Source organism: Peromyscus leucopus, chromosome 8b, assembly GCF_004664715.2.
Source record: "Peromyscus leucopus breed LL Stock chromosome 8b, UCI_PerLeu_2.1, whole genome shotgun sequence".
In the NCBI taxonomy this organism is placed as follows: Eukaryota; Metazoa; Chordata; class Mammalia; order Rodentia; family Cricetidae; genus Peromyscus; species Peromyscus leucopus.
Genome location: NC_051086.1, coordinates 63,452,352 through 63,524,440, shown reverse-complemented (window position 1 = coordinate 63,524,440; position 72,089 = coordinate 63,452,352). Strand labels below are relative to the sequence as shown.

The 72,089-nt window shown below is 40.6% G+C and overlaps 1 protein-coding gene across 2 annotated transcripts; it reads right to left on the bottom strand.

Annotated features, from left to right (window-relative positions):
• Nucleotides 1-13,586: 13,586 nt before the first annotated feature.
• Suz12 (SUZ12 polycomb repressive complex 2 subunit) lies at nt 13,587-58,251 on the bottom strand. Of its 2 annotated transcripts, XM_028866943.2 has the most exons (16): nt 57,722-58,022; nt 55,690-55,736; nt 55,544-55,608; nt 49,161-49,229; nt 37,142-37,191; nt 33,576-33,661; nt 30,112-30,343; nt 28,442-28,535; nt 26,611-26,716; nt 25,366-25,543; nt 23,154-23,245; nt 22,859-23,002; nt 22,001-22,158; nt 19,232-19,430; nt 18,062-18,141; nt 13,587-15,797 (listed from the first exon to the last, which is right to left on the bottom strand). In XM_028866943.2, exons 1-16 carry the CDS (start codon nt 58,020-58,022, stop codon nt 15,452-15,454), a joined length of 2,247 nt encoding a protein of 748 aa, XP_028722776.1. In that variant the 3' UTR covers nt 13,587-15,451. The 2 variants fall into 2 exon arrangements, with proteins under 2 accessions (XP_028722776.1, XP_028722778.1); XM_028866945.2 differs by lacking the exon at nt 49,161-49,229 and having other exon boundaries at nt 13,591-15,797; nt 57,722-58,251.
• Nucleotides 58,252-72,089: the final 13,838 nt, after the last annotated feature.

The following is a 72,089-nucleotide window of genomic DNA, read 5'->3' as shown; positions in this document are numbered from 1 at the left end:
CTGAGTTCAATTCCCAGCAACCACATGGTGGCTCACAGCCATCTGTAATGAGATCTGGTACCCTCTTCTGGCCTGCAGGGACACATGCAGTACAGAACATTGTATGCATAATAAATAAATCTTTTAAAAAAAAAAAAAGAAGAAGAAGCCGGGCGGTGGTGGCACACGCCTTTAATCCCAGCACTCGGGAGGCAGAGCCAGGCGGATCTCTGTGAGTTCGAGGCCAGCCTGGGCTACCAAGTTAGTTCCAGGAAAGGCACAAAGCTACACAGAGAAACCCTGTCTCGAAATACCAAAAAAAATTAGTATTTAATCAAATAAGTTGAAGTAGATGTTTTCTTGATCTTTTCCCTTTTTTAAAGATTTATTTGTAAGTGTGTGTGTATCTGTGTATATATGCAGATGTGCGCCTATATTTATGATACCAGACTTGTTATGTGACTATTGGGATCCAAACTTTTGGTCCTCATAATTGCATAGAAGTGTTCTTTACCACAGAGCCATCTCTTGAGTGTGTGTGTGTGTGTGTGTGTGTGTGTGTGTGTGTGTGTGTGTTTGTGTGTGTGCATGCGTGCATGCATGTGTATATGTATATATATATGAGTATATATATTTATTTGTGTGTGTGCATGGTGGAGCTCAGGGGACATTGCAGGAGTCAGTTCTTGCCCTCTATCATGTGGGTCCAGGGATCTAACTCAGGTCATCAGCCTTGGTGTCAAATGCCTTTATCTGTAAGCCATCTTAATAGTACACCCCTCCCTCCCCCATGATGGTACTATAAAAGACACTTAGTCTAGTAGCCTGGTCATCATGGAAAGACATTGAGCTGTAAAATGAGCAAGTGACAGTGAGGATCTATAACCAGTAGACATTTAAAGTAGTCAGATAGGTGACAGATGTGAATGCAGGGACATAGAAGAGGTTTTCTAATTTGCAACTTGGGGAGGAAAAGGTTTATTTGGCTTATAACTTTCAGTCAGTCATCTAGGAAAGCCAAGGCAAGAACTCAGAGCAGAAGCTTGAAAACCCACGGAGGAATGCTGCTTACAGGCTCACTTCCCCGGACTTAGTCTTCTTTCGTTTTGTTTCTGTTTTTGGATTTTGAGACAGGGTTTCTCTGTGTAGCCCTGGCTGTCCTAGAGCTTGTTCTATAGACCAGGCTGACCTCAAACTCTGAGATCCGCCTACCTATGCCTCCCGAGTGCTGGGATCAAAGGTGTGCACCACCATTGCCTGGCCAGCTATCATTCTTATACAGCCCAGGACAACCCCAAGGATGGCATGGTTCACAGAGAACTTGGCCCTCCTACATCAGTCATTAATCAAGGAAATGCTGTTAGACGTGCCCACAGGCCAGTATGAAGGAGTCAGTTTCTCAGTTGCGATTCCCTCTTCCCAGGTATGTCTAGGACTGTGTGAATTGATGGAAACTAACGAAAGAGGATCAAGCTGGCCCTATAACCCTACTAATGGTTTCCAAACTGGAGGATTGTAGACCCCATCTGTTCTCACTGGAGAGAAACATAACGTTTACTTTTTAGTTGTACTTTTTAAGGAGGGCATTGGGAAAGTTTGGGTTTGGAAAAGTCTGGGTGTGTTGGTGCACCAGTAGGAGAATCTCGGAGTTAGAAGCCATCCTGTTCCTGGTAGGAAAATCTGATATGTTTTCTGGACTTCCTGTTTTCTCTTGTGTAGTTGTTCTGTATGACCCATGACCCGGAAGGCTTCAGGGGGTGCCCTCCTGTCCATTCCCTTCATTACACGTGCAGCGGTTGATGCTTCTGAGTGTGTCTTCACAGAGCTTGATATTTTCATTCATTGAGTTAAAGTTTCTTAAATGGATTTCAAGGAGTTTGTAGTGATGATTTATAGTTTTTCAGAATCTCACATAGCAAGAGTAGCTGGCAGGTAGGGGGGCATATGCCTGTCATCCCAGCACTAAGTAAGTGGGTGAAGGCAGAAGGATCAGAAGGTCTAGGCCATTCTGGGGAACATTCTTGGGAGTGTTGCAAGTAAGAAGCAAGCCTGGGAGAGAGCGCTTATCTGTGGAGAGACAGAGAAAGAAGCCAGCGAGATCGTTTAGCAGGTAAAGGGACTCACCAAGCTTGGCGCCCTGGGTTGTCCTCTGACCTCCACATACGCACGTATGCACACATGAAATAGAGCAGTTACACAGATTAAAAGTATGGATAACACTGGAAGGCTGTGGCTGGAAACTCACTCGAATCACAAATCCAAGTTGGTAGAGAGAAACCACAAATGTGGGACCTCTGTGATCTTAGTGTCTCCACAGGAAGAGGAAGTGGGAGAAGAGCAGACATGAGAACGGGAGGAACCCCCAATCATCAGCAGGTGCTCTCTGGAAAGCACTATGGAGCAGTTTGGAAATAGCAGTAAAATTTGGGGGGTTTCCCATCAGTGCTGGTTGAACACAGGGCCCCAGAGAGTGCTTACCTTGTTCAGGACTGCCCTCAGAGCTGGTCCAGGGAGTTGTACACCTGTAATCCTACCATGTGGGAGGTCAAGGTAAAGGCATCCGGAATTTCTGCCCAACACAGGCTTCATAGTGAGGCCCTGTCTCAAAACTAAAGGGGCTAGAGCAGTGACTCTCCTTAAGAATACAAACTGCGGGCTGGTGAGATGCCTCAGCGGTTAAGTGCACTGACTGTTCCTCCAGAGGTCGTGAGTTCAATTCTTCCAGCAACTACATGGTGTCTCACAACCATCTATAATGAGATCTGGTGCCCTCTTCTGGAATAAAAGTGTACATGCAGATAGAACACTCATAAAAATAAATAACTCTTAAAAAAACAACTCATGCTAAGAGGGAAATTCATAGCTCTAAATGCACAAATAAAGAAGATGGAGCAGGGGGGCTGGAGAGATGGCTCAGAGGTTAAGAGCACTGGCTGCTCTTCCAGAGGTCCTGAGTTCAATTCCCAGTAACAACATGGTAGCTCTCAACCAAAAAAAACTTAAAAAAAAAAAAAAAAAAAGAAGAAGATGGAGCAATCCCATACCAATGAATTAACAGCACAACTGAAAACTCTAGAACAAAAAGAAACAAACTCACCCAGGAGAAATAGACGCCAGGAAATAATCAAATTGAGGGCTGAAATAAACAAAATAGAAAAGAAGAGAACAATACAAAAAATCAATGAAACAAAGAGTTGGTTCTTAGAAAAAATCAGCAAGATAGACAAACCCCTAGCCAAATTAACCAAAAGGCAAAGAGAGAGCACACAAATTAACAAAATCAGAAATGAAAAGTGAGACATAACAACAGACAACGAGGAAATCCAGAGAATCATCAGATCATACTTCAAAAACCTGTACTCCACAAAAATGGAAAACCAGGAAGAAATGGACAATTTTCTGGATAAATACCACATACCAAAATTAAATCAAGACTAGATAAACCATTTAAATAGACCAATAACCTCTAAAGAAATAGAAACAGTCATCAAAAGTCTCCCAACCAAAAAAAGCCCAGGACAAGATGGTTTCAGTGCAGAATTCTACCAGACTTTCAAAGAAGAACTAATACCAATCCTCTTCAAAGTGTTCCACACAATCAAATTAAACAGAGAGAAACTCAAAGCGATACCACTAAATTCAGGAACAAGACAAGGCTGTCCACTCTCCCCATATTTATTCAATATACTACTAGAAGTTCTAGCTAGAGCAATAAGACAATAAAAAGAGATCAAAGGGATACAAATTGGAAAGGAAGAAGTCAAACTTTCACTATTTGCAGATGGTATGATAGTATACTTGAGTGACCCCAAAAACTCTACCAGGGAACTCCTACAGCTGATAAACTCCTTCAGTAAAGTGGCAGGATACAAGATCAACTCAAAAAAATCAGTAGCCCTCCTATACACAAATGATAAAAGGGCTGAGAAAGAAGTCAGAGAAACATCACCCTTTACAATAGCACAAATAATATAAAATACCTTGGGATAACACTAACTAAACAAGTGAAGGACCTTTTTGATAAGAACTTTAAATCTCTAAAGAAAGAAATTGAAGATATCAGAAAATGGAAGGATCTTCCATGCTTATGGATAGGTAGGATTAACATAGTAAAAATGGCAATCTTACCAAAAGCAATCTACAGATTCAATGCAATCCCCATAAAAATCCCAACACAATTCTTCACAGACTTGGAAATAAAAATACTCAGTTTCATATGGAAAAACAAAAGACCCAGGATAGCTAAAAGAATCCTATACGATAAAGCAACCTTTGAAGGCATCACCATCCCTGACCTCAAACTCTACTATAGAGCTATAGTAATAAAAACAGCTTGGTACTGGTATAAAAACCGACATAAGGACCAATGGAATCGAATTGAAGACCCTGACATTAATCCATGCACATATGAACACCTGGTTTTTGACAAAGGAGCCAAAACTATACAATGGAACAAAGAAAGTATCTTCAACAAATGGTGCTGGCATAACTGGATGTCAATATGTAAAAGATTACAAATAGATCCATATCTGTCACCATGCACAAAACTCAAGTCCAAGTGGATCAAAGACCTCAACATAAATCCAGTTACACTAAACTTAATAGAAAAGAAAGTAGGTACTCTTGAATGCATTGGCACCGGAGACCATTTCCTAAATATAACACCAACAGCACAGACCCTGAGCACAACAATTAATAAATGGGACCTCTCAAAATTGAGAAGCTTTTGCAGGTCAAAAGACATAGTCAATAAGACAAAAAGACAGCCAACAGAATGGGAAAAGATCTTCCCCAACGCCACATCTGACAGAGGATTGATCTCCACAGTATATAAAGAACTCAAGAAACTAGACATCAAAATACTAAACAATCCAATTTTAAAATGGGCTAAAGAGCTAAACAGAGAATTCACAAAACAAGAATCACAAATGGCTGAGAGACATTTAAAGAAATGCTCAACACAGTGGAGTACTACTCAGCAGAGAAAAACAACGAAAGCATGAAATTTGCAGGCAAATGGATGAAACTAGAAAAATATCATCCTGAGTGAGGTAACCCAAACCCAGATAGACAGCCATGGTATGTACTCACTTATAAGTGGATTCTAGATATAAAATAAAGAACAATCAGACTACAACCCACAGAACCATGGAGGCTATATATATAGCATGGAGGTCCCTAGGACGACTGTGGCCTCTAATAAATTTCAGTTTTACTCAATTACTGAGCAAGCCTCAATGAAGCATCTCACTAATAAGATAAGAATACATACTCTATCAAGCTGATAGAAGAAAAATAAATTAATTAATTTTAAACAATAAAAAATAAAAATAAAAGAAAATTTTGAAATATTAAAAAAAACAAACATTTTACCAGAGTTAAAAAAAGGGAGAACTAGGGACTCATCATTCCTCTCCACATTCTATTCTTTCCTTTGTTTTATATATTTAAAAATTTTTTATCGGTGGATTCTGCTGGAGGATCAGATGCAGATAAGCATTGGAGGGCTCCTATTGCAAATCACCCTCTGGAGCAATGGAAAGATCTTTCTACTAGCACGTGGAGGAGACCCGATCTGGTGTTGGTGTGGCCTGGGGTTCTGTTTATGTTTTTCCTCAGGACAATGAGGTTCCTCTTTGGATTCCTGAGCACTGAAGGCACCCTGTGGCTGCTGCTGAAGCCCAACATGACAGAGACCTAATGGGTCTTCATGAAAAAAATCTACCCTTCTGATGCCAATGGAGATTGAGAGCCCAATATGGCCAGATTTGGTGAGCATTAATGTAAGCCTAGGAACTGTAGCAATGAGGTTGGATTCTCCAGAAGAGCTGCCAGCTAAAGTCATGCTGGGATCAAGAAAAATGGGCCTTGGTGATTTGTGTTACTGGAGTTGTATCCATGCCAGTGGATGTTCACACAATCCAGAAGAGAATTTGACATTGCTGCTGCTGCTGTTGCTGTTATAGCAATGGCGGCCACCGCAGCTACTGTTTCTGGGATTACCATTTCATAATTGCTTACTAACAGCTAGCACAGTGGAGACCCTGGCAACAAAAGTAGCTACCACAGTTAGTTAATCTTTCACTCTATTAGGCATGATAAATTTAATTCAGTAGTTATATACATTTTGATTGGCTTTGAAAATTATAAACTTATAAACTCAAGTTCCATTTGCTTTTGGGATACTATCTTACAAGGACTCCAATTTGAAGTAAGGCTCATTAAGGAAGGGAATGGCTCAGTTGCCTTTAGCCTACTGGCTATGGGTGAGATAGGACCTCTGTTGGTCTTTTCTGTGTCGAACACACAGATTGCAAGCCCAGTGCCACTTTGAGATCTTTGGCAGCAGTTAACTCTGCAGCTCACACATGACTGAGCCTGTATGATAATGAGTATTCAGAGATGGGTAATGCCTGGGGGGCGCTCACCAACCTAAGACAGAGCACCTGTGTGGCCTGGGCAGGCGTCTCCATGACAGGTAAAGTGACCTGCTGATGTTCCACGCAACCTAAGTCAGAAGCTCATTTTTTAGTAAAAGGGAAACCTGTAGGGTCCTGGCTCCCGTTTTGGGTAACTGTTGCCTTGCTTGCTGACCTTGACCTTGATGTCCTCCCTATACTAATTTCCTGCCGGGTTCTACCCTCCTGAATGCTTAAGGGAAGTTCCTTGTCTGTGTATCCTGAATAATGGGCGTTAACAGTTTAGATGCAAGGTTGTAAAACATGGTAGCGAACTTCTGCCCTCTGGGGTTCTCCCATTGTGCTGTAAGCCTGTACTTAAGACCTCTTCCCTCCTTCAATAAACAGCATTTGGCATTAAAAAAAATTAAAAAAAAAAAAAACTGCTCTTGGGCTGGAGAGATGGCTCAGAGGTTAAGAGCACTGCTTGCTCTTCCAAAGGTCCTGAGTTCAATTCCCAGCAACCACATGTTGGCTCAAAACCATCTGTAATGAGATCTGGTGCCCTCTTCTGGCCTGTACATACAGAACAATGTATACATAATAAATAAATCTTTAAAAAAAAAAAAACATGCAGAGGACATGAGTTCAGTCCCCAGCAGGCATGTCAGGCAGCCCACTACCAACTGTAACTCCAGCTCCAGGAGGTCCAACACCCTCTTCTGACCTCTGTGGGTACCTGCATTCACAAGCATGTGTCCATACACAGACACACACATATTAAAAATGAGCAGCCTGCCCTTCCTTAGGGTGGGTGTCTTGCTGGGACACAGAACTCACGAAAGCTGCTGCTGTGTTAAGGATATGGCCTGGTGAACAGAAGTGCCTGTCAGGTGATGATGACCTGATTTCGAATTTCCAGAACCCGTGGTAAAGCCAAATGTAAACACTTGTTTTTTTTGTTTTTTTTGTTTTTTTTTTTTTTGGTTTTTCGAGACAGGGTTTCTCTGTGTAGCTTTGCGCCTTTCCTGGAACTCACTTGGTAGCCCAGGCTGGCCTCGAACTCACAGAGATCCGCCTGGCTCTGCCTCCCGAGTGCTGGGATTAAAGGCGTGCGCCACCACCGCCCGGCATGTAAACACCTGTTATCCAGGGCCAGCAGAGAAACAAGGAGACCCAGGCTCTAGCAAGATGTATGGTGGGACTGGCACCTGAGTTTGACCCCTGACCTCCACGTTCCCTCAGGAACGTGTGCCACACGTACTTTCGCCCTGTACACACAGCAGAGCTGTTGAAAGTCATGGTTTTCAGTGAAGACTGCAGTCAAATACAGAAGAAAGTCAGCAACATTGAGGGATCATGTCAGAGAAGTCCTCCCACATCAGGCTCTAGTTTGTGTCTGAGGGCCTCTCTTTCTCTTGACCCTGTGCTTACAGTCAGTATTAAAATGTCTTTGGGGCTGGGGAGTTGGCTCAGCAGTTCAGAGCACTGGCCGCTCTGCCAGAGGACCCATGTTCAGCACCCACCTGGCAGCATGCAACTGTCTGTAACTGCAGTTCTAGGAGATCCGATTCCCACTTCTGGCCTCCTTGTGCACCAGACACGCACATGGTGCACAGGCGTACATGGCATAGGCAAGCATTCCTACCCATAAAAATAATAAGATACCTTAAATGAATCCCAGCTCCACAACTCTGGCCAGGCAGTGATAGCACACACACTTGCAATCCTAAATACTCAGGAGGCAGAGCCTGGGGGAATCTCTGTGAGTTCAATGCCAGCCTGGGCTACACAAAGAAATAATTTCAACTCTGCTTCAAACAAACAGCAAAAGAAGCAGAAACAAACAAACAAAAAGCAATAGGGGATCAAGAGAGACCAGGTACCTTCCAGTTAGAGTGTCTGTTGTCTTTCATCCAGTTTGATTGTTCTACACATGGATTAAAAAAAAAAAAAAATGAAGTTTCTACCGAAGTGTGGACATTTGGCTGGTCATGGTGATGGAATCTCAGCCCCAGAGGCTGAGCCAGCCTGGCTCCTTAGCCACGTTCTGCCTGAAATAACCAGAGACGCTAGAGAGATGGCTCCGTTGGTAAAGGGTGGGCGTGAGGACCCGAGTTTGATTCTCAGCATCCATCGTGAGAGCCTGGCATGGTGGTACCTGGAACTACAGCACCATGGAGACAGAAAGGATCCCCAGAGCTAATTGGCCAGCCAGTCAGCAAGACACTATACCTTAAAAAAAAGAAAAAAAGAAAAAGTAGAAAATAGTTGAGGAAGATAACTGGTGTCTACCTATGTACACACATGTTTACATGAACACGTAAACAACAAAAGTAAATAAATGGACATTTTTTAGTTATACGACTCTAGACCATACTCAGTCTGTGCCGTGTGTGTGTGTGTGTGTGTGTGTGTGTGTGTGTGTGTGTGTCTGTCTGTCTGTCTGTCTGTCTGTACACTCACCCACCTGTGCGTCTGGAAGCCAGACTGTGTGTCTGGAAACCAGGGGAACGAGTGTTGGATGTCCTCTATCATTCTCTGCTTTATGCCATTGAGGTAGATTCCCTCCCTGAACCAGAAGCCTCAGTGATCCCTCTCCAGACCCTCACTGCCTCAGGGTTACAGGCCCAGGAGGCCACACAGGACTTGGTATATGGGTGCTGGGATCTACACTGGAGTCTTCAGGGTTGTGTACAATCACTCTTAACCCACTGAGCATCTCTAGCCCCACTTATTAAATCTCTTCGCTGCTGACATTCAGTCGGGCCTGTAGTAGGGGAAGTGTTAGGGAAGAGAAGGCCTGCCTGTTCCTGATAGGGAAGTCTAGCTCCCCGTCAGTGGCCAGGCTTGGGAGGTCAAGGCTGTGCAGCTGTGGGCTGTGTGTAGCTTTGCTGACACTGCTGTAGAGGTGGGCTGGCCGCTAGGCCCCAGGTAAAGTACTCTCAGGCATCTTCTACATCACACCATGATGGGTACTGGATTCCAGACTCGGGTGCCAGTCTAGCCCCATGCATCTTCATTGGTATTGCTAGGTTGTTGCTCACTGCTTCTGAGCTGGGCTGTCATTCGTTAGTAGAAACTACTAGTATATGAAAGGGCTGGGTGTAAGCCTCACCGTCATACAAAAAAAACCTCCTTAATACCATTATGACAGATCTTCAGTGTCTTTTTTTTTTTTTTTTTTTTTTAAGAGAACTAGAGAGATGGCTCGGCAGTTAAGAGCACTTGCTACATTTCCAGAGGACCTGGATTCAATTCCCAGCACCCATATGTAATTTCAGGTCTAGGGGAGAGATCCAACAGCATTTTCTGGCCTCTTTGGGCAACCAGGCATGAATATGGCGCACAGACATATATGTAGTCAAAACACCCATACACATAAAATTAAAATTAAAACAAAAACATTATAACTGAAGAGAAGGCACAACAGCATCCCATGACTCAAGCTCCGAGGGACTCTGGTCCTATTTCTAGAATGTAGACACCTGCATGTGCATAGCATACATTATGCTACCACATACACATGATTAAATTTTTTTTGTTTGTTTTTTCAAGATGAGTTTCTCTGTGTAGCTTTTGGAGCCTATCCTGGAACTTGCTCTGTAGACCAGGCTGGCTTTGAATTCAAAGAGATCCACCTGGATTTGTCTTCTGAGTGCTAGGATTAAAGGCATGGGCTACCATCACCTGGCAATTAAAAATCTTTTAAAGCAATCACACAGTAGTGGCTGTCCATTGACACCTTTCAGAGTTTTTTTTTTTTTTTTTTTTTTTTTTTTTTTTAAAGACAGGGTTTCTGTGTAGCAGTTCTGGCTGTGTGGAACTTGCTTTGTAGACCAGGGACTCTGTCCTTATTATGTGATCTACCTGCTGTTGTGTGCATGTTGCTGCTTGACTATCTGATCTCATCTTTAGAGTATGTATTGTGTGGTTGGAGAGAGCATTAATAGCACTGGCTGTTACGCCTAGATTACAGGGACCCCCAAAAGACCACCACGGAGACCAAATCCCATATTTTCAACCTCCAAGCTTGGTCTGTCTGTCCAACAGAGCGGTGAAAGCAGAGAGCCCTGAGCTCAGGCAGGGTAGTTTTAATCATGGCAGAGGTTGGGGTGAGGGGATTCCCAAGGTTCAGGCCCCTGACTAGCTGACATTTGTCTAGTGGTATCTGTAAAACAAAAACAGGTGTTTGCTAGACTCAGGGACATCTGGCCATCTTATCTAACCTATTGAATGTTTGGGATGTCAGGTACTTCACCTTACAAGTAGGCCCTCCCTGGTGGGCTCAGCTTATGGCTTTTCCTGGGTCTGGGTGTTGGCTGCCAGTAAGCCTGTCCCAGAAACTGTGTCGGGGCCAGAAAGCCTGTCATGGCAGCTATGCGGACAAGCTGTTTTGGGGCCCCACACCCAGCACTCCCATGGCAGCCGACAACTCTCTGCAATTCTAGTTCCATGGAATCCAACACCTGCCTTCTGACCTCTGTGGCCACTGCACACATGTTGTGCACACATGTGATACACACATACATGTATGTGTATGTAAACTCAAACACAAAATTTAAGTTTTCTGAGACAAGGTTTCTCTATATAACAATCCTGGCTGTCCTGGAACTCACTCTATAGACCAGGCTGTCCTCAAACTCAGAGATCCACCTGGCTCTGCCTCCAGATTGCTGGGACTAAAGGCGTGCGCCACCACCGCCTGGCTTGGCCTGTTTTTATATGTTGTTTTTTTCTCATTGGGAGTCCTCGTTGTGAATCTTCTCATGATCTTAAGCTGGTATGATGCCACCCAACTGCTGCCTTTCTGGATGTTTGTGATACCCGTGTAAAGCAGGGGATGGTAATGCTTTGAGGTCTTCCTCTCAGGGATGGATGTTGTTCTCACCCCGCTGCACTTCACAATCACCTGGAGAGCTCTGGAAGCAAGGAATTCTCTTTAATTGGTCTCCCGAGGATGTCCCCACCCACTTCCCCCTTTTTTCCCTTTAAGAAACTAGATGATTCTATTGTGATGATCAATTTAGGAGTAACTTGTTCTAATGCGAACATTTCCATAGAGAATTTTTTGTTGTAACCCTGGTTACTATATTTGAAGAGTATGTATTAGTACTCATCTTGCTTTTTGTGTAGTGCTCTCTTATAGAGTAATCTGTAGATCGTAGGTTACTTTTGTATGACAAAGACTAAGCTATTATGTATTTAAAATTATGGAAATAGGGTCATCATGGCTCAGCAGGTAAATGCACTTGATGCCAATCCTGTTGGGCCGAGTCGGATTTGGTTCCTTGAACCCATAGTGTGGAGAGGCCCCAAAACTTGACCTTAGGGGCCTAGACACAGCTTCTGTGACCAGCTTACTGGCAGCCAACACCCAGATCCAGAAAAAGCCTTAAGCTGCTATCACCCAGGGATCCACCCAGTGAGGAAGTACCTGACATCCCAAACATTCCAACCATTAGATAAGGTGGCCAGATATCCTTGAGTCTAGCACACACCTGTTTTTGTTTTACAAATACCCTTAGACAATTCTCAGTCAGGGTCCTGTACTCTGGAAATCGCCTCACCTCAACCATTGCTATGATAAAAACTCTGCCCCACCTGAGCTCAGGGCTCTCTGCCCTCACCGCTGTGTCAGAGCTTGAAATAAGGCTCTGTGCTTTTACATGCAGGATTCAATCTGGTGGTGTTTTGGGGGTCCGAGATCTGAGCATAAAAGTAGCACAGACAAGTTGTCCTCTGACCTTCACATGTGCACAGTGGCACACAAGAAATGGAATAAGGCTATTTTAATTTATATGTTTTTTGCTGGTTGGTGAGGTTGAAAGGTATGGGACATTCCTACCTCTCTAGGTATACTGATAGCTGATAAATAGTTCTAAGACTTGAGTTTTACTTTTCTTTTTCCTGGTAGTCTTGTCATGTAGCCCAGGCTCACCTTGAATTGACTATGCAGCCACTGGTGGTTTTGAATTCTGGATCCTCCTGCCTCCACCTGCTAAGTGCTGTGATGCAGGTTTTTTTATTTTGTTTTTAATGTGCTTGCATGCCTCAGTGTATGTAAGTGCAGGGAGGCCAACGGCTGCTTTGGAGCTGGAGTTAAGAGATGGCTGTGAGCTGCTCATTGTGGGTGCCAGGAACTGAACTTAAGCCCTCTGGGGGAACACCAAGTGCTCTTAACTGCTGGGCTGTCTCTCCAGCCCCTTAACTGACCTCTTACAGACTAGTGTAGATGATGGAGTTTGGATGAGGATACATTTCAATAAAGCTGTACTTGAGCTGAAAAATCTCAAAAGAAAAATATTTATCACAGCCGACCAGTATTAGGAAGAGCACACTACTGACTGGCAGCCACCAACATGAGTAAGTGGCCGCACGGAGACTTAGTGCCATCTATCACCAGCCCAGGAAAAGTTAAGAGTCCATATGAATGCATTCTGTCAGTTTTGCACCATGCTAACGCAGACCCCACTGTAAACCAATCATTTGCTTATTTACTCGAACTCCTACTCTCTAACATTTTTGAAGGCCAAGATAAATTCAATTTTTATTAGAAACACTGGAAGAAGAGCCAGACGTGGCGGCGTACACCTCTGATGCCAACACTCTGGAGGCAGAGGCAGGTGGATCTCTGAGGTCCAGGCCAAGCCTGGGACAGCCAAGGATACAGAGAAACCCATTCTTGGAAAACAATATTTTTTAAGTCAGGTGTGGGACGGCACACCTTTAATCTCAGCACTTGAGGCAGAGGCAAGTAGGTCTCTCAAGGCCAGTCTGGGCTACAGAGTGAGTTCCAGGACAGCCAGGACTACACTGAGAGAGACCCTGTCTCAAAACAACAAAAGAACACACAAGACAAAGTACACACACACAAAATCTACACCTAACGATGCCAGTGTGGTTTACTGGCTTTGCTCTACACCACATACTTAGAAAACAACTTGGGGCCGATAACTTTTCTATATGAATTATCTCAATAGAGATAATAGCACAGGCTAGGCTCCAGGTCCACACCATACTCAGCACATACAGACCACTGTCAATGACAGTCTATCGCTGTGAATATTGACAGCAGGTTTTTTTTCTTTCCCCGATTCACTATTAGCTCTTCCATCAACCCAATATACTTTTCTGGATCCTTTCTAAGCTATCTAAGCAAAAACCTAAATGTACACATGCAGACCATGAATGAAGAAAAGCAGAATACAGCTTTATATTATTGAACTTTATGTACAAAATCATTTGATTTCAAATAAACATTTAATGTAAAAACAAACGTTTCTTTTAAACTGAATTTTTTTTACATCTATTGTACCATTCAAATGCTTTATCATCTTACATGATTTCTTCAAAATCTGTTATCAAGGGTACATATAGAAAAGCTTTTTTTTTATAAATAGAAACAAAGGGACTTTTCAGCTTTTATTATAAGATGACATAAAAAGTTTACTCAAAGTAATTTCATTACTATTCAGGGAGGGAAATCACCAATTTTTTTGTGCAAACAATGCTAGCCTTCTTTTAAGCATTAAGAGCATAACTGCTTAAGAAATGACATAAGCAATAATTCTACATCTACATCTTCCCTAAAATAATCTATTTTTTTTTTAACATATGTGCACAGCTTTAGCAAATTAAAGCCCAAGAGAAATGCTCAGAACCCACACCCAGAGGCCAAACGAGAGCTCAGTGAAGTCAGGAGGAGAGCTTCCCAGCCAGGGAGTCTGCAGTGAACACTGCAGTTCCCTCTTCCCTATATTTTAAACACAAAAACCAGTAACTAGGAACTTAATACTGGATGACAAACCACATCCACACTATTTAAATAGCCTCACAGTTAAACACATCGTAAAGACCAGCCAAATCAGTATTTACATTTATAAATCTCTGAAGACACCATGAGAAAGCTTGTGTCCCTTCACTAAACAAAACAGGGAACTGCATCTGATGGTGGTGGAATGAAATTAAAACATTAAAAATACCAGTATTTACAGCAGCATTGATCCTTTATAAATAAAGAATATGAAAATGCAATATCTTTAAAGGATAATAAAAAATTGAGGTGATGTCATTCAACCACAGTGCTTGGAGTTGGAATAAAAATCTATTGGTGCCTATTAATAATATGCCAGTAGTGAAACCACTTTCTGTTGGAGAAAATCCAACCACAAAAATGTGCATAAAACACACAACACAGGAAAAATTTCTCAAAACAATTCAAGTCAGCTTATTGAAATTGGGTAAATCATAAAGTACATCACAAGAAGGCAAGGTGTAAGGACTGGTTCATTCTCAGGGATACCCCCCCCACAAAGTGGCATCTTATAAAATCTCCAACTGTTTTCTTGCTTTACACTCCTACTGCAAAGATGTGCACAGGAGGATTTCCATGGGATTACCTAATTGAAAACGAAAAACTTAGAAAAACTAAAAACGTGTTCAAGTAAAAAAATATACTGGGTAAGTGAGCACTAAAATTATCCACTTGAAAAACAAATGGTAACTTCATCAATGCACATGACACTGAATGGTCTACCTGGAGAGTTAATGTCATTTGCAACAGGCAGATGAATAGGGGCTACTTTAAAATTGCAACATGAACTGATGCAGAACTTGCATTGTAACTTTCCATTCCAAATGTAGAAGTGATTTCAAAATCAAGGGTCAACTTCTGGGAAAAGTGGCAACGTAACAATTTCACAAAAATCCTCCATTTCTAAGAGGGAATTATACCCCAACCTCCCCGCCCCAGAAAACATCTCATAATTACAAAGCCAAAAATCAGCCAGTCACAAATACAAAAAGCATTATAATTTAGGTGTGAAATTTCTAGATTAGCCCAATGTATTTCATAAGATGACTGTTACAGCTGACATCACTAAAGCTGACGAGCATGTGAGATGAAGTGAAGCCGACCCACAGACCCTCCACGCTGAAATCACTGACTTCTTCTAACACTGACTGTTCCGAATCCATGATTAAAAACCAACCAACCTAAAACCACAACTCTTCTCAGAGGCTGAATTCCCTAGAAGCAATTTCAGTGTTTGTCCACAACACGGGGATAGATCTCAGAGTTTTTGTTTCTTGCTCTGTTTTGGAACCCCTGAGACACCATCTGTTTCCAAAGCTTTCTCTTTTGAGTTAGTTTCACTGAATCCATTTGCTGTCCCGTTTTGTTCCTCAGTTATTTCTTCATTTGCAGGGGTTGCAGATTCTCCTTTTTCTAGTTTTTGCTGCATTTCCCGGAGCTTGGTAACCGCTTTATCTATTGACATTATGCTAATAAGATTAAAGTCATGCATGCTGACTAGATGAAGCATGAAGTTTCGACATAAATTCTTCTTAATTATTTTCTGTCCATAATTTTCTACAAACAGCATACAGGCATGATTCATTTGATTGTCAGCAATAAATCTATTCAAGAAAAACAAAGCATTAATAGTGATACAGATCTTTTATGAAAACAGAGATAAGCAAAGTGTAACATGACAAACACACTCAAGCTTAGCAAACGACTTCGTACAAAGTCACCAGCAAGACATGACATTTTCAACCATGATTGAGCCAGGTATTTTAGAATATTAAGAAACATGATCTAAATAGACTTTAACCAGCTTCAGTGGCTGTCATACTTACAGGTTTGGGTCAGGGAACTGAAACATAAATCAAAGTAACCTGACTAGAACCATGACTTCTGTGGTGTGAGGGATGAGCCTTGTACAATATACACAAGCCATCTACTTAAGATCATTTCCCAGTCTAAAATTACATTTTGAAATAGGCATATCAAGAAAAAAAGGAAAACACATTTAATCCAATTTCTATTTTCTTAACTGTATATGGATGTTTTGCCTGCATGTGTACCCTGTATGTACCTGAAGTACAGACAGCTGTGATCCACATGTGGGTGATGGGAATTAACCTGGATGCTGTGCTCTTAGTCACTGAGGAGTCATTTCTCCACTCCTTCATTTCTAAAGAAAACATTTCTATCATTGTATGTGTATGTTTATGGGTCAGGCCATCTTTGGGGAGTGGGTTCTTTCCTTTCATGTTTTTATTCATTTCAGAGATTGTCTCAGGTTAGCGGGCTTGTACCCTACACCTTACAATTTTTAAGCATATATTATTTTTGTATTCCTTGGCAATAAAAAGGAAAAAAGGAATCAAGGATGGTGGTACATGCCCATAGTTTTAGCTATCTGGGATGCTGAGTCAAAGGGATGGGATGAGGCACTCAGTGGTTAAGAGCACTTGCTGCTCCTACAGAGGACTTGAGTTTGGTTCCCAGCACCATGTGAGGTGGATCACAACCACAGGTAATTCAGCTCCAGGGATGTGATCTTTTGGCCTCTAGAGGCAAACACACACATGCATGCACATATCGTAAATCTCTTTAAAAAAATAAAAAATAAAAAGGGAGAGAACGGGTTGAACTCACAAGTTTAAGATCACCCAGGGAAACATACTGAGATCCTGTGTCTGGAAAAATGTAAAGAAGCTGAGCAAGATAGTACACACCCATGATCCCAGAGTATAGTAGGAACATGAGTTCAGGTCTAGCCTCTGGTACATGAGCCCCAACCTCAATAAACAACCAAACAAGGTAATGACATGTTGTGTTAAGCTTTTAGGATTATTATGCCTGCATAGAAAGTTACAGTATATTAGTGTTCAACTCAACTAGTATTAAACTGATGCATCAAAAATAAATACTTAAAAGAGTCCCAAGGCCCCTTATGCAGTATTCTAAGCATCATTAGATAATTCATAGTCAATATATTTTTGGATGAGGGTATTATTTAGGACAATAATACAGTAATAGTTTAAAATTCTGACAGGTGATTCACCTATCATTACCACAACCCCTGCAATCTTTGCAGGCAAGGCACTAAAGAAAAAAATGATCTTTGATGGTGTGGTGGTGCATGCCTCTAATCCCAGCACTTGGGAAGCTGAGGCAGGCAAATCTTTTGTGAGTTTGAGGATAGCCCGATCTACAAAGTGAGTTACAGGACAGCCAGGGGTATGTATGTAGAGAGATGTTGTCTCAAAAAGAAAACAAAACCCAAAAAATTTATCTTCTTGTCTACTTAAAAAGGGGGATAGGAGATGGCTCAGTGGAAAAGCACTTGTGCTATGCTCTTTGATCTACAATAGGAGACAATCAATTCCCAAAGGATTTTCACATGTGAACAGTGCACCCTGTGTGTGTTAACATCAACATAATAGTAATAATAATCATGAAAGGTGAGCCACACATGACACTGCACACCTATAGTTGTAGCGTGGAGGCAGGAGTATAAGGATTAAAGGTCATCCTAGCTTTATAGGGAGTTCAAAGCTCACCTAAGCTAAAGAGGCATTGCCTCAAAACAAAAGGGAGATGAGTATTGAAGAGATTTCTCAGTGGTTAAGAGCACTTGTTCTTCTTCTAGAGGACCTGGGTTTAATTCCCAGCACCCACAAGGCAGTTTACAACCATCTAACTCCAGTTCCAAGGGGCCAGACACCCTCTTTTGGCCTCTGGAGGCATTGGGCACACAGGGATAACACAGACATACATACATACTGACAAAACAGCCATACACATAAAACAATAACTAACTAAAAAAACTGGACAGACTCAGAATGAGAAGCAGCAAAACGAACGAAGTAATGGAACAGAAACACTCTACCCATGCTTCATGACATGGAGATTCCACAGTTTCATTACTTCTTTCTCTCCTTCATTCACATCAGAAAACTCTTCAATTTGCTGAAAAAGAAAGAAAAATACTATTACACATGTAACATAAATGGTATTTCTAAGAAAAACAGGCTGTCAAACTAGAAGAATGTTTTGGAACTGAAAAATAGACAGGGTTTCAGCGTAGCCCTGGCTGTTCTGAAACTCATTCTGCAGACCAGGTCGGCCTCCCAAGTGCTGGGATTAAAGGCCTGTGCCACCACTGTCAGTCTCTCTCCCGTGTCCTGGCTGTCCTAGAAATATGTAGCAGACAAGGCTGTCCTCAAATTTAACCCACCTGCCTCTATCTATCACATCTGGCAGCATTTCTGTTTTTGGTTTTTTGAGACAGGGTTTCTCTGTGTAGCTTTTCGCCTTTCCTGGAGCTCACTTTGTAGACCAGGCTGGCCTGAACTCACAGAGATTCACCTGGCTCTGCCTCCTGAGTGCTGGGATTAAAGGTGTGCGCCACCACCGCCGGCCTGGCAGCATCTCTTAAAACCAACTTTTACTTAAGCAGTTATCTTAGAAAGGAAATCCTGCGCTGGAGAGATGGCTCAGAGGTAAACAGCACTGGCTGCTCTTCCAGAGGTCCTGAGTTCAATTCCCAGCAACCACATGGTGGCTCACAACCATTTGTATTGAGATCTGGTACCCTCTTCTGGCCTGTAGACATACATGTAGGCAGAACACTGTATACATAATAAATAAATAGATCTTTAAAAAAAAGAAAGGAAATCCTAAGCTTCAAAATAGGAATAAAAAAGCCGGGTGGTGGTGGCTCATGCCTTTAATCCCAGCACTCGGGAGGCAGAGCCAGGCGGATCTCTGTGAGTTCGAGGCCAGCCTGGTCTACAGAGTGAGATCCAGGATAGGCACCAAAACTACACAGAGAAACCCTGTCTCAAAACACAAAAAAAATAAAAAAATAAAAAAATAAAATATATATATATATATATATATATATATATATATATGTAGGAATAAAAAAAAATCAAAGTACCCAATACAAACTCACACAAGGAAAATAAAATTTTCCATATTCAAATAACTTTTTAAATGAAATAGTTACAAAACTTGTATTAACACTGCTGAGAAGGAGGAAAATAGTGGTAATTACAGTAATCGTTTTTTCTCTCAGCCATTCTGGATCTTTTTCATCTTCACTATCTACTTCCATTTCTTGTGGTCGGAGAGGTAAGCAGGTATCACTGTGGAAATAGAGACGATTGTGGCCACTACTGTATGTTCTTTGCTGTTCTACTTCTCCATCTTCAGATTCAAGAAACTCCGACATGCTTGCTTTTGTTCGTTTTGGCCTAGTGAAAAGAAATCAATGCTGATACAAGACAACAACTTATATACCCATAAAATACTAAATGTAAGCCAAGATCTAAAATATTCTATTTTATTTTCTTTTTGTATTTTTTTGTTTTTTCGAGACAGGGTTTCTCTGTGTAGCTTTGCGCCTTTCCTGGAAGCTCACTTGGTAGCCCAGGCTGGCCTCGAACTCACAGAGATCCGCCTGGCTCTGCCTCCCAAGTGCTGGGATTAAAGGCGTGCGCCACCAACGCCCGGCCTATTTTATAAAACAAAAATCATTAACACTTGAGGCAGCATCCCTTCATACTTTTTTAATTTTTATTTTATATGCATTAGGGTTTTTGCCTTCCTGTATGTCTGTGTGAGGCTGTTGGATCTCCTAGAACTGGAGTCACAGACAGTTGTAAGCTGCCATGTGGGTGCTGGGAATTGAACTTGGGTCCTCTGGAAGAGCAGCCAGTGCTCTTAACCACTGAGCCATCTCTCCAGCTGTGTTTTCTTTCAATATGCAATGCAAAATGGACAAAGACACTTTTGCTTTTTTGCCCCCACAAGAATTAGAGATCAAAGCCTAAACTATAGCCCTCATACTATATATTAAACATCAAAGTTTCAAAGAGCAGCAGCCATAAGCGAGACTTACCTCTAGGAATCCTGACTGAAAGGGCTGGGTATCCTGTCTCCACCCACTCTCTATTCCTGTCTCTACCTCCCTAGTGCTGGGATTAGGGCGTGTACCACCACCACCCAGCTCAGTTTATCTTTTAAAAGACTGGTTCAATCTTGTATAGCCCAGGGTGGCCTTGAATTCCTGGTCTTCCTGCTTCTTCCTCTCCAGTCTCTCTAGTGGCTGGCTGCTCTGCTTCTATGTATCTCCAGGCAAGCTTTATTTGTCAAAACACAAACAAAAATATCATACAACAGACAAAAGTATGTTTCTGGGTCTGAAAAATGAACTTAAAAAAAAAAAAAAAGGTTAAAAATGTATACAAGGGCCAGGTGGATATCTGTGAGTTCTTCCAGGCCAGCCTGGTCTAGACTGAGTTCCAGGGCAGCCAGGGCTACACAGAGAAACCCCATCTCTAAAAACAAAAATAAAAACAAAACAAAAAAAACCCAGCCACAACAAAACAACAACAAAAAACATTTGAGTGAGATGTAGAAATGGTTCAGTGGTTAAGTGTACACGCAGAAAATCCAAGATCAGATCCCAACATCTACATCCAGATCACAACTACCTATTTCTAGATCCAGGGGACCGGACACCATCTTCTGGGGTCTTGGGCACCCACATTTACCTGGCATTTACTTATACATAAATTCCAGGGTATTACAGAGCAAAACTGTCTCAAAAATAATTAATATTATATATCAGAACTGTTCAATATAATATTTATATTATTTTGGTTGTGAGCCTAGTCTTTGATGGCTGAGCAAAGTATTTATTCTAAACTCATTATGTAGACCAGGCTGGCCTTGAACTCAGAGATCCACTTGCCTCTGCCTCCCAACTGCTTGGGAGTAAAGGCATGCACCACTAATGCCTGATTGCTTTTTAGGTTTTATGAAGATGAGTCTTTCATCACAGTAGTGAAATCTGCTGTTTTTTTTCCCCCTCTGGTTTTTTCAAGACAGGGTTTCTTTGTGTAGCTTTGCGCCTTTCCTGGAACTCACTTGGTAGACCAGAGATTCGCCTGCCTGTGCCTCCTGAGTGCTGGGATTAAAGGCCTGCGCCACCACTGCCCGGCCGAAATCTGCTGTATCAAACTCACCACTATTATGTGTTTATAAAGCTCAATGAAGGGAGAAATAATGTCAATTCTCTTAGGATAGAATGACAGCGATAGAATCATTTACATTTCATACTGTCGCTTTTCCGCAGGTTCGTATGTATGTACACACAGATCTGGGTCCTCTGCAGTGCAACTGATTTTAACCTCGAGCCATCTCTCCATTCCCAATGTACAGAATTCTCTAAGTCCACAATACAATGAAGGAGTAGCAACATTAGTAAATAAATGCCAGCCACCATGGTGGTGCACGTCTTCAATCTCAGCACTTGGGAGGCAGAGGCAGGCAGATCTCTGAGTTCAAGGACAACTTGGTCTACAGAGTGAGTTCCAGAACAGTCAGGGCTACACAGTTGTCTTGGGAAAAAAGAAAATCTCTCTAGATAGACTGATTAAATGCTAAAAACTTGAAAAACAGGTTACATCAATAGAGTGCTGTCTAGCATGTATACAGCCCCAACCTTAATCCTCAGCACCACACAAACGATAAAACTTGGGAAAGTTCAAAGTAAAAGAGAAAAAACCTGGTAGAAACAGGGTCTAGAAGGATTATGAAATAGTGTACTACTTCAGAGACTTAATACTGACACATTCCTACCCAAACACCAGCCTTTTCTGGATCCTCTGCTATTCTACATCAATAAAAGGGCATAAGCTGCCTATCCTGACTGCCTCAATTAATCCCTGGGACCCACACAATGGGAGGAGAATTCCCCCCCCCCAATACACATAGAATCAATAACAAATAAAATTCCGAGTATAAGCTTTCTGCCTACCTGCACACAAGAATGTGTGTGATAGGTGTTCTCTTTACTGGTCCATTTCGACTAAAAGCAAATCCAGGTTGGCGATGAATATCCTGAGGATTTCCTGCATATGAGCCATCATAACACTCATTGATAGAGACATCTATCCTAGCACCTTTTGGATGATACTATAAAAAACAAAAAACAGGGTGTTTAAGGAAAGAAAATATTAATAATCCTATTCTAAACATATATTCTTCCAATTTAATTAAAATACAGCTATTAGGTTCTTTATGTTTTGAAAACTAAAATAAGACAAACATTATCAGCTTGATAGAACACATAAGACTTAAAAAAAAAAAAAAAAAAAAAAAATGCAGGCCAGGCATGGTGGCTCCACATGCAAACCCCAGAAGTAGGAAGACAGGGCAGTCTAGCTACAGATAAGGCCTGGTTTCAAAAAACAAAAACAAAACCCTACAAAAAGTAAATTAAGCCAGGCGTATCTCTGTGAGTTCAAAGCCAGCCTGGTCTAGAGAGAGTTCCAGGAAAGGTGCCAAAGCTACACAGAGAAACCCAGTCTGGAAAAACAAAACAAAAAACCACAAAAAAAAGTAAATTAAAATCTTACAGAACTCATTTATTGGTCTGGTGACTTTGCATAAACTATTTCTTTCTCAACCAAGGAGGAAATTCCTCTTAACTATATTCGATGAATTTATGGTATATACAAATATTTACTACTATTCAACATAAATAAAATAAAAAAATCACCCAATGAATGTGATCTAGGCAGACGCTCCACTATTTACATGCAAAGTGCACTTTCTTTAAGGTGGTCCTAGGTATGATGTGTACTATTGGTAAGCAATCAAAAAACCTACTTACTACATAATTGAAGATAAACCTGCTGTGGCAGAGTTTTAGATGCTTGAGTAGACTATACAGCTTACGGCAGTTGAGAGTGCACCAAGGGCAGTGCAGGTCATCTCTGGCTTCTGTCTGTTGTCTTGTATTATTATTATAAAGGAACTAAAAACAAAAAACATCAAGCTCACAACTTGCACATTTCTAAGCACTGTTTCATTATCTCTAAAAACAGTTTAACATGAAAAATATTCAGATATAACATACAAAACTGTATTTCACAATTATTTAAAATGAACCAGTCAGATGTGTTTACCTGATAAAATATTCTTAATTTCTGGCGATTTTCATTTGAAGTATCCTTTTCTTTCCTTGTCTGCAACTCTGTCGTCGGTGTCTCCTTAACAGCTGAAAATATAAACCTGCTTATTTGATGAAAAGACTCTCTTCTATAAAGTATCTTTCCAATATTATTGAACAAAAATTTATAACTGTTTTTTTTTTTTTTTTTTTTTTTTGGTTTTTTGAGACAGGGTTTTTCTGTGTAGCTTTGCGCCTTCCCTGGAACTCCCTTTGGAGATCAGGCTGGCCTCGAACTCAGATATTCGCCTGGCTCTGCCTCCCAGTGCGGGGATTAAAGGCATATGCCACCACCACCCAGCTGGTATTTCTGTTCTTAACAGTGATAATGAAAGATGTATTAGGAAAACATTATTTAATATTTGATCAATAATCAGGTATTACTCCGTTGACCAAGCTGGCCTCAACCTCAGCGAGTTTGTCACCACCCATTAAGGACTCTTTTTTTTTTCAAGACAAGTTTCTCTGTGTAACAAGAGTCCTGGCTATCCTGGAACTCACTTAGACCAGATTGGACTTTTAACTCACAAAGATTTGTGTGTCTCTGCCTCCCAAGTGCTGGGATTAAAAGTGTGCACTGCCACACCTGGCCCATCCTTTGTTATCTTAAACCATAATAAAAATGACCCCAAATAATTCTATGCAGTCACCACAAAGTTTTTAAATACTTCAAAGAAGGTTTTTTGTTTTGTTTTGTTTTAGGTGGTGCTGTGGTTGAATTCAGGCCCTCCCTCACACATGCCATTCACCTGTATCACAGAGCTATACAAACCTAGCCCTGACTGGTTGTTGGTGCAAAATAGCAAGAAGTCATCCTCTAAAAGCTCCCTTATTAGAGGTTGAAAACTGATGGTTTTATATTCAATCCAAACTCCAAAAATAATCATCCTTCAAGATTTTAGTCTATTTCTTCAGACTTAATGAAAAATTTAGTGTTTGTGTAACAAAAAGAATGATCCCACACATACAATTCTGTCATAAAGTTGTTTTAGTTTCCCTGTGATTTTTTAAAAATTATTTTTTATTTTATGTTTATTGGTGTTTTCTGCATGTATGTCTGTGTGAGGGTGTCAGATCTTGAAGTTACAGACAGTTGTGAGCTGCCATGTGTGTGCCAAGAATTGAACCCAAGTCCTCTAGAAGAGCAGTCAGTGTTCCTAACCACTAAGCCATCTCTCTTGTGATTATTTTACCCATTTCACTAGCTTAAGAATATTCTGAAAAGTGCTCAAATTAGAAATTACTCAGCAAATGTTTTCCATGGCACAGGTCATTTCTTTTTTATCTTATAAATTTTATTTATTATCTTTGTGTACAGTGAGTTTAACACTCAAGTACGAGGCTACATATGTGGTAGCCAGAGGACAACTCTCAGGAGTCATTTTTCTTCTCACCACATGGGATTTGAGAATCAATCCAGGTTGACAGGCCTGCACAGCAAGCAGACAGGGGCGCACTATGACCCCCAGAAAGCCCCCCAAGTGCCGGCATTAAAGGCATTAGAACAAGGCACTTCTATCTCTCATCTTTAGAGTCACCTGCACGTAACAGATGCACACGATCATGCAATGTCAGAGAGAAACTTTCTTTCCTCGGATAAAAGTAACTAGATGCTCTAACATCAGGGGCAGTGTTCTTATTAAACTGATCTAAAACACCTGAAGTCAGGACTGAATACAGCAGAGCTCTGGTTCTATCTGTACACATTCTTTAATTGTAGTACCAGGGATTAAACCCAGGGCCTTGTGTATGCTAGGCAAATACTCTATGCAATCCAACACTTTTACATTTTAATAATGCATTGAAAACCAATCATTTTCTTATCTGAGGGAAATTAGTGGAAAATTTTGTTCTAAATTGACACAAGGATCTTTACAGACCCACCCTAAGGTGTTATATATGATAAACACACTATCATACTTCTGAAATGTTAAAGACAAAGTGGAATTCCCAAAACATCCACCACAAGGGCTCTCCAAAAAGGGATTAACCAGGACTTTAACATAGAACTTTACATTCAATATAGGCAAATTCTAATTTATCATAGCTAATACAACAACTTAATAAGCCAAATAGTATCTGAATAATACATGCAACAAAAATATAACTGAGATACTCTAAAGCATAAAACATTGAAACCACTATTTGGAGAGCAATGGTGTTTTTACCAATAGTTTGTGCAGGTTTAACTGAACCAGGTTTATTTTCCTGATTGAGGCTCTCTGAATTTCTAGTGGCAAGAGGCTTGGCAACAGGAGCTGTAGACTTATCATTGGTTTCTCCTGTCCAACGAAGAGTGAATTGCAATGTAGGTCCCTGAGAAAATGTTTCAAATGGAGGCAGCCTCTAAACAAAGAAACATACAAAAGAATATGGAAGAGTTATGACGACTTCAAAAATATTGCAGGAATGAGAAATATTCATTGTAATATATCAATGTGAATTTATTTAAAACCAATACAACTTTTTAAATTATGTATATGCACATATGCACACCTGTGCAAATGCGCTTCAGTGCAGTGCCAAAGAAAAGCCAGAGTATGAGACACACTAGAGTTGGGAGTCCTGAGCCCAACATTGGTGCTGAGAACTGAAAGCAGATTCTCTGAAACAGTACACGACCTTAACCTCTGGATCATCTCTCCTCCAGCCAAATACATTTACTTTTAAAGTCCAAAACCCACCAAGCATAGGCAAATAATGTATGGGGTAAGTCATCACTGGGGAAATGGAAAGCTCAGGCACATGAAGTGGCAGCTACTTATTACTATATGGAAACAATGACACGTAACAGTCAGAATTTCAGATTGTCAGCCAGGCAGTGGTGGTACACACCTGTAATCTCAGTACTTGGGAGGCAGAGGAGGCAGATCTCTTTGAGTTCAAGGCCAGCCTGGTCTACAGAGCAAGTCTCCAAAACCCTGTCTTGAAACCACAACAAATATGCACTTCACACCAAACCTGGAGATCTGAGCACACCATGGTGTTTAGGTAAGTGTCGAATGTGGTAGTGCAATGTATTTAATCCATCATTTGGTGGAAGGCAGAGGGATCTTTGTGCCTTTGAGACCAACATAGTCTACAGAGAGCTCTAGGAAAATCAGAGCTATTTAGTAACATCTTGTCTCACAAAAAAGTAAAATAATTGCTTATTGTCAAAAAACAAAGACTCCTTATTTCCAATAAAATTTGCATTTAGGGAACAGTTGACAACTGGGCAGTGGTGACGCACGCCAGGGCAGAGCCAGGAGAATCTCTGTGAGTTCGAGGCCAGTCTGGTCTACAGAGTGAGATCCAGGAAAGGCACCAAAACTACACAGAGAAACCCTGTCTCGAAAAACAAACAAACAAACAAAAAAAAAGAGTTGACAACTGACAACTAAAGCGTCCTCAACCTTCTAAACCATGCATACCTTCCCATCAAGAATAGTCTCCCATGTTGCTCTTTTCTTGCTTATTGGACATTCTTCCATTTCCTGCATGGCTACTTCATATTCCCCATCTAAAAGCTGTAAACGCCTGTAAGATAAACACATATATTTAAAAAAGTAACCTGTGTATTATTATTGTAAGGACACAAAGTCTACACTCCAGATGTACACTAAAAAGCATTAAATTTGTATACTACCTTACATACACAGCAAGATTTAAAATTTCTACATTCCAGCTCTGATAAAAGGAACATTAACAAAAAGCAATTACAACTATATAGAGAATTCTATTACTGTAGCTAGAGACATTACTTTTAACCATTTGAAATATATTCCTGAAGTCTCAAAACCTATTTTATACATTAAGTATAAACTGGCTCTGTGGGTTTATTTATATATATATATATATATATATACACACACACACATTTTGTTTTTTTGAGACAGGGTTTCTCTATGCAGCTTTGTGCCTTTTTCTGTATCTCGCTCTGTAGCCAGGAGGATCTCTGTGAGTTTGAGGCCAGCCTGGGCTACAGAGTGAGTTCCAGGAAAGGGGCAAAGCTACACAGAGAAACCCTGTCGGGAAAAACCAAACAAAAAAGAAAAGAAAAAACAAAACAAAACACCGGGACGCAGTGGGGAGTCTAGTGGTAAACAATGGGAGGTACCTGCACTAGGCTTCACTTGTGCCGATACTGTGTTCTGGGCACCTAGGGGCACATGTGTTTTCTTGTTTATTCTGTGTACCTCACATGCACGCTAATATATTCTTTGTATGAAATATACTTGTCTTTGTTTTAATGAAGAAAAATGCTAAGAAGAAACTAAATGATTTTTTTCCTCATGGTTTAATTGTGAAAAATTTTAAATATGTAGAAAAGTTCAAACAATATTTGAATAATATCCATACACCCTTTACCTTTATTTTTTTAACATTTTATCTCAATGGCTGTCTTTGTGTGTTTCATTTTTGTACTAAACCAGTTGAACATATACTTCATCTCCACCTGGCTATGCTTCAGCCTGATAGCCACTTACCTGCACACAGCATGTCCATCAGGGCCTTCCTGTTCATCTAGTAATGTCTTTTTGTTTGCACTAGTCTTACTATTATTTAGATCAGGCTGGTTTCAAACATTTTTTTTTAAATTATTTATTTACTTATGTACCCAGTGTTCTGCCTGTGTGTGTGTCTGCAGGCCACAAGAGGGAACCAGATCTCATTTACAGATGGTTGTGAGCCACCATATGGTTGCTTGGAATTGAACTCAGGACCTCTGGGAGAGTAGTTCCTTTGTAAGAACAGTATGTGCTCTTAACCTGAGCTGTCTCTCAAGCCCTGGTCTCAAAACCTCCCCCTCCTCCTCCTCCCCCAGCTGAGGACCGAACCCAGCAACTTGCACTTGCTAGGCAAGAGCTCTACCACTGAGCTAAATCCCCACCCCCACCCATTTTTTTTGTTTTTTGAGACAGGGTTTCTCTGTGTAGTTTTTGCGCTTTTTCCTAGAACTCGCTTTGTAGCCCAGGCTGGCCTCAAACTCAGAGATCCGCCTGCCTCTGCCTCCCGTGTGCTGGGATTAAAGGAGTGCGCCACCACCGCCCAGCTAGAATAAAAAATTTTAACTGAGTTAACTCATAGTTCCTTATCTCTGCTTACTGCTTACTATATATGATAAATAGAAAAATTCAGATTTGCAAATTTGTTCTTTCACTTATTAGAAGAAAACAAACAAAAGCAGTATCACCTTACTCTCTTTCAGAATGAAAACATTTACAGACCACTAAGGAAGCCTCATTGGACCATCAATATTACCTGTTTTTGTCAAACACTGTCATTTGTGCAACAAATGTCTTTTCTCCATCTTCACGATTTCGTTTTCTTCTGGTTGGAACTTCTTCACTGACATCTGAATTAAATAAAATTTTTTGTAAAACAATTACTTGAAAGAAACTGTGTCACCTGCAATATATGGTCCCTTTTAAAGCTGCAAAGTAAAATGTGCTTCATTTATCCAAATGAGGTACAAATTACAATGTTTCAATATTTAGATTCATTTGTGTCAACTTTGGATTTTTAACATGTATTATTTCCATCTTTATTTTTCTACAACATGATCTCATAATATAGCCCAGGCTAGTCTGGAAATGGCCATGCACTGGCTGGCTTTCATTCCAATTGGTCTACTGGGTGCTGAGACTATAGGTCTGTACAACTCAGCTGGGATTGACCTTACTTCCTGACATCATTGGCCATCAGAACTCATATTTGCAAATGCTAACTTGCTTGGGATGACTCATGCTAGGCTAGCTTCTCATTACTACTCAGAGTTCTATTATAAGAATTTAAAAAGAGATTTGTTTATATTTTATGAGTGCTTTGGGCAGCATTTATGTTTGTGTACCATGTGCATACAGTGCCCACCCATGGAGGCCAGAAGATGTCAGATCCTTTATAAATGGAGTTATAGACAGCAGTTAACTGCCACGTGGGTGAGAGGAAACAAACCTGGATCATCTAGAAGAGCAACAAGTCTCTTCTAAGAGTGTTTACAATGAGCTATCGCTACAGCTCCTTATAATAACTTTTAACAGTATTTCACATATACCTGTTCTGCAGCTGCTCATTTCAATGCAATTATTTATTCCACATTTCGCTCCCTAAACTAGGCTGTAAGCCTTCTGAGAACAGTACTACAAATTATCTTTGTATTGTAGGTATCTATACATCAACTGAATGATTACCTCAAAGATGAATTCTGATCTGCTAGAATAAAAAAATGGGTATAGGAATCAATGTGATATGTACTATACTGCTCATGTTCAAGATAGTACAATGGCATGTACTCTAGTCCCCAGCACTTTGAAAGCTGAGCTGGAAGGATGATGAGTCCAGTTTAAAGACCAGCCTAGGCAATGGTGAGACCATATATAAAGAGAAAAAGGAAAAAAGCAAGAAAGTAAGAAGTGAGAGAAAAATAAAGAAAGGGAAAGAGAGGCAGGAAGCGTAGAAAAGGGGAGGGAAAAAAGCAGGTAGGCAGAGAGACAGAAGACAAAAAGGGAAAGGTCAGGTTAAACCTAAGCAGTGAGCAGAAACCCAGCATGAGGAAGGCCCTAAGTCAATCTCCAGGATAGCAAAATAACAATAGAATAACAATCTTTCCAATTTTGGGAAGAAACAAGGTTGTATGGGTTATTTTATTTATTTTACTATTATTTTTAGGTTTGTTTTTGAGATAGGGTCTTGCTACATTACAGCCAAGGTTAGCCTCAAACTTGTGTTCTGCTGACTCAGTCTTCTGAGCACTAGATTACAGGCACAAACTACCACACCCAACAGAAAGTCAAGGTTATTAAAAAAAAAAAAAACAGGAAATACTTTATACACAATTCTAAATATTATGAAGAAATATTAATTCAAATATTTTCACTGACTACTTTAACATCCAATAATAAGATCTAGTGAAATTATAGAAATAAAATTACCAATATTTTCATTGGTTTCTCCATTAATCATTCCGTTAAATTCTCTTCTTCCTGGACGAGTTACTCTAAACAGTAATGAGTAAGACTTCACCATATGGCTGTTACTAGGTTCAAATTCATTACTGGAAACTGCCAGGGATGGGAAATTTCCTGGTTTTGTTTGATTGAGGTCAGGATTCAAAGGCACCTGCTTTTTACCAGTAGGAACTTGCCTTATTGGACAACTTACATCCTGCAAAGTAAAGATTCATAAGTTACATTTATACATAGGCAATGATTAATTACATTAAAACTTCTAATCACGGTTATAGGAAACATGGTATAAGTCATGATTATCAAATGGCATGTTAAAATAATCATACTGCTGAAAATTGTGAAGCAAAAATAAAACTGGAACAAGCAGATTCCCAATATTAAAGCAATTGAAGATTACTACAATATAATGAGTTGAGAGAAAAGTATATCCAGTATCTAACTGTTAGTTATTTGCAAGATTTGTATTACAAATGTGGAATACGTGGGCTTAGAATGTAGGTATGGGGCCTGAAAGTACAGAACATTGGTCTACTCTGTGCAAGGCTTTGCTTCAACTACAAGCAGTTAGGAAAACAATATAGTAAAAAAAAAAAGTCTGGGGATGTTGTAGTGCATTGGTAGAGAATTTCCCCTGTATGCACAGAGGCGTGAGTGCTGGGCTCAATCCCAAGCACTATACTGACAGGTATAGTGGTACAGGTGGAGGATCACAAATTCAAGCTCATATTGGACTATATAGCGAGTTGGAGGAGCACAGACTACTTTAAGACTCTTCCTCAAAATAAGTAAATAAAATAAAAACCTAAAATATAATCAAGATAACTGGAAATATAAGAAATATAAGAAAAAAGAAATATGGCGGCTGGAGAGACGGCTCAGTGGTTAAGAGCACTGACTGCTCTTCCAGAGGTCCTGAGTTCAATTCCCAGCAACCACATGGTGGCTCACAACCATCTGTAATGAGATCTGATGCCCTCTTCTGGTCTGCAGGTGTACATGCAGGCAGAACACTGTATATGTAATAAATAAATAAAAACCTTAAAAGAAAAAAGAAATAGAATTAAAGGGCTGGTGATAAAGTCAGTAGTAGAGCATGAGTCCCTGGGTTCCCAGCACTCAGCAGAAAGACAGAAAGATCTCCATGAGTTCAAGGCCAGCCTGGGATACAAAACTGAATTGCAGGACAGCCAGGGCTGTTATACAGAGAAACCTTTTGTCTTGGGGGAAAAAGAAAAAGAAAAAATAGAAAACAAACAAAACAAAAAACCTGGGCAGTAGTGGGGCAAGCTCTAGGAGGTAGAGGAAGGTGAATGTCTGTGAACTGCAGGGCAGCCTGGTCTACATACTGAGTTCCAGGACAGCCAGGACTACACAGAGAAACCCTGTCTCCAAAAAAAATTAAAAAACTAAAAAAAAAAAAAAAAAAAAGAGAGAGAAATTAGTAGCATGCTTAAAATATTAAAATCCCCTAACTTCAACATTTCCTTTAAAATTTGACATCACAAATGGGAGCATCAGAAAGAGAAGATATCTATAAACCCCATTGTTACAGAACAGTAAATCCCCATCTATTATATATATATATATATTTATATATTCTTTAACAGGAAAGACAGCAATCATCTGAGAAATAGTTACTCCATAACTAATTATGCTGAGAGCATAGTAGAAAAATACTGCAACTCATGTGGTAACTATGGAGACAGGACAGTCCAGGAAGTTGGCCACATAGCTCTGATGCTCCTGACTTAGAACATAGGCATGTGCTTCCACAACCAACTTAGTAAATTCTTTAAATGAAACAAAACAGGCTGGAGATGGCTCAGCAGAAACTTAACACTGGCTGCTTGCTCTTCCAGAAGACCCAGGTTTGATTCCCAGCACCTACATGGTGGTTCACAAGATCTAGGGATGCCTCTTAAGGCATCAGGCATGCATATGGTGCACAGATATGCAGGCAGTCAAAATAACCATAAATAATAGTAGTAATAATAAATCTGTATTTACAGATAAAAAGAAAATTCTACTCTACATGAGAAATTGGAAGTCTCACCCACATCCTAAGCCTTCCATTTCACAAATGACTAAAAATCAACAATTGGGTATGTACATCCTTTGAAGATGCTTACAACTGCTATTTTTTCTGAAACACAAACAGGACACACTCTTATAACTACAGTTTTTCCTTATAAATAATGTATTTTAAAATTTCACTTTATTGCTTATCATAAATTTTTATGGGAGTTGAATAACTTTACATATACTACTTTTTCATATGTTATGTGCCTCCTATCATCCAATCTGCTTCCTGTTATGACTCTGTCAGCTTTAAGTTTCTCATCACTTTCAACCGTATGGAAGAAATCTCCAGCAGGAGTTCTATATAGTTTAAGTCCTGTTTAAGATGTAATGATACATAGGTGCACTGGAAAAAATAGGAACAAAAAAACCCTATCACCCTTTCTTGTGCTACTGGACATACTAATATCCTCTTTGGAAAGAAATACCCATTCCTATCATGTAGCCATTATTAATTTTATTGCCTTTAATAAAAGAGAGACTCAAGGACTTAAATTCACAAGTACATACTGTTGGTTTTGGTGAGTTGTTCAGGAAATGTATGTTGCCATTATGGCAGCTGTTTCTATGATGAAATGAATTAATCTTCTAAATAGAATCTAATGGAATGTATTAATAAGTCAATGGTTGATAATGCTGACAGTAAATTTTTTTCCATCATTGTGCTATAAAAGAAATCATCTTTCTGGGTGGTGATGGCAAACCCCTTTAGTGCTAGCACTTGGGAGGCAAAGGCAGGCAGGTCTGAGTGAGTTTGAGGCCAGCTAGGACTGTTACACAGAGCAACCTTGCCTCAAAAACCAAAATAAATAAATAAATAATATGGGCTGGAGAGATTGCTCAGCCATTAAAGGATAGGCTTACAGCCAAAAATATAAGAAATAATCTTTTGGGGAAAAACTCTCTCAGCTCTTATTTAATACTGTAAAGATTACATCCATATCAATGCACTAGTAGCTAAGAAACAACCTGAGACTAAATGATACAAGCAACTGAATCTGTCCTAAAACCACAGCTTCTGCCTCCCAATTGCTCCCAATTGTTTTGTACAGATGCTCAGCTCAGGGGAAAATTAGGAAGGGTGGCAACAGGTAATAATAAGAGTAAGTCAGCCACCAATGTAGCTGTCTCCCTGTCCCTCTCTGAAGACACAATCTCATTATGTAGCTCTGGTAGGCCTGGCTTGTTCCTGCCTCCCAATTGCTGGAACTAAAGGTGTGTGTTACCAACCCAGCCTCAACAGTCTTCATTTCCGAGGTTTTAAAATTGGCTCACAATTAGAGTAGATATGAAGAAACATGTTCAGTTAAAGATTATTCTACTTCATCTACTAGTATTTTATACATTACCTTTCTTTTTTTGTGGCAAACTTTCACAAGCAGGACTTCCAGGGTAACAGAATTTTGTTCATTTTCTGAGTTTTGTGATGGCTTATCTAAATAGAAAAACCAATGTCTTAAAAAATTTTTAATGTATACATGAGAAAAAAAAAAAGATATTTTCCTAAGTTAAGGAATCTCAAAAGACTTCCTATAATTAAAACATATCACAAGCTTTATTTTTTTTCTTCCCAGTTCAGTTCCAGACTTGCAGCATTCTTTTTAAAAATAAACTTTTCATAAGACAAATATATGTATCTGCCCATAGACTAAGATTTTTCTCCCAATTTGAGAAGATGGCTCAGTTGTTTTAATTACACTTAACCTATTTACTTCTCACTTGAAAATTTAACGTTTATGGTAATACAGAAGATGTGTTCTTCAAAAGTGACAAATGCAGGCAAAGCTTCTTGGCAGGAAGCTTGAGTAAAATAGTTCTAGAGGATTAAAAAAAATGCTTTTCCTTCTTTGAAAATCCATTACTAGAAAATGTATTTAGTGAGACATGGTGGTACACATCTTTATTCCCAGCACTTGGAAGGTCGAGGCAGGTACATTTCTGTGAATGTGAGGCCAGCCTGATATACATAATAAGATCTTGTCTTGAGAGAGAGAGAGAGAGAGAGAGAGAGAAAGAGAAAAGGTCTAAGTGGAAAGAGCAAAAATATTTACCACGTAGGCATGCTTTGGCTTAGAAAACTTAAAAAAAATTTAGTTTTAAGTTTAAGTCCATACTTTCTGATTAAATAACAAAAACTTTTGCAAGCCAAGGCTCCAAAGTACTGTCTATGGCATTGCTCAGGGGTAGACTGCTTCCCTAGTATGCTGAAGGATGGGTGTTTGGTATCTAGCACCCAAAGCAAAATAAAACCAGTAACAAAAAGCACTAAAAACAAAAAACAAAACAAATCCACCTCAATCTTTTTATGCAACATATACTGAGAGAAGATAGCTGAATCAGTCTCTTTGAAAATTATAATCATGATGAAAATATTCTAAGATGGCAAAAATAATCCTGAGTCCAAAACAGAAAGATTGTCAAAACAATGCTTACCATGAGAATGGAACCCTAACAAGGTATATAAACTCATTCTCAGATCTCTCACCTAATTTCTCCGATTCTGGGCCTTTTGTTTGTCTGAAACAGGCAAAGTGACCTAGACCTTGCAAGAACTACTGATCCTTTGGCCTTTGGCCTCCCAGGTGCTGGAGTTATATACACAAGCACATGCCACCACATCCAACAATGTTAAGAACCTTGAAGCTGGTTCTCTATTCTGGTTTTTTTCAAAAACAAAAAAATTCTTTTTTTTTTTTTGTTTTTTTTCAAAAACAAAAAAATTCTTTTTTTTTTTGGTTTTTTGAGACGGTGTTTCTCTGTGTAGCTTTGCGCCTTTTCCTGGAACTCTCTTGGTAGCCCAGGCTGGCCTCAAACTCACTGAGATTCGCCTGCTTCTGCCTCCCAAGTGCTGGGATTAAAGGCATGTGCCACCACTGCCCGGCACCTTTTTTTGTTTTTAAAGTATTTATTTATGAAGGTTGGCGGTAGCGCACACCTTTAATCCCAGCACTTGGGAGGCTGAGCCAGGTGGATCTCTGTGAGGTCGAGGCCAGCCTGGTCTAGAGAGAGTTCCAGGACAGGCTCCAAAACTACACAAAGAAATCCTGTCTTGAATAACAAAACAAACAAAACCACTAAACACTTATTTATTACATAGTGTTTGGCATGCATGTATTCCAACAGGCCAGAAGGAGGAACCAGATCTCATTTATAAATGGTTGTTAGCCACAAAATAAAGATTTTATTTTATTTTGAGACAGGGACTTATGGAGCTCTGGCCAGTCTGGAACTCTTTTTTTTTTTTTTAATTTATTTATTTATTTATTATGTATACAGTATTCTGCCTGGATGTGTCCTTGCAGGCCAGAAGAGGGCACCAGATCTCCTTACAGGTGGCTGTGAGCCACCATGTGGTTGCTGGGAATTGAATCAGGACCTCTGGAAGAGCAGTCAGTGCTCTTAACCGCTGAGCTATCTCTCCTGCCCACCTATCTGGAACTCTTTAAGAGATCCATCTGCCTCTTGAGTGCTGGGATCAAAGTTGTGTGCCTCTACACTTGGCAAGGAAAATTTTTTTTATCAGACAGTTCTCAAAGATACCATTTTAGTATTAATATATTTATGTTTTAAAAAAGTTCCTGGAAACAAAGCTAATGAATCTATAAAGGTTAAATTATGGCTTCTAAAATGAGTTCATATGAGTACTATAGCAAACAAATAAAGATGATTAAAAATAGGAATTGCAGATTATAAATTATTTAAGAGAATAGAAATTGTTATTTGGGTTACCTCCATATACAAAACAGGTCAGCTCTTAAAGCAAGGCCTAAACACTGTGAGTGGATAATATACATATGATCAGATTTGAAGTTTCTAATATTAAAAACCATGACTCACTTATCAAGAGGTTACCATACTATTTTATTATCATCCTCACCTGTCTTTTGTTGCAAGGCTGCAGACAGAATGCAGAACCTGGCCAATGTTGGACAACCACACCACCACTCTCTACTCTTCAGCCTCTTAAACTTTGTTACTTACTGAACTATTTAAAAAAAAAAAAAACTTAAGCTTTTTTCTGGTAAAATTTTATTCCACTGAATAAGAGGATATATAAACTTAAGATGGACAAGCTGACAGGCATTATTCTTTTTATAATCATTATTTACTTTAAATGTGTATATAGAGGTAGAGGACAACTTACAGGAAGGAGTCTGTTCTCTCCTCTACCACGTGAGTTCTGGAGATCAAACTCAGGTCATTAAGCTTGGTCTCATGTTATCTACTAGGCCACCTCAATAATTCCCTAATTATTTTTGGGTTGTTTTTTGCTTTGTTGTTCTTTGAGTCAGGGTCTCACTGTCTATAGCCCTGACTGGCCTGGAACTCACTATGTACACCAGGATGGTTTTGAACGCAGAGAACTCTCTGCCTCCTACATGCATGTACCACCATGCCTGGTCCTTACCACTCTTGGCCCTTATTCATTTTTAAAACAACTCAATTTCCCCAACATACTTTTAGCGTTTGCTGCAATGAACACAAAATACCATATATTTTCTTGGTACTGACATTCAGATAGTATCTCATTTGTAGTAGTGGTTATTTCAGTTTTTTATTGTTCTTTGAAAACATCAAAACAAAAACAAAACAATACCAATGACGTAGCACCAGCTCAACAAATAATATGTAGATGGGTCATACTAAGATGCTTGGCCTCTTGAACTTCTGAGATAACTACTTAAATTTTTTTCTTATTACATTTTAAGCTTAAAATTGAAAAGCATCAAATGGCTATGGGTATAGCTCAGTGGTAACACAGTTGCTTGAGAGGGACATTGTGTTTAATAGCCAGCCCATACAAAAAAAATAAAAACAAGAAATTCCAAACAAATGAAAATTAGCAAAAACAAAATTATAAAAAGAAAGAACACAAATAATTCAGAATGAAGAATTTTTCCATTACAATACTTACCATTTTTGTAGAAGAAACCGGTAAATGTAAGTTGCAAATGAGCAGACAAGCTAAATAAAACAAAAAGTTACCACTTTAATATTCTGTAATAAATGTAGTACAGACCTTAAAATACTCTGAGAGCAAAGGTATTCCAAGTATTTATGAACGTTTGATTTTCTCACTCTTAACTGCGCAGGCTCAGATCTCTTGAATTGCTTTTGCTAACAATCAAAACAGTATGTCTACTTTCACTACAGCACATGCAGACACATGGAGGCTAGTGCAATCTCTGTCATCTCTGCGGCTCAGCAGACAAAGATATTAGCTATCCAGATCAAGGACAACCTAAGCTACGTGGTGAAACCCTATCTCAAAAACAAAATCACAACACCACAACCAACTCCTCTCACATACAACTGACAAAAATACAAGTAAAAACACCAAAGGAATAGGTCAAAAAGAGCACACCACCAAATGATGCCCCATAACCACAGTGTTGCTTTATTGTCTTTGCTATAAAGGAAGGGTTCCTATCATTTAATGTTAGAAATATTTGACAATGGACTCTAATTCAATGTAGAAGTATTTAATATGTTTCCCATGGTTCTAGGACTTCCCATGTTAGGCAAATACACTACCTCTGAGTTCCCAGCCCAGCTCTTCAAATATATCAAAGCAATGGAAATTCACACATCTTAGCAGATGATATGGAGCCACTACTTTATTCTAAAATTAAGAGTGAAACACACAATCCCAAATCCATTATAAATGTATATTTACTGTTTGTTTTTTTAAATAATATAACTTTACTTTAAGGTAGGAAGGTATCAGATTCCCTGGAACTGGAGTTACAGATAGTTGTGAAATGCCATGTGGGTGCTGGGAATTGAATCAGGTCCTCTGGAAGAGCAGCCAGTGCTCTTAACCACTGAACCATCTCTCCAGCCCCATAAAATTTACTTCTTTAATACGCCATTTTTCACATAAGAGTTAGAAGCTCTACAATAAGAAAAGGAAGCAAGCCAGGAGGTGGTGGCACACATCTTTAATCCCAGCACTCAGGAGACAGAGACAGGCAGATCTCTGAGTTTGAGGACAGCCTAGTCTCAGATAGAGTTCCAGGATAGCCAGGGCTACACAGAAATACCCTATCTCGGGGGGGGGGGGGGGGGGGAAACAAAAACAAAAAAAGCATGAAAAAACAGCTAACAGAAAAACCAACAGGCTCTTGTAAATACATTTAAATGAGAAAAAAGAATGAACATTTGTTGCAGTTTCTATGGTGACAAAGAACCAGGATTACAAAAGACTCAAGAGAAAAGACGGCAGATAAGAACAAGGTATTTTTATAGAGAAGAACTAAAGTGAACAGAGGAACAAAGCTCAGTAAAGGAAAGGCTATGAATGCTGGTTAGGAATCCTAAGATAGGAAAACACACTTCTAGATGTGGCTAGGATGACATTTCCAGAGCAGCTAATGAACACGGGGAACTAATGCACAGATTCACAATTGTGAAGAAGACATTATTAGGACATGCTGAAAAATCAGTGGTAGGGCTGCTTGTAGGAAGGAGGCCCTTCCTCTATGTTGTTTTTCTGCTTCCACCTGACACACTATGGACTTCACTCCCACTATGTATTTACCACCCCAATGGACTGACACTTCTAAAATCATGAGCCAAGACAAGTGTCTTCTCCCTATCTCCTGTATTTTGGTCACAGCTATGCAAAAGCTCTATAATCCAGTACATGTGTAGTTTTCTTAAAATGGTAACACTCTAGGTGTGTGTACAAAAAGAAATGGGAGTTACAGAGAGTGAAGCAGGCTGCCAAGTGTTACATAAGTAATGACTAGAAATGAAACATAGCAAAGAGGACCTAGAAAAATCTTCCCAAAACTTCTATTTTTTTGTTTGTTTGTTTGTTTTCCGGAGCTGAGGACTGAACCCAGGGCCTTCCGCTTGCTAGACAAGCGCTTTACCACTGAGCTACATCCCCAACCCCTATTTTTTGAGAGAATTAGAGGCAAGTAAGCTTTTTTTTCCAGTAACAGATATGAGGATCCCTTTATCCTTAGTAGAATATTCCATAAAATCTGCTAGAACATTACAGGATAGGGCTACTGAGATAGCATTTCAAGAACAATGCTAAGAATGCAAGAATGAAGCCTGGTCTATACATTTTTATGAGTTCTAGAACAGCCAGAGCTACAGAGAGTCCCTGTTTCCAAAAACCAAAAGTGTCAGTAAAAAAACAAAATGACTATGGAAATGAGTAAAGGTAGAAGCAAAGTTAGAAAAAATAAAATACAAAGGAAAAACTAAGAGCAATAACCATAACTGAAGTATCAACAAAACTGTTATATAATGGGATTGGTATTAAAAAAAACAAACCCATGATGTTTATGGGTGTTTTGCCCTGGTGCATGTCTGTATACCACTTGCATGCCTGGTGCCTACAAAGGAAGACCAAAGAGAGTGTTGGAGTTCCTGGAACTGAAATTACTGATGGCTGAGAGTCGCCTTGTAGGTGCTGGGAATATATATATATAAAGGGTTATTTGAAGAAAGGAAAAAAGAACAGAGCACAATGGCAAAGGCAATCATGGCAGTCTGGAGGCTGAGACAAGAAGACAAATTCGCCGGGCAGTGGTGGCACACGCCTTTTTAATCTCAGCACTCGGGAGGCAGAGGCAGGCAGATCTCTGTGAGTTCGAGGCCAGCCTGGTCTACAAAGCGAGTTCTAGGAAAGGCACAAAGCTACACAGAGAAACCCTGTCTCAGAAAAAAAAAAAAAAAAAAAGGTTATTTGGCCGGGCAGTGGTGGTGCATGCCTTTAATCCCAGCACTGGGGAGGCAGAGACAGGTGGATCTCTGTGAGTTCGAGGCCAGCCTGGTCTACAGAGCTAGTCCAGGACAGGCTCCAAAGCTACAGAGAAACCCTGTCTCAAAAAACAAAAACCCAAGAATAAACAAACAAAAAAAGAAGACAAATTCAAGACCAACACAAGCTACATAGAGATTATCTCAAAAAACAAAAGCAGAAAATGATTCATATGTTGCAAACACTTTCACAATACTCACTTTCTAACTCAACTAAGGTATTTTTAAAAACACAGGGTTAAATTGGGTGGCAGCAGTGGTGCATGCTTTTAGCCCCAGCACTAGGGATTCAGAGGTAGCTGGATCTCTGTGAGTTTGAGGCCAGCTTGGTCAACAGAGAAGAGTTCCAGGACAGCCAGGGGCTACACAGAGAAACACTGTCTCCAAAAAAACAAACAAAAAAACAAAGCAGAAAGAAACTTTAGGGCTGTCATGATGGTTAATTAGGTAAGGGCACTTGCCATCAAGTCTGGTGACCTGAGTTTGATCCCTGGAACCCATAGGTAGAGAAACATGACTCCTACAAGCTGTTCTCTGACCTCCACTGCACAAGTGGCACGTGTGCACTTGCACACACACACACTACTAAGTAAACAAACCAAGTACCTCATGCATCTCAGGCTGGCTGCAAACTTACTATGCAGCCAAGGATCTTTCTGCCTTCACTTCCCCAAGCTGTGGTTACAGGTGTATACCACCACCATGTCTACCACAGATTTCTTCTAAAGAAAAAGGGCAGGTTTTCTTTCCCCTTCCTCTCCCTCTATATTTACTGTACCCACATTTGAAGAGAATGAGAAAGAGAATTGTCAGAGAATGAGAAAGAAGAAAACCATGTAAAGTTAGGCATTATTTAGTTTCAGGCTAAACAGAATTCAGTTTAGGTGACCAGGATAAAACCTAAGGATTAGGCCCAGCATAGCCTATAATTTTAATTCCAGCACTCAGGAGGCAGAGGTAAATAGATCTTTTGGAGTTCCAACCTAGCTTAGTCTACATAGCCAGTTCCAGGCCAGCCAGGGCTATGTAGTAAAATACTGTCTAGGGAAAAAAGACAGAATTGTTATTTATCTATATATTCTCAGGAAATAAATATGATAACAAAACAATGGCTAAAAAATTTAAAATTTTAAGGTAGTTGATTCTAAGCATAAATACCTGACAATTCTGAAGCACCCTGCAGAAAGAGGTTAAGCAAATCCTTAAGGGAATAACGTTCTGAAACACGATCCACCTAAAAACCTCAAATCTGAATACTGGATCCCACAAAGGAAACCAAGGGGTTTTTTGTCTTGTTTTGCTTTTCTTCTTCAAGAAAGGGTTTCTCCGGCTGGAGAGATGGCTCAGGGGTTAAGAGTGCTGACTCTTCTTCCAGAGGACCCGAGTTCAATTCCCAGCACCCACGTGGCAGCTCACACCTGTCTGAAACTTCAGTTTCAGGGGATCCCGACACCCATGGCAAAAACACAAATGCACATAAAAATAAAATAAATAAAAATAAAATGCACATACGGACCAATGGAATCGAATCGAAGACCCTGACATTAACCCATGCACATATGAACACCTGATTTTTGACAAAGCCAGAACTATACAATGGAAAAAAGAAAGTATCTTCAACAAATGGTGCTGGCATAACTGGATGTAAATATGTAAAAGATTACAAATAGATCCATAAAACTCAAGTCCAAGTGGATCAAAGACCTACACATAAATCCAGTTTCACTAAACTTAATAGAAAAGAAAGTAGGAAGTACTCTTGAACGCATTGGCACCGGAGATAACTTCCTAAATATAACACCAGCAGCACAGACCCTGAGCACAATTAGTAAATGGGACCTCTTGAAAAAATAAAATAAAAATATATTTAAAAAGAAAAAAGAAAAATAAAAGAAAGGGTTTCTCTGTGTAACAGCCCTGGCTGTCCTTGATCTTGCTTTATAGATCAGGCTGGTGGTCTTGAACTCACAGAGATCCACTTGGTTCTGCCTCCCTGATGCTGGGACTAAAGGTGTGGGCCACCACATCCAGCTGGAAACCCAGTTATGCTGAAAAGACTGTGAAAACTGCTTTAAATTTATATACATTACTGATAGTACTGGTACAAAGCTTTATAACTATATTACCTCAAAATAGGAATAAATAGCCGGGTGGTTGTGGCACCTTTAATTCCAACACTCAGGAGGCATTGGCAGGTGAATCACAGTGAGCTCAAGGCCAGCCTGGTCTACAGAGTTCCAGAAGAGTTACACAGAGAAACCCTGCCTCAAAACAAAACAAAGGAAAAAAGGAATAGGTCATATGCTAGCATCTAGACTGTGCAAGGATAGCTACTTCTCTTTTATACATTCACTTATTTATTCTGTTTTCTGTGGGTACACACAATACATGTGTCAAGGTCAGAAATCAGAGGGACAATTTTTGGGAATCAGTTCTTTCCTTCAACCATGCTAGTTCTGGGAAACAAACCTGGGTCATTAGGCTTTGAAGCCAGTGCCTTTAGCAGTTGAGCTATCTCATTGGCTTAACTTTCCTTATGCATTTTATCATATAATAAAACATAGTGTGCCATGTTCTAAGTACTATATTTAAGCTTCAGGGATATAATGGTGAGCAAAACACATCTTTTTGGAGGGAAATAAATGGTGGGGAAGAAAAGTACAGGAAAACGTGTACTTTTATACAAATATAGTGCTTGGAACATGGCACAAAAGCTAAAAATATGATGATTACACTACAGAATTCATTATTCTAGAACCCAGGTTCTCAAATATAGCATTTGAGACATACAGACAGGGAAGACTCTGAATTGGGAGATGGTGTATTGTCTGTTACACAGAAACAAATCTTTCAAAACTATAGAGTGCTGAAGTAGGGCTGGTGGCATATATCTATAATCCCTGTACTTAGGAGGTGGAACAAGAGGATCATTGTAAATTCAACCTCAGGTACATAAAGAGTTCAAGGCCAGACAGGACTACAAGAGTCCTCATCTCAAAGAACATAAAACACAGACAAAAACAACTTAAAATAGGAAAGACATTAGAGAAAAATAGACAATAAACCAAAGAAGCCTAAATATTATCTACAAAATAGAAGGGCAGGTAAGAGCTATTAATATAATAGGACTGTTTAAAATAATTTCTTTAGTTGTGTAGTTTAGTGATAGAGCAACTGTCTAGCAAGTACACGGTCTTAGGTTCCATCCCTAGAACTACAAAGATACATATGTACAAAGAATGACTTAATAGCATTCCTATGATAAAGACCATATCTTTTATTTATTTATTGGGTTTTTTTTTTTTTTTTCCAGACAGCATCTCACTATGTAGCTGTCTATCCTGGAACTCACTATGTAGACCAGAATAGCCTCGAACTCAGAGATCCACATGCCTCCTGAGAGCTGGTTAAAGGTGTGCACCACTACGCCCAGCAAGACCATGTCTTTATATAGCCTCTAAGACCAGGAATTGACTGGTCACAGGCACCTTTTCCAGGCTCGTCATATCAGTCTTCCTGCTTTCTCTACTCAGACACCTTGGTCTCAAAGGCTGTTTACATAATGTTCATTTTTCCAGAACCACCTGCTCTTCCTCCCTCACTTAACTCCTATATTCATTTTTCAAATTTCAGCTTATTTCTCCAGACAAGATTTCCTTGGCCATTACATTCAACAAGAACGGTTTCTCCTGTGGTACACACTCATGTTTTCCTGTACTTTTCTTCCCCACCATTTATTTCCCTCCAAAAAGATGTGTTTTGTTCACCATTATATCCCTGAAGCTTAAATATAGTGCTTGGAACATGGCACACTAAGGAAGTGACACACCCCTCTGGCTCCAAATACAGATCCAGACCTTCTCATTGTAGAAAAAGATGCTTACCAAAAGGATGTTTATGAAAGGAAGATAAGTAACTCCAAAGTTTAGGTTTTAACAAAAACAGTGATAAAAGACCTGTTAGGACTAAGGATATCTCTGAAAAGTTAGAAAGCTTACTTTGCAAGCAACAAGGCCCTGGGTTAATTTCCCAGTAAGGCAAACAAAGCAAAATAACTACAAAAACCAACTAATAAAAGCTCTATTCAGCAAGGGATAGTAGTGTCATATGCCTATAATCCCACCATAGTTAAAGCTAAGGCAGACAGGAGGATGATAGCAAATTGAAGACCAACCCAGGAAACATAGCAACACCTCTCAAATAATTTAAAAAAAAAATTCTAGTTGAGGTAACTTTCCTGGGGATTTATCCAGCAAAGAGAAGCATCAGAGAAATCTGGGAAGCAGGTGCGACCTCATGAGTCTCTAAAATTTGCTACATGCTTTGAAGTATGCTACTTTTAAAAATGCTACTTTTCCAAATAATTTGAATGACAGTTTTATCATTGTTTTAAGATCAAAATAACTCTTGTTTATTGAAACAAAGTTAACATCTTAGAAAAGCAAAAACTGCAGGACATGGAGGCAGGTAAACTTGAGAACAGCCAGGACTAAAAATCTTGAAAAACCAGAAAGAGGAGGGGGAAAAAAAAGAGTAAAACCCATAACATGACTCATGATCCTTTTTTTGTCCATAATTTCTTCTAACAAGTTTCTATAACTAATGTGTAAGACAGCTGTAGACCTAAAGTATAAAAAACCATGGAATATCAACTTATTTTACATAGATGAATGTTAATATTTTGGTTCTATTTTTACTTGCCATAAATTTCAAAACTAAACTGGGAGTGTTGACCACACCTTTAATTCCAGCACTTGAGGCAGAGGCAGGCAAATTTCTGTGAGTTTGAGGCCAGCCTGGTCTACAAAGTGAGTTTCGGGACAGTCAGGACATACCCTGTCTCAAAAAAACAACAACAAAAACTAATTTAGGCATTTATACTAGATTTTGGGTTGCAGTACTGTGATATTCTTGTGAATCTAGAAAATCCCCTTTAGTTCTGGGAAATGAAATACACTAGAAATGGAAATGGTCTAGTCTAATTCTGGGAAGTGTGTGTTGAAAGAACATGAATTCCTGCAGAAGACATTTAGACTACTAGAATTGAACAGACATAGCTGTGATCAAACTGAATGAGGTCCTCATGTCTGTGATAATGCAGAGAAGAGAAATGCTCCTGTATATGATTTAAGATTTTAAATTTAATTAACACCACGGAACAACAAAGACTTGTACTATTCGAACAACGAACTTGACAACAGATTATATAATTTTTATAGTACCAGCATTGGCATCTAAGATATCTTCCATAAACCCTGTATAATAAATTAACACTACAATAAGACTACAGTTAATCTGAGATAAGTAGTACACTGAAACACACTACCTCACTGAAATACACTACTGGGGAGTTTGAGAAACTTGAAAAAAACGTTCTCGGATTATCTTAGTACCTTAGGGAACAACACTGAGACAGTATTATACAAATCTCAGAGGATTTAATGATGAATTCGCTGTACCCAACTTGATCTTAAAGATCTAGAATTTTTCTTTCAAAACTGTGGGCAAGAGGCTGGGGAAATGCTTGACTAACATGCAGGCATGAGGACCGGTCCAGATCTGCAGCATCCTCATACAAAGCCAGGCACACACTTCAACTCTAGCACTGGGGCTCAGAGTAACGCTTGAAGCTCACTAGCTAGCCACGGCTCCTAATTTGAGTGTACTTGGTATAGGTGTGTGTGTATGTCTGAGGACCTGATCTAAGGACTTCCAAGAATTTCATATAGCAAGGCAGGCACAGTGGCACATGCCTTTCATCCCAGCTCGCAGGAAGCAGAGACAAGTAAACCTATGAGTTGAAGAACAGCCTCAGCCAAATTAGAAAATACCAACCTGACTTAGGTAATCCAGACTCGGAAGGACAAACATGGTATGTACTCACTCATAGGTGGATACTACATATAAAGCAAAGGACAATCAGACTGCAACCCACAGATTCAGGGAGGCTACCTAGCAGGGAGGACTCTAGGATGACTGTGACTTATACTAAGTTTTGGCTTTGCCCAATCATTGGGCAAGTTTTAGTGAAACATTTCACTATTAAGAATTTGGCCAGGCGGTGGTGGCGCATGCCTTTAATCCCAGCACTTGGGAGGCAGAGGCAGGCGGATCTCTCTGTGAGTTTGAGGCCAGCCTGGGCTACCAAGTGAGTTCCAGGAAAGGCGCAAAGCTACATAGAGAAACCCTGTCTCAAAAAACCAAAAAAAAAAAAAAAAAAAAAGATAAGAATTTGTACTGTATCAAGCTAATGAAAGAATATGCTGGCTCTACTTCTAGGAGGGGAGGCTAAAAATCTTTTTAGATTATGGATTAACCTATAGAAAAATGTCTGCCATAAATCAAACAGTGAAGGGGAAAATGAATAGGAATCTCACCTACACAACTTAAGTAAAACATAGCTCTCTGAACAGATGAAGATAGGTTTCTTCTGTTTCCCAGATTTAATCAGTATTTATATGTATAATTCAGCTATTATTTGGCTTAAAGGGGCTTATTGGGAAATGTTATCATTTTTACTATTTTCTACAGAGAAAATATTTTCCAGTTTCAAATAACCCTGACTTTTGAATTATAACCTGTTTCTACGTTAAAAAAAAAAAAAAAGGCTGTATGGGAGAAAAAAGTAAAACCATCCTGAGCTACATGGTGCATTCTAAGTCACTCTGAGTTACATAGTAACACCACCTAAAAACACAAAACAAGATTTATACAGCTATAGTATTTAAGACACTGAAGAATTGATGTCATGTGGAAAATAGAGAACAAAAAAGATAAAGTCTAAAAAAAGAATTTTATATAATCTACTGTTATTTCTATGAATTGCAGTTCAAACCACTGGGTTAAAAGGAAGAAAATTACCAGAGGGCAAATGATCAGAAAGAACTGATCATTTCACATCAATACAATTCACAATTCCTTATAATACATATTCTTAGAGAAATGCTATTATATTTATCAAAGACACTGCCACAGTGAGATAATAGTAGGGTTTATTATTGATGGAACTAAATTCTGGTAAGGAAGATAAAGAGATCATACTTTTTTTTTTTCTTTTTCAAGACAGGTTTTCTGTGTAGCCTTGGCTGTCCTGGAACTCACTCTGTAGACCAGGCTGCCCCTAAACCCACAAATCTGACCGCCTCTTTTTAGGAATAAAGGCATGAGCCACCACTGCTCAACAAGATCAAAAATTTTTACTGGCTCATTATTCTTATAACCTTGAAATGACTAGAGGGCAAATTATGAAGGTGATCAGAAGAAAAAAGGTCATCAGATGAGGTTCTAACTAGACTATGAGGCCCTAACAAAGGAGATGCAAGCATGTGGTAGCACTACCACCACATATTAATATTAAAAATCCCTTAGGGCCCCCAGAGTTTTGTCAAAGGCAAGTGACCAGATAAGCATCTGAAATAAAAATATAAGCTCTGTGGATGGTACCACCCCTGGGCTGGTGGTCCTCAGTGAAAGCAGGCAGAGCAAGCCTTGGGGAACAAACCAGTTAACAGCACTCCTCCACAGCTTCTGCTTCAGTTCCTGCTTTCAGTGTCTTTCCCTTCTTGATTTCCTGCTCTGATTTCTTCAGTGATGGACTATGATGTGGAACTAAGCTAAAATAAACCCTTTCCTTCCCAAGATGCTTTGTTTCATGGTATTTTTTAATCACAGCACTAGAAATCCTTACTAAGACAATATCCTATGTTGATTGGAAAGATATTAAATGGCACATGCTTGTTTTATACTTGGGAGGGTAATGCAAGAAAAAGGGTTATAAGTGAGTCAGACTGAAAAAAAAAAAGCAAGACCCTTTCTCCACAACAAAAACTTAGAGAAAAAGAAAATATACCACCACAAATTTTCTATATAAAGTTTTTTTGAAGAAACAGAATATACAGCTAACTAGAGCACTTGCCTAACATTCACAAAAAACTGTATTCAATCTCCAACACAGAAGCTGAGGGATAGGTGGATGGAGAGTTATCCAGAATTTCCAGTTTCTACATTCTCCCTAAAAGTAGTCAATAAATAAATAGCACCTTAGTTCCTGGAATATTCAAAAAGAACAATGAGTTTTTTTCTTTTTTGGTTTTTCAATACAGGGTTTCTCTTTGTAACAGCCCTGGCAGTCCTGGACCTCATTTAGTACAGAAGGCTGTCCTGGAATTCACAGAGATCTGCTGCCTCTGCCTCCCGAGTTCTGGGATTAAAGGAATTTGCCACCATGCCTAGCTAAAATTATGAATACTTTTTACTAAGAGATAAATAAGGATATTTACTTAATTTCATAATTACTTAAAGCAGCGGTTCTCAACCTTTGGGTTCCAACCCTTTCACAGCAGTCACCTAAGACCACTGGAAAACACAGAGATTTACATTAAGATTCATACCTGGGGGGGAGGAGGAGGAGGAGGAGGAGGAGGAGGAGGAGGAGGAGGAGGAGGAGGAGGAGGAGGTGGTGGTGGTGGTGGTGGTGGTGGTGGTGGTGGTGGTGGTGGTGGTGCAGCACACCTTTAATCTCAGCACTTGGAAGGCAGAGGCAGGCGGATCTCTGTAAGTTTGAAGCCAGCTTGGTCTACAGAGTGAGTTCTAGGACAGCAAGGACTACAAGAGAAACTGTGTCTCAAAAAGAACAAAAAATAAAAAAATCTTAACAGTAGTAAAATTACAGTTATGAAGTAGCAAGGAAAATAATTTTATGGTCGAGGGTCACCACAATACAAGGAACTATATTAAAGGCTTCCTAAAGCATTAGGAAGGTTGAGAACCACTGACTTAGGGGAAACACAATACTTCAAGACACCTAGCACAAAGTATGTATACCATAAATTCTAGTTGCCAAATCTCCACACGTGAGGTAGTAGGATAAAGACCAAGCCTAAATTAAAATGCCAGAAATTAGTAAGAGATAAACGATGACTTATGTCCTAGAAAACAGTTTCTAACATTAGAGATGGTCAAACAGTCAGTCTTGAGAAATCTCTGCCAGACATGCTACAGAAATTAATTCCTGACTCATACATGTACCTGGAGCAACTGAATCTAAGGTTTTTTTTAAACTCCTAACAATCTTGTGTGATCACTAGGGAAATGGTCCCTCTAATTGTCTCTTTCCTCAAGTGTATCACTTAATGTAAACTGACAGATTATCTTACCTATGAGATTCTTGCTCTCCTTTCATTTTCTCTACTTTTGATAACATATCATCAACTTTAAATGTTTTCCTGGAAAAAACAGATAAACATAATAATCACTTCTCAACTGGGGAAAATACAAAATTATACTGTAATAAGCAAAGTAGAAATTCAATTTTGATTATTTCAAGATAAACTAGATGGCTAGTTCATAACAAAGCACACACTACTGAAACAATTTTTATAATATAGTAGACACTCCTTCAAGTTCAACTGTAAATGTTATTTTTCATGAAACCTCCTATAATTATCTCCAAGTCATGAGTAATTGTCCTTACCTATGGCATTTAATTTTAATTATTTTTAAAGTCTCCTACATGTAAAACCTCCCTTAAGAATTTTATTTCTAATAGGCTGTACGTTCCTGAAGGGCAGTGATTACTTTTTGTAATAAGGCCTTAATGTTTTTTAAATTTTTTTCCCCCAAGACAGGATTTCTCTGTGTAGTTTTGGAGCCTGTCCTGGATCTCACTCTGTAGACCAGGCTGGCCTTGAAGTCACACAGATCCACCTGGCTCTGCCTCCCAAGTGCTGGAATTATAGGCATGTGCCACTGCTGCCTGGCTGGCCTTAATCTTAATAGGTATTTAAGTGCCTATTAATTTGAGCCAAGCAAATGCAAAGTAAGCATAATTTTGGAAGACCTTTTTTTTTTTTAGGTGACGAGTTTCTCTCTGGTTATCCTGGAACTCTTGAACTCAAGAGATCTGTCTGTCTCTGCCTACCAGTGCTAGGTTTAAAGGCGGAGTGCCACCATGCCCTATTAGAACATCCAGTATCTATTAAGCAACCCAATAAATATATATCAGCTCCATGGTTATTCTTTTTTATCTTTTTTGAAATAGTGTCTCACTCTGTAGCCCAAGCTAGACTTGAACTCAGGACAATCCTTCTACCTCAGCTGCTCAAATCCTGGGATTACAGTATGAACCATCACACCAGACTATAAAAAACATAACTGAAAATCATAAAACATCCTCAAAGGTTACTGGCAAATTTTCAGCTGAATGATATGCCACAACAAAAAGATTAAATAGCAAAAACCAGTAACAATAAAGTTAGGGCACATTCCATTCAATCATAAAATTATGTATGCACCTTTAACCTGACACTTAATTCTTTGGGTTTTTTTTTTGTTTGTTTGTTTTGTTTTACATGGTTTCTATGTGTAACAGTCTTTTTTTTTTTTTAAGATTTATTTATTTATTATGTATACAGTGTTCTGCCTGCATGTGTCCCTGAAGGCCAGAAGAGGGCACCAGATCTCAATACAGGTGGTTGTGAACCGCCATGTGGTTGCTGGGAATTGAACTCAGGACCTCTGGAAGAGCAGTCAGTGCTCTTAACCTCTGAGCCATATCTCCAGCCCTCTCCGTGTAACAGTCTTAGCAGTCCTGGAACTCGCTTTGTAGATCAGATTGGCCTGGAACTCACAGAGATCCACCTGCCTCTGCCTCCCAAGTGCTGGAATTAAAGGCGTGCCCTACCACTGGCCAGCTACACTTGATTCTCTGTCTCTCTTTTAATTTGGAGCTGAGGACCGAACCCAGGGCCTTGTGCTTGTACACTTGATTCTCGATAGAGGGCCTTGTAATACAGCTTGAGCTGGCCTAACACTTACTATGTAAGCTTGAGCTGGCCTCAAATACAAGGCAATTCTTAGTCTTGAGGACTGGGTTACAGGCATACCTCACCACACCTGGCTTAACCTGCTTAAGAAAAAACAAATTCCACCAGCCCCTCCAAAAATAAAAGCTTAAATAAAATCTTCCAAAGCAATGAAAGTTGAATGGATTACAAAATATGCCTCATCTTAGTTCTCAAAGTGAGCTATGTTCTCAAAATAGAAGTTAAAAATGAAACTTCTGGGGTTGGGGATTTAGCTCAGTGGTAGAGCACTTGCCTAGCAAGCCCAAGGCCCTGGGTTCGGTCCTCAGCTCTGAAAAAAAAAAAAAAGAAGAAAAAAACTTCCAGTATTTGTTAATCAGAAACAAATATTTCTCTTTATACAGAGATATTTTCAAAATTAGGACTTAAAAAACTCAATGTAGTCCACATTCAGTTATAGTTTAAAAAAAAAAGATTTATTGATGTATTTTATGTATATGTATATATGCTCTATTGCATGTATGCCTGCATGACAGAAGAGGGCACCAGACAGAAGAGGACATCAGATCCCATTATAGATGGTTATAAGTAAGCATCATGTGGTTTCGGGGAACTGAACTCAAGTCCTCTGGAAGAACAGTCAGTACTCTTTTTTCTTTTTTTTTGGTTTTTTGAGACAGGGTTTCTCTGTGGAGCTTTGTGCCTTTCCTGGAACTCACTCTGTAGCCCAGGCTGGCCTCGAACTCACAGAGATCCACCTGCCTCGGTCTCCCAAGTGCTGGGATTACAGGCGTGCGCCACCACCGCCCAGCAAGCAGTCAGTACTCTTAACCACTGACCCATTTCTCCAGTCCCTTAGTTAGTTTTTTAATCCTTATGTGTAGATAATAGAAATTACAGACATAGAAGGCTTATTCTTTAAAAACACCCCCCCTTCAAACAGGCTTTTGACAAGTAGCCAAAAACTTGAGATCCTCCCTTCCGTGCCCTTCAATATCTTATACTACAAACTGGTACCATTGGATCAAATACTCAACTACTCTAATAATAATAAAAAAAAGTATCTAAAGGCTGGCGGCAGTGGCACACGCCTTTAATCCCAGCACTCAGGAGGCAGAGCCAGGCGGATCTCTGTGAGTTCGATCGAGGTCAGCCTCGTCTACAGAGCGAGATCCAGGACAGGCACCAAAACTACACAGAGAAACCCTGTCTCAGGGAAAAAAAAAAAAAAAGGGGGAAAGTATCTAAAGGAAAGTGCTAGTAAGAACACATTACAGTAAAACATTGACAGAACAGTATTAAGTTTCTGTATTTTAGGTGAACAAGAACATTCTCCACTAATGAAAGATTTTTTTTTAATCTCTATCTCTAGAATAACAAAAAAAAAATCAATTTTAAAGTTTTATCATAGAGTCTAGTAGTACTTTAGAAAAAAGTCTATTTTCAATCTACAAATAAGAGAATCTACAAATACAATAAGAAAACTGAAGGATCTTTTAGGCTAATTACAAAGAAATATTCAGTATAAATATTAAAGGAAGGTTTTTTTATTACTGGAAATATTTAATAGTAATTTTTTTATAACTAAGAAAAAATTTAAATTGTCTGCAGAAAGAAAGGTAAGATTGAAAAATCCAAGCATTTCTTCCAACACTGAGTTTCATGTAGGCGAAACCAACAGAACTGAACAGTGGCAAATGTCTGACATAGGTGAGGACAATCCAGCCTTCCATAGAGAAAAGGAAGAGACCACAGAAACACAGCACCTCTCCAACTCCAAGCACTTCTTTAGAAAGGCAACCGCATACTACAGGTGAGATTAACACATAAAAACGGTACCATAAGGTTACCAGTAAATAGAATGATTAAAATTACACAAACTTTGGGGTGTAGGGGAGGCGACACACTGGGAGGGTTCAGAATAACTTAAAAGATATCTAATAAAATAGATTAAATAAAAAGACCGTTCTTGAGTCAGGTGTGTAGTTGCATGCCTGTATCATAGTACCCTAGAATCTGAGGCAGGAGGATTATAACTTCCAGCACCAGCTTGGGATACACTGTGAAATCACTTCCCAAAATGAATGAATGAACGCACAAACAAAAGCATTCACCTCATTTTTAACCCTACTATCTCATAGTAGGGTAAGCCTACAGTATTTGAATAAAAACTCCAAATCTTCTATGAAGTAAGACTGAAGTCTGAGTCTAACAAATACACCAGAATTAATATCATAACCAATGGCATGACTTCAAAGCAAGTGATATGGACTAAAGATGTAGCTAAGAGGTAATAGCATTTGTCTAGCATGCCTAAAATCTTGTATTCAATTCCCAATAGTGCCCTTCCCCACAAAATACTGTTATACTAATTGTACATATTATACATAAATGCAAATGTAGATATTTGCTGTGCAACATAAACCTTCAGTCACTGATGGCAAAGACCACTCATCTAAAGATCCTATTCCTAAAGTCCTAAAATCAGATGTAACAAGAGAATTAAGTAATCCATATGTATTTTATGAGAAAATAATCTAAATGAGATTTAAATGTTTCTATGCTAGTACATTTGCTTCAAAATCTCCCAAAGACAGTTCTTAAAATCCAAAAGGTCATAATCAGAAAACTGGTTTCTATTACCAAAATTTTGCTTTGTTTTTGAGACAGAATCTCATTATGTAGTCTTGGCTATCCTGGAACTTGCTATGTACACCAGGCTTGCCTTAAACTCACAGAAACCTACCTGCCTCTGCCATTCCAAGTGCTAGGATTAAAGGCATATGCCAACCATGCCCAGCACAACCAAACTTTTTATGCTGTCTCTATTGGCACATAATATATCCCACGAGACAGTCTAATAAGCAAACATCATGAAAATGATGTGTACTCAATCTACTTATAAATTAATCCAAATTTAGGTTTTTGTTGTTGTTGTTTTTTCCTAGACAGTATTTCTCCATGTAGTTTTGGTGCCTGTCCTGGATCTCGCTCTGTAGACCAGGCTGGCCTCAACCTCACAGAGATCCGCCTGGCTCTGCCTCCCGAGTGCTGGGATTAAAGGCATGTGCCACCACCGCCTGGCCAAATTTAGTTTTTAAAAACTTTATCACTTTTAAAATCAAAACCAGGTCATATCCTAAATAACTATATTAAAAAACTTTAATAAAAAAAGTTAAGTTCACAAGGTTCTACAAAATGAATCAAGAATAATGGAACTACAGACCACAATCAAATCTGGCTTACTGTTTTTGTATAAGCCCACAGGCGAAGAATAGGTAAATAGCTGATCTGATGATAGAAACTATGAATCCTTAAAATTAAGTAAGTTTTTCTTTACTCAAAGAAACCAAAAAGGATTCCATATTTCTATTAGAATATACGTTGTACCCTTATAAAGCCAATTCCATTTATAAACACTTTTCTCTTTATATTAACTACCTAGAAAATGTTCTTTTGTATGTTTGTTTGTTTTTTGGAGACAGGCTTTCTCTGTGTAGCTTTGAAGCCTGTCCTGGAACTCCCTCTGTAGACCAGGCTGGCCTTGAACTCAGAGATCCGCCTGCCTCTGCCTCCTCTGCTGGGATTAAAGGCGTGTGCCACCACAGCCAGCAACCTAAATAATATTCTTGATTTTTGTCTTCTGGCTACAGGACCCTAAAATATTTACTATTCCTTTAACAGAAAAATTTGGTGAATCTTGGCACATATCAAATAATGTATTAGACAAAAAGTAGACAATCTAATTCTGTTGCCTAATTTGTTATCTTCTTCCTAGCTATGAGTGCTTAGCAACTTTTATCTATTAAATGCAATTCTTTTCTCTTACATTTCAATTATTTGTAGTAAACTGTGATGCATTTACAAGACTATATCTTGCCCTAGAAATGCCTTCACAGTAACCAAGATTTTACCAAGAAGTTTTTTTTTCTTTCTTTTTCAAGACCTGTTTAGTTTCTAATGTATTGAAGTAGCTGAATGGTTTCATTAAGTCAAGACTATTAAAATAGATAGGTGTGGTGGGTGGTTCATACCTATAATCCCAATACTGGGATGGAGGCTGAGGCAGAATAGTCACAAGTTTGGAGCCAGTATAAGTTATATAGCGAGTTATCAGGCCATGTCTACCTAACAAGACCCTGACTCAACAAACAGTAAGACTATATAGATACGAAAAGTTTAATGGAAGTTCTTTCTTTTCAATTGAAAGTTGTTCATTTTGATATACTTAATAGGTAGATCTTGCATATAAATCAAGAAACTTGATTTCCGTTATTACCTTTACTAAATATCACACAAAGTTCCTACAGTAAAAATAAGTTCTGTACAACATACCCAGGCTCTGCTTTAAGACCAGATGATCAAAACATCTTATTTTTAGAGACCCTTCTATAAACTTCCAAAGTATCAAGACAGATAGTTACCCTGAGCCCTTGAGGAATCATTTAAGTCCTAGCAACCAAACCTGAAAATAACTAACAACAAAGAGTAAAAAATAAGAGTCAATAAAATCACTCCACTAAATAATTTCTATTAGAGAAAAAAACTAATTACAAAAATGACACTTTTAAAAGATGATTCCAAATTCAACTAGTTGCTCTTTCAATTTTCATAATATTTAACTAGAACTTTTAAGACAAATTTTCGAAGAACTCTCTCCTGAGAATCTCTCCCCCACTCTAAAATAAAACTTTCTAGTAGTTCAATCAGCTCGAAATAAAATTCATAAAATGTACCTTTTGATGTTTGTTCTGGAGTTTCGATGAGACATGTAAGTAAGAGTTCTGTGCAAAAATATTGGCTATAAAAAATTAAAAATATTAAAATTACAGGTGAAGTTATAAGAATGAAAGAATATTGGTGAATTTCATTGACTACTTACTGCTATAAGATTTCGTGTTCGAAGAAATCTATAGATCTGTGTTGGTTCTGGGTAACAGGAAACAAAATCCAAACATTATCTTTTTAATGAACTTGTTAATAAACCATCAACCCAGTCCATGCAACCCACATTCTAACTAGCACAAAACAATCTTCTTTGTGGAAATAGTGTACTACCTGTTTATATCCAGGATATTAGTAAGCACTAAAGGTCATTCAGTCGTCTATAGCATAAAATCCTCTTCCCTCCCCCTGCCACCCTGTCTCCCTAGATACTATTTACAATTTCAAACTAACCCTAAGGTAGCCGACATTACTGTGCAAAAGCAAAGAACAGTAAATTCATTTGATGACTTACTCCATTCCCTCCTCCAAAGTACTTTGAGATAGCTCTATTCCACAAAAACTTATTAAAAGCCAAACATGGTGAAAATTTCATTCTAACTGGCCATTACAAAAACTTGTAGTAACTAGCCAAAATTAAATAAAATTCTTTCCAAACATTGTAATACAGGTATGATCAAAATCAGGATTATAAAATTCACTATATTTTAAACTCACAATTGATAGGTTCCCAGAGCAATCTTTTTAATACTTAAATTTTAGATTTTTATAAAAGGTTAAAGTTAAAAATACATTTTCATAACGCCATTCCAGTGATATTACTGAGTTACGAGAATCACATTTCTTTAAAGAGTATTAATCTAATTATGACTACCTAAATTAATAAGTACATTAAGAACTTAAACGTCCAGAAACTGAAATCAGTATCAGGAAAAAAATAAGACCTAATTCTTAATGAGAAATAATTTCTCACAGGTGGACTCCTCTGAAAACAATTAGTTAAAACCTTCCTAGAGGATTGATTTTCTCCTAACATTTACAAAGTTTTCAATTTCCACTTAATCTCCCGTTCAGTTTTAGTTTCAAATTAAACTAAAAGGAGATATTTTAGAAGAGGTACAAACAAGCGTGTTTATTTTTATGACTGTCCTTCAGTTCCGTTTCCACTTAAAAGCTTTTTAGATTTTTTAAAAAGTATATTAAGCAAAAGAATAGTGATTTCTGAAGCAGGTTCAATATCTGTCTCAATAAAAATCGAAATTATTTGTATTAAATTCCAATTAGAATTTCATGAAGCACTAATGAGAATGAAGGACAGTATTAAACAATGTAAAACGTCTTTCCAAGCACAGCTGATACCATGCCCATAACATATGCCACGGTAATATTGTAAATAAAGACATTCGACGGTAAAGCCGAGTTTATTCAAGTTGCCGTAAAATACTTCGCTAGAAGACTGCCCAAAAGCGAAGCAAAACAACCAGGATAGAATATCTATTAAGTAGAAATTTTATTTGTAGTCATAATGTTGTTTAGAAATTCTATTGTTTGTTTCCAGACACTGTGCTCCCCTTTCCAAGTAAGTCATAGTTTCGCCCTCCACGCATCTTTTAAAACAGAAAACTGAGATAAGAAAATGTTCTGGAATTAAGACACAGTTCCTAGGTTATCCCCGGAGAAGACGCTTGCCCATTCTGTCTCTCAGTCTACGTATCCATAAAATGGGCGGATAGGTTTGAAAGGCTTAAGGCTTCCGAAGGTGCCGTGTTAACTAACACGCAGCCCAAGGGGGTGCGAAGGCATTTCGGACCAATGACAATTTCCTCGGCTTTACTGCACTCGCACCCGCACAGGATGCTGCATCTTGTCCCCCCCGAATCCTACAACTGGGACCCCGGTACTTGTAGAGTAGGGAAGGGATAAAAGAAAACACGAACTCGTCTCGGGCTCTGGCAGCATTCAGTTCAACCGTCACGTCCTCACCTCAAAAGGCGGCTCTGAACGTGGGGGCCCCGGGGCGAACCTTCCGGGAGCCAAGGACCTGGCCGGGACCCCGGGAGCCGGGACGTCCCCCCTCATCCCTCCCTCCACTCCCAGACCAAGTGCACTCTCCGAAAGCCCCGGCGGAGCGCCCCGCGCCCCGCACGCTCGAGAGGGGCGTTCGTCCTCTCGAAGCCTCCCGCACTCACTCTCAAAGGCCTGGAGGAAAAGCTCGTGGTCAGCCTGGACGTGCTCCATTTTCGGCTTCTTCACCGGTAACACCGCGGTCCCCGCCGCCGCCGCCGCCGCGGCCGCCGAGGAGGAGGAGGAGGCCGAGTAACTGCCGCCGCCGCCGCCGCCTCCACAGCCCCCGCCGCCGGATTTGCCGCCCGAAGCCGCCGCCGCCGCCGCCACCGCCGCCGCCGCCGAAGCCCCGAAGCCGCCTCCCCCGGACCCCGCGCTGGGCCCCGAGCCGCCCCCTCCCCCACCGCCGTGCTTCTGAGGCGCCATCGCGGTTCCTGCCTCCTCCCCCCGCCAGCTACCCGCCGGGCGGCCCCGGAGAGTGAGCGCCCGCGACACCAACCGCTCGCCCCAGCAGGCTCCGGCGGACCGAGGGGGGAAGGAGGAGAGAGGGGAGGAGAGGGGAAGGGAAGGGAGGAGGAGAGGAGGGAAGGAGGGAGGAGAAAAAAAAAAAAAAAAGTGCCTCCTCCGAGCCCCGCTCCGCTTCGGAGGCCGCTCACCCTACCCTGGCCTCGCTCCGCCCACTTCCCCGCCCGGCGCGCTGATTGGCCGACGGGAGCGCGCGCCGCCCGGCCGCCCAGCCCGTTGGTCCGCGGAGTCCCCCGTCAGTCACGCGGAGGCGCTTCTCGCGGAGGCGCGGCTTGGTTGGCCCGTGCGCGCTGCCGACCGCGGGCCCGGCCGCCTCTTTGAACTGAATTCGCGGGAAAATTAGGGGTCGGAGCGGCCTTCCTGCTGGTCCCGGTGCATTGTGGGCAGAGGGGGACCCGGGAGCGGATTAGCGAGCCGTTTCTCGCCTGGGGAGCGTCGGCCGTCGCCGCCCCCCCGCGGGTAGAAGACCCCCCGAAGAGAGGCGGGTGTCCGAGGAACCCGGGGCGAAGGCGCCTTGGAAAGGAGCTCGGACACTCGGCCGATCCCCCAGACTGTGTGGTCTTTAGGAAGTGGCCGGCCCCGGGCTGCATGTGTGCTCACAGTCTCTTCTCGGCGGAGGCGGGAGGGAACCGGAGCCCCTGTCCCCTCGCCGCCACGTGCCCCAAGGCGCCCGTGGCCGACATCCACGAGCGCAGCCACGGGCTTGTCTCGGCGGCCGGCTCGCTCCACGAAAGGGAGCGATCTGTTTTGTGGCGGCGGCGTGTCTCGAAAGAAATAAGGAGACCCCCCCCCTTTTTTTTTTTTAAAATAGGTGCTGGGAGGCTTCAGGATCCTTCCCGATTGTGATCGTGGTTTCTGCACGTGATGCGAGCGAAGTAGATACTAATTTTCTCCTCCCAAGTCGAAGTGGGGACACTTCTTGAGACTCTTCATTGTACTGTCAAAAGCTTGTGAGGGGAGTCCGTGTTTGGAGCGTCTTGCTTGGAAAGTTGGATGCACAGGCCCGACTAAGTCTTGTAGTACAAATTGGCTTACAGTTGAGCTAATGCGCTGAACGACTTGAATTTCAAGTTGGACAAAATCAGCAGCCAATATTTTTAAATTTAAAAAGATGTATTTTATGTGTGTGACTGTGCCTTCATGTAAGTCAATACCATGATTATGTGCTGTCCTTGCGGGCCAAAAGAGGACGTTGGAGTCCCTGGAACTGGAGTTACAGATGGTTGTGAGCCTCCAAGCGGGTGCTGGGAATCGAACATAGGTCTTCTGAAAGAGCAGCCAGGGCTCTTAAGTGCAGAGTCATATGTCCAGCCCCAGCCTATGTATATATAGTGGGTGACCAGCTCCCACAATTATTTACCCCAGGGACTCTTGAGAAATGAGGAATAAGAGACTTGGGTAGAAATAAAGAGGGGAGAGAAACAAATAGAAACGCAAGATAGCCTCAGGTGGGCCCGGATCTTTATCCACCAGAACTTTATTCCAAAGGGGTATTTATAACAATGCCAAGGGAGGGGCAAAAGACGCCCCCCTTGCTAGATACCGCCAAGTGTAGACCCTTCCAAACACCTGGTACTCAGCCCCATGGTCCAATCAACCTCTTATGCAGTCCTGCTGGGTACAGCCATTAGGAAACCCAGATGGGCTCCAACACTGTGTGTGTAATATATATATATGGTTTTTCGAGACGGTGCCTGTCCTGGATCTCTGTAGAACAGGCTGGCCTTGAACTCACAGAGCTCCACCTGCCTCTGCCCCCCGAGTGCTGGGATTAAAGGTTCGCACCACCACTGCCCTGCCGAGCCTATATTTTATATTCAGACAAAACTTTAGAGTGCTCTCAGGTCTTTATACTAGTCTATGTATTTAAAAATATTTCCCCTGCAAAATAGGTTATATAGAACTTTTTCTTTAGAAAAAAAGTACATCTCTGATTAATGCCATCCCACTGAGATTTCTGAAGTTTTAGCTTCCCATCTTTTGCTTTATTGTATTGGGAAATTCAGTTGGAGTCTGGATAATTAAATCACTCTAAGCAAATCCCAAAATATCAAGTTACAAACTAGAGTGCTAATTTAACTAACCATAAATATAACTGTCAAAATGCTACCTCTTCATCGTTTGTCAGGGCTCTGTTGTAGGGGAGGAAAGGATGCAGGGACAGATACAGTCAAATAACCAAGTGAAAGATTATCATGAATCTTTGATGAAAAGAGAAATGGACCTGAGGGATTTGGGGTATTCTTAAAGAAAATGGTAGTATCAGGCATTGATGTGATGGTATACATCTGAGCTAACCAACGTTGATCATGAAGAAAGCCAGCTATCCATAAGAGAGGCACTCTTTTGTTGATAGGTTCTCACTTTTACATTCTTTATCTAGAGATAAAGATTCTTTATTTGGAATGCTAAAAAACTTTGATTTCAGGCAAACTGGAATTAACTGGGGTCATTTTAGTGACATTGTCATCTTAATCAGATAGGTAAAGCATTTACAGACCACCTCTAGGCTGGTCTTGACTGTGGCTGACTTTTTGTTACTTGGGATGTAAGTGCTTTTGAGATTTGTGATGCCAACTCACTGTCAATGATACGGATGTTTAAGCCCCCTTCCAAACAATGAATCTAAATGTTACATTTGTTTTTCCCTTCATGCCATATCTGTTGAATGTAAACTACTAAAATCAAAGGCCATGCTCCATTTCTCTTACGTTTCCTATCACGTGTCTATAAGGAGAGAATAGTAATTGTTTCATCACTTGCAATTGTCAATATGCTTTTATAGATACTCACTCACTTTTTCATAATGATCCTATGACACTGGCATTATTTCCATTTTACGACTGACAAAACAGGCTGAGGGAGGTGAAATGGCTTGTTTATTTAGTGACTCTCTAATTTATGACTTCAATACCATTTCTCTATGCACTTTTTACAATCAAAAAAAAGCCTATTTTTAAAATTCCTTTCAGACAGTCTAAATAGCAAAATAAAAAAGTGATAAGGTCAGATCCCCAAGTTTGAGGCCAGTCTGGTCTACAGAGTAAGTTCCAAGACAACCAGGGCTACACAGAGAAACCCTGTCTTGAGAAACAAACAAAGAGTGATAAGGTTAAGTTGCATTTTGAAATACTGAGAGAACCATATAAAGCAATACAGAAATAGCTGTTATTAGCTGGGCGGTGGTGCAGGTGGCGCATGCCTTTCATTCCAGCACTCCGGAGGCAGAGGCAGGTGGTTCTCGGTGAATTTGAGGCCAGCCTGGTCTACAGAGTGAGATCCAGGACAGCCAGGGTTACATAGAGAAACCCCGTCTCAAAAACAAAACAAAACAAACAAAAACAGAAGGAAGACCTGTTATTTATCTTGATAGCAAAACCACAGAAATGGCTAGCACCACTGTGATTTGTCATCCATATTAATAATTGAAGGAAATACTAAATTTCACTTAGAGATTGAATAAAGACTCTGTCCCGCCTCATCCAAATTCACAAACGGAATCATTTTCAACTTAATGACGAATTGGGTGGAGGATAGCTCCATGCTAGAGCATGTTCTTAGCAAGCCCAAGACCTTGAGTTCAAGTTCCAGCATTCAAAACAAAGTAAACACCTCTGAGGTACAACAGTAAGTCTTTAGTTGTTTTGAGACAGGATTTTACTCTGTAGCTTAGGCTGGCCTAGATGCATGGCAGTCCTCTTGCCTCAACCTCCTATGTCTTGGGGTTACAGAGTCACCATGTTCAGCTAGCAAGTTTTTTTTTTTTTTATTCTGTTCTGCGATAAATCCTTGGATAAGGCTGGTGTCTGTCACAGGGTCTGGTATATATATGGGTGAACTCAGTGGATGCTATTAAGGATGGTCACCAGTGTACGATTTTAAATTATAACAATTGAGTGTTTACTATGTACCAGGCAATATATTAGGTTTTTAATATTCTGACTAGCTATCTGAGATAGTATTATCTCCACTTCATTGATAAGGAAAAAATAATGAAACTTATACATAGTCAGTAGTGCAGCAGAGATTATCTTTTAATTATATTTATGTATTTATATGAGGTTGTGGGCACTGCCAAAGACATCTTGCAGGACTTGGTTCTGTCCTTCTACTATATGGCTCCTGAGAATCCAACTTAGGTGGTCAGGCTTGTCAGGCTCCTGAGAATCCAACTTAGGTGGTCAGGCTTGCTAATAAGCACCTTTACTGGTTGAGTCATCTCAGCACCCCTGGGGCTGAGATGCTAATCTAGAGAGTCTGTCCCCAGAAGCCTCACTCTTGAGCATCACATGACACAGAGAAGATGCTGTGCCTGTCCTTATTAGGTCCAGAAAGGTAGTAAACATTACCCCTGATACCAAGTCAGTCATAAGTATCTACATTTTCTAAAGTTAACCAAGTTATCAAATATGGTTTTTGTTTGTTTGGTTGGCTTTGGTTTTTCAAGACAGGGTTTCTCTGTGTATCCTTGGCTGTCCTGGAACTTACTCTGTAGCTCACACTGATCTGGAACTCACAGAGCTCCTTCTACCTCTGTCTCCTGAGTGCTGGAATTAAAGGCGTGTGTCACCACTGCCTGGCCACTCTGTACTTTTTTATAAACTTGTGTAATGTCTTTCTATCCCCCATCTACCCATGTCACTTTAAAGTCAAGGGCTGAAATTCCTAAAATAAGCCTGCAGCCACTGTATCAAGAATATTTGTCATGCTCTGAGTAAACTAGTTATGTTTTATGGTAATTCTGAGAGAAATATAATTCAACTTTAAAATAAAGCAGAAACAAAAATTCCCCAAGATAAAAATAGCAACAACTTGCCTAATAGGTGGCAATGTGAATGAGTTTCACTTGTCTTATTTGAACCTTAAGACCAAATGGTAAATCATTTTTATTTCCTTTGTCTAGGAAAGAAAAACATATGAACCATGGGATGTTTGCTGTGTATTATGAGGTTTTCATAATAAACCACCGATGTGTTTTTGTGTGTGTATCTAGAGTTAACTAGAAATAATAAGGATGGTAGCCAGCCATAGTTAGAGCCCCAGGGACAAGAAGGAACTTGATGCTAATAACCAGAGGGAAACTAAACCACCTGAGCCAAATTGGAACTTTCTAACCTTGGATTTTGAGAGCCCTGTGTCTGGAAACAGCTACTATGCTCATTTTTAAAAACTGGCACAAGGTGTTTTATGTTCAATTTTGAAAGTAAACTGGACTAATATTTGTTGAACATTCTATCCATAGAGCAATCATAAACAGTAATGAGGGCAGTGGTAACACACGCCTTTAATCCCAGCACTCAAAAGCCAGAGACAGGTGAATCTCTGAGTTTGAGACCAGCCTGGTCTACAGAGAGAGTTCCAGGACAGCCAGGGCTACACAGAAGCCTTGTCTTGAAAAAAAGAAAAAAGAAAAAGAAAAAAAAATATAGTATCTGAAACATCTCTCTCTCTCTCTCTCTCTCTCTCTCTCTCTCTCTCTCTCTCTCTCTCTCTCTTTTTCACACACACACACACACACACACACACACACACACACACACACACACACACACAAGTAAACTTTGTATTAAGTAATCCTACCAGCTTGTAGAGGAAAGAACTGGAACTGGTTACAGGGGAGGCAGGGTCAGTGTGCCTGTATGCCAGCATTCAGGAGACAGAGGCAAGAGGATCAGGAGTTCAAGGCCAACCTTGCCTATTTAAGGCTCTCTCTAAAAACAAACAAACAAAAAAGTAAAGATAAAAGCAAATAAACCCAGTTATAAGAGCCCATGTTTTCCTGAATGATACAGATACAGGCTGTTATCAGGGAAGCCCTACAGTTTCAGGAAGGTTCTCGGAGAAGGGTAAACCACAGTATGGTGGGGTCTGTGGCCCAACTCATCTTTTAAGAAAGCTGTTTAGGCTGCGTGGTAGCGGCGCACACCTTTAATCCCAGCACTCGGGAGGCAGAGCCAGGGGGATCTCTGTGAGTTCGAGGCCAGCCTGGGCTACAGAGCAAGTTCCAGGACAGGCAGGCTCCAAAGCTACACAGAGAAACCCTATCTCAGAAAAAAAAAAAAAAGCTGTTGAGCCTTTATGACTTTACACATCATCTGAAGGGAATGCTTCTACTCGCTAAATTTCTTTTCCAGCCACTGCATTACACTTGTCTCCTGAGTCTGCTAGTGAGAATCCCTGAACACATGAATTGTGCGTTCTGGGATATACCTCAAAATTCAACAGCACTGGAAACAAACTAAGGGATGATGATTATTTTTGTTTCATAGTGAGGAGTAAATGAAAAAGTTTATTCTGTATGAAGATGGCCTATGATTTATGTTCTTTTGTGTGTTTTCATTTTTTAAACTTTATTATTGTTTTGAGACGAGGTATCATGTATGCCCCATTGGTCAGCCATTGTCTCAGACTAAAGTGACTTTAAATTCCTGACTGCCCCTCCCACCTTCATGTGGTGCTGGGGATCAGTCCCCAGCCACCTACATGCTAGGCTAGCTCTCTACCAACTGGACTGTATTCCCAGCCCTTGGTTTTCATTCTGAGACAAGGTCGTATTATTTAGTCCAAATTGACCTTGAACTTTCTGTGCAGCCCATACTGCCCCGGAGCTTAAGATTCTTCTACCTTCTCTGTGATAGGAAGGATTACAGGATGTCGTAGGGAGGCTGTGATTCGTGTTTTCGATTTGCAGTGCTCTGGCTTCCATCCAGTGCCTCCCATATACCTAGGCAAGGGCTCTACAACTGACCTACTTTCCCAGCCCTGGTCCCTATTTGTGATTGAACTTAAATTTGTTTTGGTTTGGTTTTTGGTTTTTCCAGACAGGGTTCCTCTGTGGAATTTTGGTGCCTGTCCTGGAGCTCTCTCTGTAGACCAGGCTGGCCTTGAACTCACAGAAATCCGGAAATCCGACTGCCTCTGCCTCCCGAGTGCTGGGATTAAGTCATGCGCCACCACCGCCCAGCTTGAACTTAAAAATTTTAAATTTTATCATGATATGAAAGCAATATGCGTTCAATAGGAACCTTACTTGAAAGTTGCATTTTGGCCTTTCAAATAACAACAACAAAAGTGCAAGTGTGTGTGTGTGTGTGTGTGTGTGTGTGTGTGTGTGTGTGAACTCATGGGCCAGGGTGCTCAAGTAGAGTTGGAGGACTCCTTACAGGAATTGCCTCCTTCTAACCTGTGGGTTCCAAGAGGTTGAACTCATATCCTCAAGTTTGAGGCAAGCACTATTACATGCTAAGCCATCTTGCCAGTGCCAAGAACAAATAAGAGGTTGTTTTTGTTTTGTTTCAAGACAGGGTCTAAGGTAGCCAGGCTAACTTTGAAGTCAATGGGTAGTAAGGGATGACCTTGAAATTCTGATGATCATGCCTCCACCTCCCATGTGTTGGGGTTATAGGTATATACCACATCACCCAGCTTTTTTTTTTTTTTAATTACATGTGTGTGTTTGTGTGCAGGTCTGTGCATGACTAAATGCAGCATCCAGAAGAGGGTATCAGATCCCTTGGAGCTAGACTTATAGACTGTTGTGATCACAATGCTGGGTCTTGAACTCAGGTCCTCTGTGAATGAAAATGAGGATATGACCACTCCTAGGTGTAGTTGGGCTTTTTCATTGGGACTGTCAGTTTCCCAATACTGACACAGAGACTTATTAATTATGAAAGCATGGCTGATAGCTTAGGCTTGTTTCTAACTAGTTCGTATAACTTAAACTAACCCATTTCTATTAATTTACTTTCTGCCTCATAGCTTTATTACCTCATCTCCATAGTGCTCATCGTGCTCCCTCTGCATCCCTGGCGTCACCTTTTTCTTCTCAGTGGCCTCTCTGGTCCAAAAATCCTGCCTAGCTATTGGACGTTCAGCTTTTTATTAAACCAATCAGAGTGACACATTGTCACAGTGTACAAAAAGATTATTCCGCAACACCTAGGCATGGTTGAGGAGAAGTTTTTATTGTATTTATTTTATGAGGAGAGAACAGCCAGAGGCATCTGGAAGAGTCCAGATGAACATGGCCATGAAAGAGAGAGAGAGGGAGTAAGAGAGAACGAGAAGAGAGAGGGGAGAGAGAAGGCAAGGGGGCTAAGAGTGAGCCAGCCAGGAGCCATGAGACTAAGAGAACTTGTGGACCAAAAGAGCCAAGAGAACCAAGAGAGTGAGCCAGGAGGCCAAGAGCACATAGCCAAAATGGCTGATTTATATAGGATCAGAAGCTGGGGGAACGGGGTTGGGGATTTAGCTCAGTGGTAGAGTGCTTGCCTAGCAAGCTCAAGGCCCTGGGTACGGTCATCAGCTCCGTGGGGGGTGGGGAGAAGAAGCTGGGGAAAGAGAAGTGAAGCCCAGTCCCTGGGCTGGAGAGGTTTGGGGTACAGTGTGGGGTGAGAAGTGCAGGGAGGAGCCACCGGTGAGACTTGTCCTGGGTTTCTTTGGGACCTGAGACCGGAAGAAAAGCAAATGCTCTTGACCACTCACTGACCCATCTCTCTAGTCTATTGGTTTTTGTTTGGTTTTGTTTATTGTTCTTCTGTTGGTTTTTGAGACAGGATCTTGTGTACCCCAGACTGGCCTTGAACTCAAACTATAGCTGAATTCAAAACTGAAATTTGGTTCTCCAGTCTTTCTCTGCTCTCCCTCCCCTAACGCTACCCCGCATCCAGTGCTGGGATTATGGGTTTGAGCTGCTATTCCTGGTTCATGTGGAACTGCAGGTGGAACCCAGGGCTTTGTGCACGCCAAGCAAACACTCTACCAATCATGTTGTATCCCTACACCTTAATTTTATTTTATTCCTGAGCTGGTGATGTGAAATGTGATGGTTTGTCATGGCCCATTCTGTTACATGCTACACGATCACAATGCGAAGCAAATGACATTTCTCTATGCACCGTGTTGCTAAGCTAATTTGGCAATATTAAGGGCAAGCAAGCCAGCTTTTATTGAAAGGTAAAGTAACAGCTCCCTGCTCCCTGAAGCAGGGTTGCAGGTGAACACACTTTTATTTTCAACTTAGAGTGGTCTCTTGGGGATGTAACCACACTATAAGCAAAGGAGTATCTGTATTTCTCATGTGTACCTGTCTAGAAAAAAATTTAGTCTTGTTATAATTACCTCTAAGTTTTGCTGATTTTTTTTTTTTTTTGGTTTTTCGAAGCAGGGTTTCTCTGTGTAGCTTTGCGCCTTTCCTGGAACTCACTTGGTAGCCCAGGTTGGCCTTGAACTCACAGAGATCCGCCTGGCTCTGCCTCCCGAGTGCTGGGATTAAAGGCGTGAGCCACCACCGTCCCGCCTGATTTTTTTTTTTTTTTTTTTAATGACAAGGTCTCACTCTGTAGCTCTGGCTGGTCTGGAACTTGCTCTGTCAACTAGGCTAGTCTGGAACTCCCAGAGATCTGCTTGCCTCTGCCTCCTGAGCACTGGGATTAAAGAATTGTACCACCGTGCCCTGCTTTTATTATTTCTAAAATAAATGTTTGCTTCACTTTTCACAGGGGGGAGGAGGCACTATGTGCGTCTTAGTCCATTTTGACTGCTATAACAGAGAATACTACAGACTGAGCAATTTATAAACAGTAGAAAGTCATTTGGCTGACAATTTATGAAGTTGATCTCAAGATCCAGGATGTATTGAGTGAGGGTCTCCACGCTGCACAGCTGTTGTGTGAGAAAACCTTTCCTGGGGAGGTGCAACACATGTCAGCTCATCCTAGAGAGGGATCCCATGACAGCCCAAAGCACAGACACCACCAAAGTCCAACTTGCTGAGCCAGGGAGTTTTATTCCAGTGACTTACAGGAATACAGGTGAGGGGTCACTTACAGGGACAGAAATGACTCAAAGACAGCTGCATCACCAGAATCCACCCCAGCCTACGTGACAGCTCACAGAACCGGAAACCTGGAGCACAGCGCACAGCCTGCAGGCAGGTCAACAGGCTGGAGAGTGTCCTTTCCAGGTGCCACATTGGTCTCAATCTTTTCCAGGCATCTCTCCTCTGAGCATCTTCTTTGCAGCTCAGCTCCACTTCCTCTGAGAGGGACTCTCATCTTCCATTGCTTGCTCTGGCCAGGAGGGGCCTGGTGAATCTGGTCAGTTTCAGGGAATTCTGGGAACTATTTGAGTTCTTTACCTTCTGCTTAAGGAGCTTCCTGGCAGGATGGGGGATATTTCAATCTTGGAGGAAATTATTACACAAGAATTGCCTCATCCCTCAACATAAAGTATCACATGGTTAAAACAAAAATAAAATGTCACAAAGCCGGGCAGTGGTGGCACATGCCTTTAATCCCAGCACCTGTGAGTTCGAGGCCTGCCTGTTTTACAGAGCAAGATCCAGGACAGGCACAACACTACACGGAGAAATCTTGTCTCGGAAAAAAACCAAAAAAAATAAAAATTAAAAAAAAAATCTGGGGTTGGGGATTTAGCTCAGTGGTAGAACGCTTGCCTAACAAGTGCAAGGCTCTGGGTTCGGTGCTCAGCTCCATGGGGGAAAAAATCCTACAAAAACCCAACTCAAACTAAAAAGCCTGTTAGGACAAGAAAGTATTGAAGTTGGTTTTCATTTTTTTTTAACCTTTTTAGAGCTTTATTAGGAGAAAGTAGAGAGAGAGAGACAGAGACAGACAGACACCACGTGGAGGGGAAATACAGAGAGAATACAGAGAGAACCTGAAGTTGGTTTTCTAACAAACCCGTTGTCACAAACGTAAACCCACTCCTGCACCAATGTCATTGATCCACTCGTGAGGATACTGTTCTCGTGTTTGGGGCCTTTGAGACCTTCACGGCTAGCAGAGTGAGGAGCCATGGAAGGCAAGAGGCAAGAAGATGCAACCCCACTCAGTATCCCGTGTTTGTTCAGCTTTGTTCGGATTCTAAGTGGTTTATTTTAGACACAGCACAATGGGATAAAAAACTATGCTGGTGATAATTAACCCAATCCCATGAGCACAACAAATCATACATAAAGTCCATGAGGAACAAAGTAAGGGTCTGGGGGAGGGTTTGGCGCCTCCAAGTCTCTGACCACACAGATAGTGCAAGGGTCACCAGGCTAGGACACATCCACTCCAGCCTTCTGGGCAGATGACAGATACTGCGTTCCTTCTCCGGAAGGACAGCCAGGCTTGCTTAACATTCCAGGTGCCTTAGTGCTTATCTGTGATCAAAAGACCTTTGTGCCTTCTACACTCATGACTCATGACGTAAGCAGCTCAACACTGAGGCCCCTGCCCATGGACATTGGGGAATATATTAAAGGCACAACACATTGTCTCTCATAAATTATGTCTGTACATCAAGTATTGTTTCTCTATTGCTAGCTTTCTACTTAAGTTTTATAAATGCATGCCATTTTACAATTTTTTTTTTTTGGAGCTGAGGACCGAACCCAGGGCCTTGCGCTTGCTAGGCAAGCACTCTACCACTGAGCTGAATCCTCAACCCGAGTGCAATTGTTAATTTATTATGGTTAGCAAGAATAAAATGAGCCTGGCAGTGGTGGTACACACCTTCAATCCTAGCACTTAGGAGGCAGAGGCAGGCAGATCTCTGAGTTCAAAGCCAGCCTGGTCTACAAGAGTGAGTACCAGGACATCAAGGGCTACACAGAGAAAAACCCTTTCTCAATAAACCAAAAGCAAAACCAGAAAAAAGAATAAATGAAGAGAAACAGTATCTTGGGTTAACATGTGTAACCTGGGTTACTGTGAGTTTGAGGTCAGCTGAGCTACAGTCAGATCTTGACCTGAGGGTTGAGGGCAGTATGAGAAAAAGACCTCTATTTTCAGCTACTCATTACTATGTTTAGCAATTTGTATTTAGAAATTAATTTGTTATATGGAAACAAGTTTTTGTTTCATTTTGTCTTTTGACACAGGGCCTCTCTATGTAGCTCTGGCTGTCCTGGAACTCACTGTGTAGACCAGGCTGCCATGGGACTCAAAGAGATCTACCTACCTCTGCATCCCAAGTGTTGGGTTTAAAGGTGTGCGCCACAATGCCTGTCTTCAGCGCTCTTGAAATGTTTATGTGCTTCAGATAATCAAAAATCCTTATCCATGGTCTAAAGAGATGTCCAGCAGCTATGAGCATTGGCTGCTTTTTTAGAGGACCTGGGTTTGAGTACCAGCACCCACATGGCATCTGTAACTCCAGTTCCACAGGATCTCACACCCTCTTCTGATCTCCTAGGGCATCAGACATGTATGTGCTACACAGACATACATGCAGGCAAAACACCCATACACATAAAAAATAAAATAAAACATCTTCATTTGCCAGGTGGTGGTGGCACATGTCTTTAATCCCAGCACTCAGGAGGCAGAGGCAGACAAATCTCAGTGAGTTCAAGGCCAGCCTGTTTTACAAGGTGAGTTCCAGGACAGCCAGGGCTGTTACACAGAGAAACCCTGTCTCAAAAAAACAAAACAAAAAAATCTTCATTCACCTTATTCCACTTGGGATTTTATTTCTGCTTGCACATTCACCAGTAAAGTGGCTTCTTGGGAAAACATTGCAATTATTCATAGCTGAATTTTTTTGCTTGGTAGTGCATGCTTGTAGTCTTAGTTAGCTACTTGGTACATTGAGGCAAGAGGACCACTTGAATTCAGGAGTCTGAAGTCAACCTAAGGAACGGAGTAACACACACAACCCACCCCCTCCACATACACACACACACACACACACACACACACACACACACACACACACACACTCATACACCCCCCACAGACTCTACACCACCCATACCTTCCCACATACCCCCTACACCACACACACCACACACCCTGCCACATACCCCACACACACCCATACACCCACACCCCTACACACAGTCACATCTTTACACACCCCACACACCCACACACACACCTCACACATCCCACACAGAGTATAAGAGGGAGAATGAGTTCACACTCATGACCTCCTGTTTTTTAAACTGTGAAAGAATACTCCCTGACTCTGTAGTGGTTGGAAACTTGTCTGGAAGCCTTTTGTTTTGTTTTTGAGACAGAGTTTCTCTCTGTAGCCCTGTTGTCCTGGAATTCACTCTGTAGTCCAGGCTGGTCTCGAACTCACAAAGATCTGCCTTTCTCTGCCTCCAGAGTGCTGGGATTAAAAGTGTGTGCCATCACTATCCAACTTCTTGGAAGCCTTTTGAAGGCATCGCCTCTCCTTGTTCCCTGCAGCCATTACCATTTTAAGCTAATTTTCTTGATGGAAAATGCTAATAACTTATTAACAGAACCAGCTAAAAAAAACTGCTCTCAGCTGGGCAGTGGTGGTGAATGCTTTTAATCCTAGCTCTTGGGAAACAGGCAGATCTCTGAGCTCCAGGCCATCTGGGTCTACAAATCGAGTTCCAGGACAGCTAGGACGGTTACAAAAGAAAAACTAAAAAGGAAAAGAAAAAGAAAGAAAAGAAAAGTGCTACCAGGCTGGAAGTGGTACTGCACTGGTGCACACCTTTAATTACATAATTCCAGCATTCTGGGGGCAGAGACATAAGAAACTTGGTGAATTCAAGGCTATCCTGGTCTACATACAGGACAGCCAGGGCTATAGAGAGAGACTGTCTGAAGAAGAAAAAGAAGAGAAGGAGGAGCAGGAGCAACAGCAGCAGCAGCAGCAGCAGCAGCGGCAAGCTGCTACCTTCAGAGTTGAACTGAGTAAGGCAGCATCCTAAAGAGCACTGAATGATGTAGCCCCTGTTTTTGTAAGAACAGCATAGGGTTTAGATGCTACCACTGTGATATTTTACACTCTGTGTGCCCAGGAAAAGAATTCTCGAGATTATAAAAGCATTCAACAATAGAATGCAGCATTCTGTAACCATTTTCTATCAGGGAGTCACTGTAAGAAGAGTGAATGAGTGCTCATAGTGTTTTGACGTCAAGATAAATTTCTGTACTTCTAGAAGTTCAGAATCAAAGTAACAGAGACACAGGA

Excerpts from the sequence above, each read along its gene's own strand:
- Suz12 (XM_028866943.2), bottom strand. The coding sequence starts at position 58,022 with ATGGCGCCTCAGAAGCACGGCGGTGGGGGAGGGGGCGGCTCGGGGCCC. Across the intron at positions 37,192-49,160 it reads GGAGAGCAAGAATCTCATAG|CTTGTCTGCTCATTTGCAAC; the intron begins GTAAGATAATCT and ends TGTTTTATTTAG. Across the intron at positions 19,431-22,000 it reads ACACACATTCTTGTGTGCAG|GCCAAAACGAACAAAAGCAA; the intron begins GTAGGCAGAAAG and ends TCTTTTCACTAG.